We start from the raw sequence: 72,089 nt of genomic DNA, 5'->3' as shown, positions 1-72,089 counted from the left end.
ATGATATTGTCGACGACATATAAAATCAAAAGGCCAATATATCTTTTGGTTAGTTGGTGGCTTTGAACGCTAAATTGAGGAGGCAGTGGACCAAATGTGTGAGTACGTGGCTTCTTTCCAAAAATGAAAATCATCAAAGCATGGTGCCATCCTTAAGGGTTGGTCACCTGGTGGATATGGTGCCAATAGTTGAAGCTATGTTGGGAAAGAAAACGAAAGTGAAAGCATATGTGGATGGTGGTGCCTAGGTGTGTGTCATGACCAAGGCTATCATGAAGAAGCAGGAGTCAAGATGTCAATCAATGCTTCAATCCGTATGAGGATGGCCAACCACAAAAAGGCAAGGTGTCTTGGGATAGCTGAAGATGTGAAGATAAAAGACTTGGGGATTGAGTGCTTGGTTGATTTCTATGTGATGCAAGCATGTGAGAATGCTTATCCGATCATTTTAGGGAGGTCATGGCTTATAACCTTGGTGCTAAGCAGGATTGGGGCACGGACTTGATCACCATCCCCGACCAAGAGAAAGGAAGGACCATTGTCTACAACATGAAGACACATGAGAGCCATACACAACCCCTATTGGAGATGCAAGATACAAATTCAATAGAAATTATGTCATACAATAGTGATGCTTCGTCTACATCATCAGAAGAAAGTGTAGAGGAAGGCTTGATGCAATTATGTCCTGATCTTTTTGCGATAAGTGTCAAAAAGGAAGCATTGATGCATGAGGGGAAGGTGAAGGAGGAGAAGAATAATACAAAAGCACTTGTAGAGCCTGCCAAAGTGAATGCAAGGAGCATGCTAGGAGAGGATTTGACAAAGAAAGAAAAGAAGGAGTATGAAGACATGTTCACAAAGTTTCCAAAGCTATTCGCCATTGAATATACAAAGTTGCAAGGAGCTAAAGGGGTCAAGCATAGAATTGTAATGTCTATTGCCCGCAGAGGAGCAATAAGCATTACGGGAATGATTACCTGCACACTCTCTTACATTATTCAAATAGCAGAACACAAGAAGACAGAACTTAAGACAGATTAGAACAAATAGAACACCGCCTTCCTCATTGATGTATATCAAAACACAGAGTACAAGAGAGACGATGTATTTGATAACATGAACATTAGTGGTATATCCAAAGACAGGTATGCCCCCCCCGTATACAACCGCTGCTCCAGCGCAGATCGGGAACGGTGCAGACCCCCATCCTGTCTTATGATATCCTATGAATAACTGCCCCAAAGCCGCATGACTCCTAGTCCGCAATGTCCAGACCTCCGCAGGACCACATTGTGCGGCTTATGCCGTAACACCTGGCACGCACGGTGGATTGTGCGAACCCACACCTTAGCCCCTCCGGTTGGAAGGTTTCGGTTGTTGTTCTTCGACCTGCTCTGGTGAGGAAGAAATGTCGATGTAGCCAAATCCTCAAAAATCTTCACGATGAGCCGAATACACCTCGGCCAAGAGATGTGGATCTATCTCAATGTGCTCCGGGCAAGGATCCCTTGGAATAAATTGTGTTGGCAAAGAAACAGACCGAGGCGCCCGCGGCAAAGGAGCAAGAGGTGTATGGAGAGGATAATATCGAGACATGTATCTATTTAGTGCACGCCAAAAAGGAGGACATGGTGGAAGACTGAGAAAGAAGGAATGAGTCAAAGTCTCCACTCAAAAACATAACCTGCACCGCTCCTTACGAAGGCAATGTATCACTCGCTGCAAACGAGTGACATGAGGATGGGCCTCAGCACAATCTTCTGTAGCTTGCACCCAATCAACAATATCAAAACCTTCTGGAACAACATTCTATGACTCAGGTTGCCTCATCACAACCTGCTGAGTTGGTTGCTGCACTATCACCTCAACAGTCAGCCTTGTTCTCCAACTTTGTAGTTGATTCTCCAAAAAATTGTGGAGGTCCTGCTGCATCTCCACTGCTAAGGCATCCAGATCATTCATGCTGATCATCACATCACCAGGAGGAGATGCTAAATAAGTGGAAAGGCTATTCTGTGTTTGCAATTGTAGCAATTCATCTTGAATAGAATCCACAAACACAGAATTAGCCCCCTTGAGTGCCTATAGTTCTTCAGTTTTCCGCCGTGCTGCCGTAGTTAAGTATACATTTTGATTTGTTAAATCGGCGATGCTATCCTCAATATTCAAGACTACTAAAGAGACAGCAAAAGATAGGCCAGCTACATCTAGGACAATGCCCCGAAGTAATCCTACTGGCTGCACTCTTCTTTGATCTGCCATGTACGTTCCCAATCATTGAGTCTAAAACACTCACAAGCTGCTTGAGTACTAATGTCCGCTCGTCCATCTAATAGTACCTTGTCGATGTATGTACCATGATATCTGACTGGAAGCTCCGGAATGCAGGTATCCGTGATCCTATTTGTCGGTAGCGGGGCTGACTCGTCCCCATCGCCTACTGCTATCGCAATGTCCACTTCCCTCAGCTCTTTGAACTTCCGGCTTAGCAAGGCATTATGAAAATTTGGAACCAATTTCAGTAGTGAACCCAAAGGTACTTGTATTGGCGAATTGAGGATCTCTTTCCAAACTGAATTCCAATCATCCCCTTCTCTAGTAGGGAGGGAGTTTAGGTACATTCTCTCTCTCTACCCAAAAGAGTGGTGGTCCTTATGACAATAACTACCCTCCCCCCTTTTTTTTCCACATCATCAAGGGCGTCCATAGCCTTAGCTCAAAAAAGCACTTTTTTCAAAAAATTCAAGAGAACCTTACTTTTACTCAAAACTTCTCCCCAACCTATATATATACCCAAAAATCAATTTTCTCTCTCAAAATCTCACTGCTAGACTTGCTTAATATCAAACTTCCCACCTTTTTTTATTTCCCTCCAAAATCACTCCCTTCTCTCTAACTCCTCTCTCTCTCTTCTCTCTCCTACTTTTCAGCACACACTCTTTCTCCTTCCCTCTCTCTCACTCCTCTCCATGTCTCTTCTCTCTCCTACTTTTAGCACACTCTTCCTCCTTCCCTCTTCTTGTTGCAGGTCCGCTCCATACCTCTCCCTCCCATAGCTCTCCGCTCCATATTCCTCTTCTCCACTCCATAGCTCTCCTACAGCTCTCCATTCCATAGCTCTCCTACAACTCTCCATCCCAAAGATCTCCACTTCATAGCTCTCCTCTCCTCTCCACTCCATAGCTCTCTTGTGGCTTTCCACTCCATAACCCTCTTCTCCACTCCATAGATCCCCTGCAGCTCTCCATCCCATAGCTCTCCACTCCATAACTCTCCTACATCTCGCCATCCCAAAGCTCTCCACTCCATAGCTCTCCTCTCCACTCTCTAGCTCTCATGCAACTCTCCATCCCATAGCTCTTCACTCCATAGATCACCTCTCTCCTCTGTGGCTCTGTTGTAACTCTCCACTCTTGCTTAAGGCCAGCTTTATTCCCCTTGCCATGGAGCTAGGGGACATTACAAACCTCCCATCCACATCAAGATCGTCAAGTTTGAAAATGGTTTCTCTACATGTTTGACTGCCAAAGGACTTTGCAAGGTCGTAGCGTTATTACTTGCAAACTGGACAACAACGTCTTGTGCAAGACACACCAATGTGGACCTTTGGGTGCATGGCTGCCTTTACCCTAATGATCCAGTCATCAATGTGTATCCAACATTCAATAGCCTTGCTTGATTCTTACAATATATAGATAGAGGGGAGCACAATCTTCTTGGATATTGCAAGATATTGTCGTCTATTGGATCTCATAGCACACAATGGTCTTTGCATCCCTTAATATAGAGCCCATCATCTCTCCCTTGGCCCCTCTCTACCTCCTTCATTCTATTCTATACAACCCCATCTCTCCATGGTATGGATACAAATGACAATACAAATCTCCCATCCACAGCACGATCGTCACGGTAAAAAAAAAAAATGTATACATATCTGGTTGTCAAAAGAGCTTGCACCTTCCAAGCATTATGAATTACATACAACACAACAATGCCACATTGCAGGTGTAGTTATGACTGCCTTAGCGATTGAAATAGTTTGCTGCTCCATGGCCTCGTGTATAGCAACTATGCATAAGAAAATGGCACCAATTGACATCAATTCACAGCTACTTAGGAAGTCATTATGAAACTTGGTATTTGGCAGTACCTGTCTTCTGAATGCATCTTGTCAAACTCATAAAAAATACAACCCCTCCATCTGCTAGAACCATAGCACGTCCTTCAAGATAGAATTCTTGCTGAAAAATATTTTAATATTTAAAGCCAAAAACAACAAAAAATCATGTAATAGTTGCAATTCCTTAAAGCTGCCAGTACGGGAGTGAAGATGCAAAATATCTTACTGTGCTTGTATCTCGGTTGACAGAAACTGTCAAACCTATAGCTGAAGAACCCTTTCCAGAGGTATATACAGCAATGGGAGCAGTCTTCTCCACAAATTTGAGAAACTGGCCAACAGATTATTGGGCATTAGATCTACATTGCAAGACATACACATGACCTATAAGCAATGGCACTTGACAAACCTGCGATTTGGCAGTAGACGGATCACCAAGAAGTAAGACATTTATGTCACCTCGGAGGCGAACCCATCTGGCAGCTTCTGTGAGAGCTCAACACAATGCACATAAGGCAAAGCGAAGAAAGAGCCTCAAGAGTCAAAACAGCTAGAATAATAGCTCCACGTAATACGTTCCGAGACCCTCCAAGCAGCAGACAAGAAACTGCTTTTTTAACATCTTCATGACCGAAGATTGTGGGGGCAATCAAGGCACATAATGCTTGATAGGTGTCTGGCCTCCTTGCGAACTGCTTGAACTCGAGCTCCTGCCATAGATAAGATCATCATGCAAGCGACAAAAATATTTTTATTATGATGATCCTATACCACTATGCTGAAGAAGACTTACCTCATCCGCTGTGAATGAAGAGATCCCCCTTGATGAGCTCTCAGTTGCCTGCTCAATTCCCACAACTCTAATGTAGGGTTGCCTTATAGCACAACACCTTTTTATCTGCAAGGATCAAGTGATGGTACCACAATTGAGTTTGTAAACTGAGCGGCCAATTGCTACAAAAAAAAGGGACCTATCCAAGATGCAGGGTTGAGAGAGAGAGAGTGTGCACGCACCTGAGCAAAGGCTGGGGTCAGGAGTGGTCAGCTTGCACACAGGGGGAAAAATTCACAGCTTGGGTGATGTTGATGTTAAGCGGGCCTGTGAAGAAGGTGTTGTAGAGCTAGCAAAGACATTGCGGCGAGGTACTGATAACGGCCAAGAGGTTAGAGCACCACGTAACAGGAGGCGTCGCCACGCCTCCCATGACATACCCCAGGCAGTCCGGCAATTTCAACACCACTGAATTGCAGTCGGTGATGGAGGCCGGAGCTTGCACAAGCGTCTGCCCTGCTATGTCGCTTGCCAAGAGAATCATTGGCAGCATAACTACACACAAACCCATTACTCCATAGCCGAACTTGCTGCTTCTTCTTGGATTCCCGTCTACTACAAGCTCTCCTTGGCATAAACTCGAATACTAACAAACGCGCATTCTTCTCCATGCAGAATCCTTTCAGAGAAACCAGATTGACGTGCGACACGTTACCGATCGCCGCAACCTCTGCTTTGAATTCGTTATCCATGTTGTGTTGTGTTGAAACTCCAACTTGATCCAACCTCTTAACTGGCACCTTGACAAACCCATTGGCTTCTCTTTGAGTTGAGGTAGAAGCTGATAGGATCTGTAAGCACTCCATGAAGTCCAGTGCCCTTCCTCTTGCTTTGAAAGTGTCAGCTTGCACTCCCTGCCATAACTTGAGTCTGTGCCAAAGCATGCCACTGTTTGACATAGCTTCTTGCAAAATATATGTAGAGCTACTACAAGCATGGGCTAACACCTTGCTCAATTGGTTTCTTAGCAGCTTCTTAGAATCTCGATGGCGTGCAAGGTATGGGCAGGGTCAATCAGGACGCAAGTAGAGTTGAAGTTTGGCATCTGGTATTCCTGTGGACAACTGCATTTTCTGGTGGGATCATCTTGTGATGTGCAAGCGGGCTTAGTGAATGTGATTTGGAATCCAGGAGGACAACTACATTCTCTGGTTTCTGGGTTGCACTCATGCATGCCGGTGATCATCCGCTTTTTGCTGGTACAGGAAGTGGTGGCGCAATCAATGAGACTTGTTCCTTGAACGGGCTGTATTTGTAGCTGACTGCGTTATGACATGGTCTGCTATATTATACATTGTGCAGTTCTGAACGAGCGATTTTCTTGTTTGTGTTGTTGACTCCATGGTTCAGCTGAGCTACTCGCTTGGTTCAAGACACACAATGTGCGTAAGCTTTTGCAAGCGTACCTGCTTGCGTATGCTTAATGCATGATGTAGACGTCAAGCCACTTGTATCGCACGTACTTGGTGTCCGCACACCTTGAATCCTTCATTAAGGGGATTACTGCAAGAAGATGGGAAGATAGGTTGACAAAAAACCAACACAAACTGGATAGAGAGCAAGAGTAGAAGAAACGGAAAGGAGCAAACCAAAGATCTTAGATAGCTAGCTGAGGGGAAATTGTTAGATGATGAGTGCTGAGTTTCTTGTGTTCCGCTCAAAAGAGAATAGATGAGGGCATTATTTTGGGAGCAAAAGATGGGTGGAAGAGTGGTCTGACCAATAGCAAAATCTTGTGCCAGAAATTGGGGATGTGACAGTGGTTTTGAACCAAATGTGATCAAGCTTTGAGTTGTACACAGTGGTCACATCGTGAATTTGTTGCTTGTATCCACGCGATTGCAGTTCTTCTTCCAATTTTTGATACTGTGTGTTCATGAGATCATTGTGAATGTTGAAATCGCCAATGATGACGCTTGTTTGGATGTCAGTAGTCTTATCAGACACGCTATTTAGGAGCTACACTAAAGATTGCAGAGGAGCTTTTGGTGATTTGTAAACTGAAACTATATGAAACGAAGGCATATCATGCGCAGAAAAGAACGCCTCAATTATTTCGACTCCAGGAGCTGAGAATCTGTTGGTGGAATGAGTGGTCATATGCTTCCTGCAAAAGACCGACATACCAAATTTGTTGAAGTGGTGAATGTGGTTAAAATCCGGCGCAAGATAGTTAAACGCAACCTTTTCCCTTGTCTGTTGAAGGCACAAAATGTCTGATGCCATGAAGTTGGGATCGGATTTGATTTTGTGAAGATTTTTTTGATGGAGACAACGTTGAGGGACTGAATGATGTAATGCATGTCTTTGAAAAGGGAAGGGAAACAAACCTCATATTTCCATTTTGCATCTTTTTCTAGCCTCTCAAGCTCAAAAAGGACATTTGTATCAATTTTGATCTGGTTTGGATGTATCGGCTTCAGGATATGAAGATTAACAGGATCCTTAACTCGAGAAAGAGCTGTGTATACCAAGCCATGCGCATTGATTGCACTTGGATTGAATGCAACAGCTTGCATTGTCAAGCCTTGCGATCTATGGATTGTGCGTGCATTTGCTGCTTGAATAGGGAGTTGTGTTCTAGACACGCTATTCAGCAAATTATTTCCAATTTGGAATTCTTTTGTTGTTTCAAGTGTTGGTGTCAATTGTTGCTCAATGTGTTCATTGTAGAGCCGTGTACTTTCTGCACGCTGCTTTATCCCCGTCGAAGAGTCAAAGAGTTGTATCCATGCAATATGTGTATGATTTCTTCTCTCTATGTGTTTGAGGATTCCATCGGCACCGTTTACTTGGCCATCGCATATGTTGATGTTTCCACCAGAGACCAAAACTATCATCTCACTTTTGAGCTCTAGGACGAAAGCCAAACCTGCAATCATTTGGGGGTCGTTTTGAACGACAAGATTTTTTGAACATGTTTTGTGGAAGGTGTCTTTTGCATGTACTATGTATGGTTGGGTTGTCAAACCATCGAAGATAAGGCGATTATGTTGATTCTTCAAGTTATTCGTGAAGAATAGGTGAGGTATGATGAACTTGTCAAAAGGCTTGTTGGTGAGAGTGGAGTTGATGTAGAGTAAATCCTCGGTTGTGTGTTCAGCCTTTCGTATTCTGTTGAGAAGTGAAATGAACTTCTTATCTGATTGGCGCATTATTTTCTTTAGTTCGTGGCATTTAACATGTGTATGCCAGAAAGAGGGTGCGAGGAGCTCGATAGGATCTTGCGGCTCAGAAAAGACCCAGCGATCCCGGACTGGGCTTGCTTGGCAAAGATCTCCACAAAATATAACATCCAATGTACCAAATGGATCCGTGTGGTTATTCTTGATAGCACGAAGCCTTGTGTCTATGATTCTCACAAGTCTATTACCTATCAAAGAGGCTTCGTCAAATACAACTAGTCTAAGATTCTTGTATAGTTGTGAGAGCTCGGCAAGACTACTTGAAGAGAGGCCTACGTTCACTTGGAGAACAAGGGGCAAGCACAAAGCTGAGTGAATCGTGGTCCCTCCAAGATTGAAGGCGGATTTTCCTGTATATGCCATTAGCAAAGTTGTGGGGAGCTCAATGTCAAGTTGGATACCTAGATTATAATGGCGAATGAGTCCTTGGACTATAGTCTACAACAAAAAAGTCTTCCCTGTTCCTGCCCCACCCGTCAAAAACATATTGATAGGTTGTGCTGGGTTTAATCGTTTTCTGGTCAACACATCTTCGTAAAGTGATCGTTGTTCAATGTTCAGTGTTTCCATAAGTGCATGATATTGCTCATTTGGAAGCGCTAGCTTCTTAAAAGCAGGGAGGGGCCTTGTCACAAGTGGAGTGCGTCGAAGATCAAGATCTAGATCATACTTGTGAAGTTCTGCAGTTTGTGTTGTCGATGATGGGCACAATGAGGATTCTGAAATGTTGGAAGCTATGGGCTCCAATTTTGAGAAATTTTGACGATTCTCATTTATGATTGCAAGGTGATCGTTATATTTGTCCTTCCAAGAGTTTGGAGCTGGTTTGAAGCCTGATTCTTCACCAACAAAAGCAAGGAATAGCAAGCAAAGCTCATGATAATGTCTCTCAGGGTCTTTTGCCATGTTGAAGTTGGCATATCTAATGATGCGAGGCTTTTTTAGCTTGCGTGGGCAGCCTCGTACAAGTTTGTAGTTGCTCGCATACTCAGCCAAGCACAAGGATTGACAACTAGGTGGACGATGTGTGTACTTTGTCACAAGGTCGTCGAAGAAGATGTTTGTGTCTTTGGGTTGTAAAGAATCCAACGTGCTTCTCCTTTTAAGCAGCAATGTGCGTTCGTAGCTCCAGTCGGCATTCACAAATACAAATTGCCTGGTAGCACTATGCAAAGGTAGCGAAAGGGTGACATATGTTGCTTGTTGCGATTTCATTTCCTGTGCGTTGATAAAGGCCCCGCCACTTTTTTTCAATCGCTCCAATGTTGGCAAGTTGTCTTTCTTGCATCTTTCAAGTGTTTGTTTCATCGCCTTGCTTATGGATGTGTCGTTCTTTGTCATGTATGATGTACAGTACGCAGCATCACCGTGGGCATTGAAAATGAATTGAATGTCCATGTTTGCATCCCACAAAGCACATAGTTTCTTGTTGAAGTTATTTGTGAAGATGTCTTTTGGGTCTCTTTTTAGAAGCAGCGTTGGCTCTGAGAGATTTACGCAGAGCGCTTGGAGATAGTGCTCTTCATCGATGCATAGCATCTCCAACCACACATCAAATGACAATACAGGTTCACGACCCAAAGCAAGCAACTGCTCATCGATGCACACCTTTTTCTCAGCAAGAAGTTTTTTGGTTGAGTCACTCACTGCGATAGGATATAAAATGAGCGTCATTCTTGCGGGTGGACGCGGAAAGCCGAAGCGACATAAAGTTTTGAGTTTTTTGCATGTTTTGTGATGAGAATGAATTTGGACAGACCTTAAGGATTCATCAAGTTTGTCTTTGTTTGTGCTTATATGTGTGTCAATAAAGTCTACTAATTCAGTGTTTGATGAAACCCCAAATATAGGTGCATCTTTTATCCAAAGCAATCCATGGTCATGCTGGCTTCCTCTTTGTTGGAACTCGGTGACGAAGAAATAATTTATGAGCTCACCAAGTATACATCTGTTGCGTTTTATTTATTTCTTCATCTCCTTGAATCTATGACGTAATACCGAGCTGTCGTGATGGGATCTGATCGGACGAGAGCTCTAATGTAAGCACTCTTAGTGGGTTGTTGTTCTTGAATGATATTTGGATTCAATTTTGTCAAACAATCTATCAAAGGCTTCCACCTTTGCTCTGCGCACGAGAATGTGATGAAAAAAGTGGGTTGTTTCAATTGGCGAATCATGGCAAAAGCATTGCGCTTAAGCTTTGATTTGTAGTCAGTGGAAGTGTGCAAGCTCTCAAAGTCATTATAACCAATTTGTGATGAGAGCAATTTCTCAATGTTGGTTGTCGATTGGACATCGTTAGCTTCAAGGTGTCGACCTTGCAACTTCCCCTTACACAAGCGCACCCATATAGAGCCGAGGACTTTGCCAATGATAATCTTCATTGTCTTGAAAAAAATGTTCTCAATGTCTCTTGCAAACCGCCTGTCAACATTCTTAAGCTCCCATTGGGCCACTTTTTGATATTTTCGCTTTGCCAACAGATGATAACGTCTTCTTTCTCCAAAGAATAGCGTTGGAAAAAACAATTCTTCACAAGCTTCATCGTCAAATAGACTCAATGGAGTAAACCCCTCACAAGGTGCAACACTCTTAGCATGCGCATTGTGATCCACAACTTGTTGGGCTTAGTAGAGACCGTGGATGAGAGTGTCTGATGGTGCTTCAATTTCATCCGCGGATGCGTCAAATTCAGGAGACATAGCAATATCAGATTCTAGACAAAATGAAGACGGCCAACAAGGATCAATGGCAGCACCGTTTTCGATATACAATGGCTTTTGCATGAGTTGTTCTAATGCATGGAGCACAAATACGGGACGCACAACACCGCTTATATAGGCATGATCATACTCTAATTTTCGTTTGATCTCGACAATAATTACGGCTTGGTCATTAGCAAAACGAGGCAACAATGTTTGAATTCTTGACAAGTCTGCCATAACATTGACAATGCTTCCTCGCATTCCATATTGCCCCTCAAAGCTAAGCTCTCTTATTTGAGCAAATGGAATTCTAAGAGAAACAAGATGACGTTCCACACTATTTAGTTATGCAACACATTCAATGATATGGTTGAAAACAAGAGCACCTTGCATGCAAAACGGCGGAACTTGTTGAGACTTTAACGCATCCCTACATGCACCACATGCTAGTGAATTGGGCTTAGAAGTTGAAAGCACTTTCAATCCTTTAAAAAAAACCATCTCCTCATTTGAGAGCTGCGTCAGACTTTTGCGGAAAAAGAGAACATTGCAAGACGCACAAGGGTAGATGGGGACATCCAATATCTTTCTTGCAAATGTAGACAAGCGTTCTTTTGGAACTCTATCACCATTCTTTTGTGCCTTATTCCAAATTTTATAAATCTTTGTCATAACTTGTTTGGTTGAGAATGAAAAAGAACATGTGGTTTGAAACAAATTGGCTATCTCTTTAGCGTTAGCTATAGGTCTCTCTTTAATCAAGCAAGTAATCGCATCTTTGCTCCACACACAACGAGGTAGTTTCATATGGTTGGCAGATAGTGGAAGCCATAAAAACTCAGCGATGGCATTGTATGAAACAGGCAAAGGAGTTGTGGATGAAGATGCCAAATTAGAGTCACCACAAAAGACATAATTTTTGAGCTTGTTGTTTTGAAAGATATGCACATTACACATGACACCAAATTGACGACAAAATAAATCGACTAAGTGCATGCTTAAATACTGAGAGCATCGACGTGTAGCCATAAAGGTGTGGAGATGGTCATGCAAGGAAACCACATCAAGAGGAGAGAACTTTCTCCAAGGTACAACCCACACTTTTTTTTTTGAATCGTCATTGTTAGCTATATCTTCAACTATCACATTAAGAAGCACTTTTTCCAACTCCAAAAGAGACAAAGGACAAGTGAAGAGATAAATTAAAGCTTGCAAAACATCATGATTACTAGGAAAGGTGTACAAAAAGTTAGGCTCAGCATTCACCCTTTTACTGTTCACTACAAACGATAGAGGCGAGCTAGCCATAACACCTAGAAGTGCACTACAAGAACCAAAATATAAAAGAGGAGAGCTTAAGCCTCTTTGTATTCTGTTACATAGCCATTCTTGTCAACTAAAAATGTCCCATTTATTGTGAGAGCAATGAGAGACGACTTCAACTCCACCAAATTCTCATCGAAAAGAGTAAGAAAGGGTTGCGGAAGATTTAAAACGGTGTCGACCACATTCCCTTACAATATAACCATAACAGCTTCACCATTCTGCAAGTTGATTTTAGCTTGCAAAGAAGGCACTTTCAAAATCTGCACAGGCTACCCACAGGAGTAGCAAAACGGATTGCATATTTGACAGGGCTGACATTTCGGCCTTTGCATGTACCACACACACATACTCCACTTCCAAACTGTTGATATTTATAATCTCCAAACTTCCAAAAACCTGCACATAACAAAAAAAAAAAGTTTGGAAAGTGTCACACTCAAGGTTTGTTATCACAAGAATCTTTTACCTTCTTTCCAAAACCCATGCTTGAAACTTGCTTGGAAAGATGTTGCGAAAAAGCAGCCTTCAAGTTCTCAGGTAAAGGACAAATCAAAGTTGCATCAACAACAGATAAAGTAGTGGATGCTGATTTAAAAACGTTGATGTTGTGTGCGACACAGGAATATGATCCTTTTGTCTTCAAAGTGTCAACCATGCGATGGTAATCCACACGCCTAGAAGGAACAAATAGCAACTAGAGAAAGAAGAGAAGGGTATATCAAAACTCTACACTTTGGTCAAACTTGAACACTTAAAAAAAAGTACTTACACTTGCTCTGTCACTTAAAGCAGGCCCATCTGCAATGGTCAATCTGTAACTATCTCCACCATCAGCCCTAGTAGAAGTTTCAATATTCACAATAACAAAGGCAATAGTAGGTGCAAAATCAATAGCACCTTTAGCGGCAAGCAAGTCTATGATTTTGTGCTCAGGATATAGCTACAAAGCGCAATCGAAACTTTCACCCTTTACAACAAGAGTTGAGGCATTTGCATATAGCATCCACATGCTAGTTCCACCATCTTTCCAAACCTTTCTCTTTACGTATGAACCCTCTATGCGCACAAAATCCCCACAATCAAAGGACTTAACAAATTCGTTGATGAATACTTCGGTAACGACAAAAGTAATGGTGTTTTTTGATTCCCTATCTATCAAATTGGCTTTGAGATGACGAGCATAGTTGGCTTTGGCAATCTTATAGGTTCCGTACTTACACAGTACCTTGCCCTCGAAAGCAAACCGAAAGGTTATAGCATCAGAGAGTTCAGAGATACACAAAACTCTAAGGGCAGGCACAAGCGCTAATTGAGAAGTGAAATTATCACTTATAGGTTCCTCACTCTGCTTTGCAAAATTGATAGATGCAGCATGCAGGTCTTGATTTGGCTTCGAAGCAAGACCTAGTTAATAAATACCAAAACTTCAATCTCCGAAAAGCAATGGTTCATTTTACAAACTAAAGACAACAATAATCACAAATCAACATTACCACGAGAAAAAGTAAGGGCCTTTTTGAGAGCTTTCGATGAAGGAGATTTTAGGAGCTGTTGTTTAGGACTAAGATTTTCAAATATCTTCGAGGAGACCAAACCCTTTTGAGGAGAAGACAAGGCAGACGTTGAAGTCGGCTTGTCAACAAAAGGTGACTTAGAAGTGCTACGAGCTACTGAGATGCATTTTTTCTCAATACTAGAGCTTTCCGATTCCAACTGTGCATCATGAAGCTGAACATCATTGTTGTCCGTGTTTGGGTCTACAAAGAGGTATTTCAAATCACTACAAGCTTTTCGAAAAACGTTAAGTCAAGAATATTCGTTAGCTCAGTAGCTCTAACTATGAAGATTCCAGCTCAAAAACACTTACCAGCCATATCTTGATCCATAGCTGGTCGGATTAAAAAAAAGGCAGAAGATACACAGAGCACAGAGAGTCAAGGTAGAGAGCAGAGTGCCAAGGTGAATCAAGAGAGAAGAATGAGCGCGTAGAGATGTTAATAGAGCGCAGCCAGCAGAGAGATGCCAATATATGCTTTCAATTTCAGCACATAATCTACTTTGGAAAGAACGTAGTGTTCAGAAACACTTTTATAGAAGGAGCTAAAAGGGACCCTTTCATAAGGATGAGTCAAAAGATCTTAGTGTATCTTGACATTTAAAGCACCGAATTTAAGCAATCACTATTCCAGAAGCTAGCCATTATACCATCATGGCATGATGTTAAAAAAAATACCAACCCTTTAAAACTAAAAAAATAAATGAGATTAAACTTTTTAAAAATATCCACGTCATTCTCATCACTTAATAAACAAAATTTGAAATTTAAAAATATTAGTGTAAACTAGACACAAAACAACAAAAAGTCCCAAACGGAAAGAGTTTTAACATACTTTATAGTGAATAAAATCGACAAAAAAGGCATTTCAAGGTACATGGAAATTGTTCCTAAATGTTTTACAAACTGCATCAAGCAAACAAAATAACCTTACAGAAAACTCAGGCCAGCAAGCTTGGAGAAAGGTACCTGCCATTTACAACAAGATTCAGGCAGCAGGCAATCAGATCAATTATCACACATACCCTATCTTAGAAAACAAAACAAACTTCTATGCACTCTCGAATCCAGCAAGCTTGGTGATATGTACCTACCATTCCCAACTAGCTCTAATCCGCAGACAATCGGATCAGTTATCAGCTATAAAACAAATCAGAACCAGTTATATCAAGACAATTAGACTCCAGCTATACAGAACTTCTCGTGCATCTAAATCAGCACATTTAAAAACAAAAGTTGATCAGTTTTCAACTCTAAACAGACAATCATTTGAGTTCTAAACAAGAGTATATGCTCCAGCTGCATAAATGAAGGTGACACCAATTGACTCCGAGCGTGTGCTGTCACCAGATTTCTCTTTGATAGGCCGGACAATGAACATTACAAAGAGTGCCACCAGAGTTGGGCCCACGGCAACAATAAAAAGGTATGCCGCCTCTTCTAGGGCAATGAACATGGTGTAGATCTGAGTGAAGATTGCACTGCATAACCCATGCCCTTAAGCAAGCCTACAATATGTCCTCTGCTTTTTGGAAAGTTTCGCACATTGGTGACCAGCGATGCAGTGTTGAAGTACAAGTTCAAGGCATCAGTAAACTAAGCAGGTTCAGGTTCATAAAAGGCTAACCAAGAAGAAAAAAGTAACCAGCGCAGGTGGAAGCCCATAAAAACTAACCAAAAACACTAAATTTCAAAGCAACATGACAAAACATCAATGTAGCAAATGACCTTACACCATCCTTAATTCAGAAGCCAGAGGAGCAAGCTTCAAATCCTTAATCTGAAAGCCAAAGAAGCCTTCCTCCAGACCCTTTGATACGAGGCCACATAAGCAAAATTCTCGCAAAAGGGCAGCCACAGTGAAGAGGGCAACCACTGCCTACACCAGTGTTTCGAAGAGTCATCACTAAGCATCAAAAATTAGAACTCAAAAGAAATGCGGTGAGCTGCAGCAACTAGGGCGAACACCGCACAGTACCAGCCTGACAACGTCAACACGCAGCAATGGACTGAGAAGACAAACTTGACAAAGATCAATGCACACCACGAGTACCTAAAAAATGAGGTCAAAGCTGCAAACGCCGCTTCTTTCAACCACAATGGAACGTGAGCTTGTTGGCACGCCATATGAGACAAACACCGACGAAGACAAATCTACTAACCACACATTATCGAAGGCCGCACACTATAGCACTAGCAAAAAATTTCGCACAGAGCTTAAAAAAACTCCATCGCCTCGAGCAAGGTGAGAAAGGCACAGCAAAAATAGGCACGCTTTAGAAACATGTCTTCATCGCATAAGCTCAGACAACTGAAGGCCCCCTCTCTAACCATACAAGCCAAAGAAAAGCTTGGAAGAGGCAGAGCCTCGGAGCTCTCGCACACTCATGAGAGCATGAGAGCGAAGTGAAAGCAGGCAATCATAATGAAATTGAAGCGCTCAACCCTAACCTATTTATAGACAGTCTAAGCACTGAGCGAAACCACTAGCCAGTGGCAAGCACTTCTTAGCCTAGAACAAGCAAGACTTCCACCATATCTTCTTCTAGAGAATCCAAAACTACCCTCTCTCCTCACGACCCTACCCCATCTGTCTGGTGCACCCTCGATGCCTTTGCTTCTCACATGCAACTCCTCTGCTCTCGCTCTTTATAGGTCCTCTACTCTCTCGCCATCACTCCTCCTCAGAGCACCCACTAACAGATGCTTTTTAATTAGAGTAGAAGAGAAGAAGAACATAATAGATACTTTTTAATTAGATTAGAAGAGAAGAAGAACATAAGTTTCAAAATTTAGGGAACAATCCAAGAGAGCTCAAAGATCTTTGCTGTTTCTTTTCCAAATCTCACATTAGTGAGAGGTTACATTAAGTAAAACCACTACATCAGCACCTTGCTCAGCCTGAGCCATGGCCAAAAAATTTTACAAAGGTCCACTAGCTAAAAAGAGGGCCACCCGCACAAAAAAAAAACAGGAGGGCTTTACACGGAGCCCTCCAACCCAAAATATAGAGAACCAGACAATGACAGGCTTTAGAGGGAGCCACCTTTACATACAAAAACATCATAGACCTAGACTGAGTTTCCACTGGTGAAGGCATTGACTGCCACCACGGCACCCAAAAGCTTAGGACAAAACTTGCAAGGTTTCCACAAGAAGCCCGCCCACTGCCACCAAGCAAACATCCACAAGAGCAAGAGCAGCGGAAACGAGCATCGCAAATGTCACTGCATACTGAGGAGCCAATAGTAGAGTCATCAAGAACCGCATGCTATAGATTCGCTCGCACAAAAAGGGACTAGCACACCAAGTTGTTAGAGCCATCAACACCCCTCCAATGACTGAGGGTGCCTCCAAGGAACCAAGACCATACAACCAAACAGGGTAGGGCGACCAGGGTTTGCCCCTGAATGAGAGGAGGATTGTCGTCATACCCTCAAGCAAAAAATCGGATGTGTGTTGATAACACCTGCAAAGAGAAGCACGGGATGGTTAGGGTCCCTAACCCCGAGGAATTCCTCCACCCTTCTGCAACACAGCTTTTCATTTCATAGCAAACAATACCACCAAGCCCAGCATCCTCTTAGTTGCCCACCATCACCCACCCCCTACCTCAGCAGCCCGGAGCTCTCCCTAGCTCATGCAACCTGGGAAGAGCCGACAGAGAAGAAGGTTCTGATGGTTTCAATGCGGCTCAAAACCTTAAGCGTACAAGACTCAGTCTCAAATATCTTTCCTACTATGCTTGAACTCAAGAGGGAAAAGCAATAAACAATCTATCATAGAAATTGTTTCTTCAAACTTTGCGATTAAGACTTGTTAGGAAATATGATGGAGCTAAGTAGATAATAGTAGATTACTTAATGGATAGAGATAATTTTCACACACAAGAGATTATAGAGTAGAGAGATAGAGAGAGAGTACACATGATATACATGGTTCACCCAATGTGGGCTACGTCCACGGGAAAGCACCCACTCAATGGCTTTAGTACTTCAAAACACGAAGTAGATTACAAATGGATTATACATTTTTGGAGCTCCCGCCTTGCTTCACTTTCACCACCTCACATCAGCTTCACAATGCACCACAATGCTTCACAATCCGTTTTTGTGTGTAGAGGAGGCCTCTTTTTATAGGCCAAAATGGTTCCCCTCTCTCATGAGAGGCAGCCATGTGTAGCCGCCCCTATGTAGACAAGTCCAAATCGGATCCTCCAATCCGATTGATCTCCACACAAACCTATGACTACTTTTCATCCTGCCTTCTTATTCTTGAATGCCGATTGAAGATGAGTAAAAGCTCAACTTCTCCTTGTTGACCACCTTTGTAAACATGTCTGTAGGATGCTCACTTGTATGCACCTTTCTTAGCTTTAGTTGTCCTTCTTCCAAAAGAGTACGTATGAAGTGATATCTCACCTCAATGTGCTTTGTCCTTGAATGAAAGGTTGAGTTCTTCGCAAGGTGGATACGCTTTAGCTATCACTGTACAAGACACAATATAGGATTTATAAGCTCTACAAGAGGCAGTTCTTCAAGAGTATATAGGATTTCTTACTAGCACAGAGGGCACCCTATGGTCTAAGGCCATATGGTGACAACATATAGAATAAAGGGTTTTTAACTAGCATACGAGGCACACCTAGTGCGCCTGGGGACATAGAGTGACAACATAGAGCATAGAAGGGTTTCTTATTGGCATAAACAACATCTTGTGGCCCTAAGACAACCTACATCCTTAGGGACATAGGGTGGCACATAAATAAAGTCCCATATGTCTTTGAAGGACTAGATCTCTTTATACGTTGGGACAAGCTCTAACAATCCTAACCCTATGGCCTTGAGGTCATAAAGAGACATATTAAAGTCATAGACATGTCTACAAAGAGCACCATATGGCCTTAAGGCCATAGGTGCAATAGATGGAATCTCATGGTCTTATAGCCATAGGATACAATATAGTATTGTTTTGACTTTTTAAGTGTGAAATATTAGTTTGAATGTTGTTTAAATTATCGTGTGAAAATGGTGGTGTTGAGAAACACCTTTTAAAAATTTTATTTTTATGTGGGTGTTCAAAACACTTCATAAAAGAGATAGATTCTCAAGAAAATGGTGGTGTTGAGAAACATCTTTTAAAATTTTTACTTTTATGTGGGTGTTTCAAAACACTTCATAAAAGAGATAGATTCCCAAGAAAATGGTGGTGTTGAGAAACACCTTTTAGAATTTTTATTTTTCTGTGGGTGTTTAAAAATACTTCATAAAATCATACGTAAGCTGGGGAAATAAAACAATGAGCAAGATATGAAATGCTATTCAATTTCTCCTATTAAGCTAGCCTATGCCTTCTCCATGACATTTGATGGGATCTTAATTATTTCCACGATTCTTCCACCCCTTGGAGTCCATGACCATACAATTGTATCAACACACTCCTAGCGCTTTGGGTCAGCAAGATTGCAGCACCAACTCTTCTTCCAACAATCCTCATACTGTTCCTGGATTGTGGAATTTCGTTTTCGATGTTTTGCTGCCCAATACTGAATTGGAACTTTCTTGTAGTTAGGAGATGATTTGTCTACATCAACGTTTGACTCTGCCACTCCTAGACATATCGGATATTCAGGATCTGCGAGTCTCACAAGAACAAGATCCCCTTTTCTTACATCAATTTGAGGCCTAAAGGCCTCTTGTGGCCTTGCACTTTGAGGACCAGCATAGTGATCATTCAATTCTTCATATCCTTGAAACTCATCTCTGTCTTCCTCTATCTCTTGCATTCGATGAATCCCTATAGTCTTTGGCCAAAATGTTGTATATTCACCAATGTGTTTATTGGTTGGTTGTTCAAGCTCATTGATTATGTTTTGCCAATAGGTGATAACAGGCTCCATGTATTTTGTGGAGTCATGGTCCTTTTCCTTTAATAGAGAACATCTTTTCCAAAATTCAATGCATTGAATAACGTTACATTGCTGTGTGGCATACCGTCATGGCATAAATCTCCTAGTCCATGGTTTTCTGTTCTTTCCAGATTTTGTAAGCATAATGCAAGGGAAACAATTGTAGCATTGGGATCTGAAGGCCCTAGACCATTAAGTGAGAAGTGACCATACATTCCATGACCATGTCCATGTGTTATCATACCTGTTAATGATACTTGCAATTGATATGCATTCGCATAATCTTTTGAGTTCACACGCAACCTAGGTATTGCTGTCTTTTTTTGATCCATTTTATAATGTATAATGCATAAATACTTATCCTTTTGCAACTGGGAGAACTTACACCAGGTGTAGTACACATTTCTACAACTTTGTTGTTGCCACATTGACTTCTGACCACCGGCCACCGGCCATTGACTACCGATCTCATGGTCTTATAGCCATAGGATACTATATAGTATTGTTTTGACTTTTTAAGTGTGAAATATTAGTTTCAATGTTGTTTAAATTATCGTGTATTTAAAACTTGATAGCATGCTACAAAACCATGACCAAGTATTTTGTTATACATGGATTAAGGTCACCAAATTATGACAAGAGTGTTTAATAGTATTTGGCTTTACATATTATCTTTTTTAATTGTTGTAATCAATCTATATGCTACTTTAAAATCATATCAATTGGTTTTTTTGACACCTCATTTTTTGAGAAGCTACTTCCAGAAGCATTTTTTGAATTTTGAAAAGCACTGATGTCATACAAATCCTAACCCTATCGCCTTGAGGTCATAAAGAGACATGTCTACAAAGAGCCCCATATGGCCTTAAGGCCATAGGTGCAATAGATGGCATCTCATGGTCTTATAGCCATAGGATACTATATAGTATTGTTTTGACTTTTTAAGTGTGAAATATTAGTTTGAATGTTGTTTAAATTATCGTGTAGTTAAAACTTGATAGCATGCTACAAAACCATGACCAAGTATTTTGTTATACATGGATTAAGGTCACCAAATTATGACAAGAGTGTTTAATAGTATTTGGCTTTACATATAATCTTTTTTAATTGATGTAATCAATCTATATGCTGCTTTAAAATCATATCAATTGGTTTTTTTGACACCTCATTTTTTGAGAAGCTACTTCTAGAAGCATTTGTTGAATTTTGAAAAGCACTGATGTCATACAAATCCTCTTTCCAAAAACTATATTGGAGGTTTATTCTTAAATTTTATAGTAGAGAAATTAAAATAGACTCATACAATCATGATAATTTATCTAAATTAAAGGCAACTAGAGCTTAGAAATCATTAAATAACACAATCCTAGCATACACATTTAGAATTTGGGAAACGGGATTTTCCCAAATTATCTAAAATGGTGTTTTTAGTCATATATGCTATCTCCTCTTGTGTCTTTGGACACATATCCTTGGTTAGTTTAAAGTGACCAGCCAAAGGTATAGACACCGTTTTTGCATATTGCATTCCAAACCTTTCTAGTACCTTCTTAATGCAATCCTCTTGAGATAGTTTTATTGTCTTCTTTGTCCTTTCCCTTGATATCTTCATACCAAGGATCCTCTTTGTAGCACCTAAATCTTTCATTGAGAAAGATTTAGACAACTCTTCTTTTAGGTCTTTGATGCCCTGCATGTTAGCAGTCTTGATCAGCATGTCATCAATATACAACATTAGGATGATGCACTTCCCATCTCCCAAATTCTTTGTGTAGACGCAATGATCTGAGCTGCACACTCTGAATCCATGATCAAGCATCCATCGATCAAACTTCAAGTACCATTGTCTTGATGCTTGCTTTAAACCATACAAGCTCTTCTTTAATTTGCAAACCATTTTCTCCTTACCTTTTACTTCATACCCCTTTGGTTGAAGCATGTAAATTTCCTCCTCTAAGTCACCGTGAGGGAATGTTGTATTTACATCGATTTGCTCAAGATTTAGATCATCAGCAGCCACAAGGCTTAAGACATGGGAAATGAAAAAATCCCACAACTTTGGGACTAATTTCAACGCCTATGGATTCTTATTTCCCATTAAATTTGGAAAATTTTCATTTAATTTGGGAATGTGACAAAGAGATAGATTCTCAAGAAAATGGTGGTGTTGAGAAACACCTTTTAAAAATTTTATTTTTATGTGGGTGTTCAAAACACTTCATAAAAGACATAGATTCTCAAGAAAATGGTGGTGTTGAGAAACACCTTTTAAAATTTTTACTTTTATGTGGGTGTTTCAAAACACTTCATGAAAGAGATAGATTCCCAAGAAAATGGTGGTGTTGAGAAACACCTTTTAGAATTTTTATTTTTCTGTGGGTGTTTAAAAATACTTCATAAAATCATACATAAGCTTGGGAAATAAAACAATGAGCAAGATATGAAATGCTATTCAATTTCTCCTATTAAGCTAGCCTATGCCTTCTCCATGACATTGATGGGATCTTAATTGTTTCCGCAATTCTTCCACCCCTTGGAGTCCATGACCATACAATTGTATCAACACACTCCCAGCGCTTTGGGTCAGCAAGATTGCAGCACCAACTCTTCTTCCAACAATCCTCATACTGTTCTTGGATTGTGGGATTTCGTTTTCGATGTTTTGCCGCCCAATACTGAATCGGAACTTTCTTGTAGTTAGGAGATGATTTGTCTACATCAACGTTTGACTCTGCCACTCCTAGCCATATCGGATATTCAGGATCTGCGAGTCTCACAAGAACAAGATCCCCTTTTCTTACATCAATTTGAGGCCTAAAGGCCTCTTGTAGCCTTGCACTTTGAGGACCAGCATAGTGATCATTCAATTCTTCATATCCTTGAAACTCATCTCTGTCTTCCTCTATCTCTTGCATTTGATGAATCCCTATAGTCTTTGGCCAAAATGTTGTATATTCACCAATGTGTTTATTGGTTGGTTGTTCAAGCTCATTGATTATGTTTTGCCAATAGGTGATAACAGGCTCCATGTATTTTGTGGAGTCATGGTCCTTTCCCTTTAATAGAGAACATCTTTTCCAAAATTCAATGCATTGAATAACGTTACATTGCTGCGTGGCATACCGTCATGGCATAAATCTCCTAGTCCATAGTTTTCTGTTCTTTCCAGATTTTGTAAGCATAATGCAAGGGAACCAATTGTAGCATTGGGATCTGAAGGCCCTAGACCATTAAGTGAGAAGTGACCATACATTCCATGACCATGTCCATGTGTTATCATACCTGTTAATAATACTTGCAATTGATATGCATTCGCATAATCTTTTGAGTTCACACGCAACCTAGGTATTGCTGTCTTTTTTTGATCCATTTTATAATGTATAATGCATAAATACTTATCCTTTTGCAACTGGGAGAACTTACACCAGGTGTAGTACACATTCCTACAACTTTGTTGTTGCAACATGTGAATTTGACGTTCATCCTTCAAACGTGCAATCATCTCGTCATCCTTTGTTGACTCTAGTTGAGACTTTATCCGACTACACACAACACATTTGGAGAACTCACTTGTTTTTGACAATGTCACATTAGCAAACTCTGTATTCCAAATCCTATTGAATGTCGTGCTAGACATTGGCTTGAGACTCATACTGTCAAGTGTTTTATTGACATCATGTAAAATGTCTACTTGCTTGTATGTGTTTGGTATTGCAAGCAAAGTTTCCCTAGTACCATCTTCCATGGTTCTACTCTTATGTGGCATTCTCTCCGAGTTTTCATCAACAAAAGAGCGCATCAATGCCCTTCCCATTTCTGTATGGTCTCTTCCTTTTCTCATGACACCATCATTACCATGCACTGAGCATCTAACCCCATTCTCAAAATGTTCACGGTAACAATAAAATGAAGTTTTTGGAATGCCATGAATTTCGTACCAAGCTCTACTACAAACCTCAGTGCCATTAAAAGAAAACACATACCATGTCTTTGTAGTTGTTTTGTTCTCACGCCATGCAATCAACATTATATCATACACATAGTTTGTTCTATTTTGCAAACTCTGTCCCCAAGATTCATTGCGCATAGCCATGACCTTATCTCGATTGGCATATTGACAACACCTTTCGGAACAACAATCTATGGTTGAAACAAGCTGGATAGGTGCTAGAGATGCTTGATTGGATCTCTTAGAAGCTTTCACTAACATTTTTGGCTTCCTATTTACAAAGCAATATTTTTGCTTTTTTGAAATAGGCTCTACCAAATAAGCTGATTAAATGCATGTGTCTTGTAACGCATGCATAGCATGTAGATCCTCATAGCATAACAATTCTTTTCCATCCATAGTTGTCACTCTCTTGATAGGCCAACAAACTAGATTAATGTTGCATACACTAGCTTCAGCAGAAATAGTAGCCTCATCTGCATAGGATGTTTCGATACCAATACCAATGTTATCTTCACCTAGCTCACCAAAGTTTACATACAGAGTCAAACAGACACACATACATGACAACCCCTTCGGCTACTACATGCGTTAAATTGCTTTCATCCCAAAGTTGAACCCTCTTATCCTTCCAAACCTCTCTGTAGCTCATTCCATTACATTGTGCATCCAATGCTCCTTCTGCTTTGTCAGCCTCATGCATAGAAGCCCCTTTGTACTGCATCTCATTTATATGTTGCAACAACCCACTACTCCATTTCACAATACTATGAAAAGCATCTCCCACTGTCAATGCATCCATTGTTGGAAAAGAGATGAGTGCTTTCTTTTCAAAACACAAATCAACTGACATCGATACATTGCTTTCCCCAATAAGCATGCCCGAACAATATGCACTCGGATTTATTTCAAATACAGTCCCAATGGCAACGTTTTGTGTCGCTACAAACATGCACACTCTATCATAATGATTGAAATTAGCCATACCTGCAAGAAGATTTGCAAGAATAATTGTTAAACAAACCGCTTGCAGAGTATATTGATTTATGTAGCATAAAGCATAACAAGTATGTATGTAGGTGTTTCATGAGAAGCACCCTGTGGCCTGAAGGTCATAGGGTTCCCTCTATGCTACTAAGAATCTCTTTGTGCTCTATGCTCTATTGTCTATGCTCTATGATCTATATTGACTTCCTATCGCCCCTAGACCACAAGGCACCCTCATTGTTTCCAAAACAACCCTCATTGTTTTTCTATGGCCCCAGGGCCATAGCTCTCTATGCCAGTATAAAGCATATTTGCTCTATATTAGCTCCCTAAGGCCTGAAGGCCATAGGGTTGTCCTCAAGACTACCTCACGGAGTTTCATGTCAAGTATATATACATCGTATGGCCTTAGGTCCATAGGGAGTTTCATGTCAAGTATATATACATCCTATGGCACCCCATGACCCTAGGGCCATAAGATCTCCAAATGAAACATGCGGAAATGTATGGCCCTTGAGCTTATACATTGCAACCCCATGACCCTAGGGCCATAGGATCAGCATATGAAACATATGGCAATGTATGGCCCTTGAGCTTATACATTGCAACCCCATGACCCTAGGGCCATAGGATCGGCATATGAAACATACGACAATGTATGGCCCTTGAGCTTATACATTGCAACCCCGTGACCCTAGGGCTATAGGATTTCCAAACGGAACATAGGGCAACATATGGCCCTTGAGCTTATAGATTGACACCCCATGGCCCTAGGGCCACAAGACTTCAAAACATACAAAAAGACAACCTATGGCCCTAAGCCCAAGGGTGTGAGTTCAAGGGTGGCCAAGATGTCAATGCAGCCCCATGCCCTGTGGCCATAGGATTTCCAAATGGAACAGAGGACAACGTATGGCCCTTTTATACATTGACACCCTATGGCCCTAGGGCCACAAGACTTCAAAACATACAAAAAGACAACCTCTGGCCCTAAGCCCAAGGGTGTGAGTTCAAGGGTGGCCAAGATGTCAATGCAGCCCCATGGCCCTGCGGCCATAGGATTTCCAAATAGAACATAGGACAATGTATGGCCCTTGAGCTTATACATTGACACCCTATGGCCCTAGGACCACAAGACTTCAAAACATACAAAAAGACAACCTATGGCCAAGATGTCAAAGGTGGCCAAGATATCAATGCAGCCCCATGGCCCTAGGGCCATAGGATCTCTATATGGAACATGTGGCACCCTATGGCCCTTGAGCTTATACATTGCCACCCTATGACCCTAGGGCCATAGGATTTCCAAATGGAACATAGGCAATGTATGGCCCTTGAGCTTATACATTGCCACCCTATGGCCCTAGGGCCACAAGCTCTCACAACATACAATAAGAGAACCTAAGGCCCCTAAGCTCAAGGGTGCAGCGGGTTCAAGGGTGGCCAAGATATCAATGCAGCCCCATGGCCCTAGGCCCATAGAATCTCTATATGGGACATGTGGCACCCTATGGACCTTGAGCTTATACATTGCCACCCCATTACCCTAGGGCCATAGGATTTCCGAATGGAACATAGGCAATGTATGGCCATTGAGTTTATACATTGCCACCCCATGGCCCTAGGGCCGTAGGATCTCCATATGGTATATGTGGAACCCTATGGCCCTTGAGCTTACATATTTCCACCCCATGACCCTAGGGCCATAGGATCTCCAACTAGAAAGTAGGGCAACGTATGGCTCTTGAGATTATACATTGTCGTGGACCTAGGGCCATAGGATCTCCAATTGGAACATAGGGCTATGTATTGGAGCTTATCCATTGTCACCCCTAAACCCTAGGGCCATAGGATTTCCAAATGGAATATAGGGCAACTTATGGCTTTTGAGCTTATACATTTCCACCCTATTGCCCTAGGTCCACAAGGTTTCACATTGCCACCGTAGGGCCACAAGGATCTCACAAGATAGAAGAAGAAAACCCTAGGACATAGGATTTTCAAATGGAACTAAGTACACGCTTTGATCCTTGACCTCCAACATTGCCGTCCTATGGTGTGAGCCCAGGGGTGGCTGAGGTGTCTTCATAATAATTTTGGCCATTCAAGGGATATCCGCAAGTGGCATAAATTAAAAAAATGACGCTACGACAAACTTTGTCATAATGGGTTTTCAAATACACTTATTGATATCGGACAAAAAAATAGTACACAATTTTCGGGATAATTTTTTAAAAATTTATCTATTTTAAGTGTATTTTTTACTATGCAGATTCTGATTCTGATGTCAATATAGAGCATAGAGCATAGAGCATAGAGAGCTTCTTACTACCATAGTGGGAACCCTATGGCCTTCAAGCCACAGGGTGTCAATATAGAGAGAACAGAGGTTCTAGCATAGCGGGGACCTTATGGCCTTCAGCCCACAAGGTCTCCTCAATATAGAGCAATAGTGTTTTTTACAGGCATAGAGAGCACCCTATGGCCCTGGGTCCATAGGTTGCCAAAAAAACCCTCATGAAGGGTTTCTTTAAAACATACAAGGAACCTTGTGCCCTTAGGGTCATAAGATGTGTAGAGCATAGAGAGTTTCTTACTAGCATACATAGGACCCTATGGCCTGAACGCCATAGGGTCCCAATATAGAGCATAGATCGGTTCTTACTAGCATAGAGAGACCAAATAGTGCTTTATACTTGGGAGCATAATGTGCCAAAACAATGAGGGTTTTTACAAAACTATGAGGGCACCTTGTGGCCTTGGGGCCATAGGATGTCAATATAGAGCATATAGCATAGAGCATAGAGAGCTTCTTACTATCATAGAGGGAACCCGATGGCCTTCAAACCACAGGGTGTCAACGTAGAGAAAACAGAGGTTCTTACTAGCATAGAGGGGACCCTATGGCCTTCAGTCCACAAGGTCTCCTCAATGGCATAGAGAGAATCCTATGGCCCTAGGTCCATAGGTTTCCAAAAAACCCTCATGAAGGGTTTCTTCAAAACATATAGGATGTGTAGAACACAGAGATTTACTTACTAGCATAGGGGGGACCTTATGGCCTTCAGGCCATAGGGTGCCAATATAGAGCATAGATCGGTTCTTACTAACATAGAGAGACCAAATAGTGCTTTATACATGTGGCCATAGGGTGCCAAAACAACATTGAGGGTTTTTTCGAAACAATGAGGGCACCTTGTGGCCTTGGGGCCATAGGATGTCAATATAGATCATAGAGCATAGAGCATAGAGAGCTTCTTACTAGCATACAAGGAACCCTATGGCCTTCAGGCCACAGGGTGTCAACATAGAGAAAACAGAGGTTCTCACTAACATAGAGGGGAACCTATGGCCTTCAGCCCACAAAGTCTTCTCAATATATAGCAAATAGTGTTTTTACTAGCATAGAGAGCACCCTATGGCCCTGGGTCCATAGGTCGCCAAAAAACCATCATGAAGGGTTTATTCAAAACATAGAGGGCACCTTGTGCCCTCTATGACCCCAAGGGCACCTTGTGCCCTTGGGGTCATAGTATGTGTAGACCATAGAGAGGTTCTTACTAACATATAGGGGACCCTATGGCCTGAATTAGGGTGCCAATATAGAGAATAGATCGGTTCTTACTAGCACATAGCGGACCCTATGGCCTTTAGGCCAAAGGGTGCCAATTTAGAACAAAGATCAGTTCTTACTAGCATAGAAAGACCAAATAGTGCTTTATACGTGGGGCCATAGGGTACCAAAACAATGAGGGTTGTTCAATGGCATAGAGAGCACCCTATGTCCTTGGGTCCATAGGCTGCCAAAAAACCCTCCTGAAGGGTTTCTTCAAAACATAGAGGGAAACTTGTGGCCTTGGGGTCATCGGATGTGTAGAGCATAGAGAGGTTCTTACTAGCATACGGGGGACCCTATGGCCTGAAGGCCATAGGGTGCCAATATAGAGCATAGATCGGTTCTTACTAGCAAAGATCGGACCCTATGGCCTTCAGGGTAAAGGGTGCCAATATAGAGCATGGAGAGGCTCTTACTAGAATATAGGGGACCATATGGCTTTCAAGTCCCATGGTGCCAATATAGAGCAAAAAGTGTTTTTACTAGCATATAGAAAATCCTGACCTAGGGGGATTGGTTGTCAAAAATCCATCATAGAAGGGTTCCTATGGCCTTCAGCCCACAAGGTCTTCTCAATATAGAGTGAATAGTATTTTTCATTGGCATACAAAGCACCCTTGGGGTCCTTGAGGCCAACCCTATGGCCTTCAGGCCTTAGGGAGCTAATATAGAGCATGGTGCTTTATATCGGCATAGAGAGCTATGGCCCTAGGGCCATAACAAAACAATGATGGGTTTTTGGAAACGATGAGGGCACCTTGTGGTCTTGGGGCCATAGGAAGTCAATATAGATCATAGAGCATAGACGATAGAGCATAGAGCACAAAGATATTCTTAGTAGCATAGAGGGAACCCTATCACCTTGAGGCCACAGGGTGCCATTATAGAGTAAACAGAGGTTCTTACTAGCATAGAGGGGACCCTATGGACTTCATCCCACAAGGTCTCCTCAATATCGAACAAATAGTGGTTTTTACTTGCATGAAGAGCACCATATGGCCCTGGGCTCATAGGTTACCAGAAAACCCTCATGAAGCGTTTCTTTAAAACATTGTGGCCACCTTGTGGCCTTGGGGCCATAGGATGCCAATGTAGAGCATAGAGAGGTTCTTACTAGCATGCAGGGGACCCTATGGCCTTCGGGCCACATGATGCCATATGGTGTTGGTGTAGAGGCTCTAAAGGGGTATTTAGGCCATTCAAGGGATACTTCTTTGAGGGTCCTCTAATGTCATAAGGGAACATGTGATCACACTACCATAGAGTGGCCTAGGTACACTTGTAGAACCATTTTGTTGGCACCCTTTGGACCTAGGACCACATGGTTTAACATAGAGGTGACTCTATGGCCCTAGGTCCATATGGATGTAATAATATCCATCTTGTCTAAATATATGTCATTCTTTTTACAGAAAATGTCTCAGAAGATAAAGTCAAAGTCAGTTGATGCAATAGGCTCAACACCAAGTTCTTGGTATCTAGATTTTCACTTACCAATGGTGGAAGTGATGAGAAATTCTACTTGTTCTTTCAAGATAAAGAGCAATTGCCCTTCAAGGACTGTCGTATTGTCAAGGAGATAAAGAAAGATTGTTCAGATCTTGAAATTTCTCCATGCCTTGGAGTAAAACTACTCAATGGTGACTCCTACTTGTTGGAGCCTGTGGCCATTGCTCAAAAATTGGTGAAGGTTGATTATGAAGGAGTGACAATGACAAAAGTAGGGTGGGTGGAGCTTCAAGACGACACTCCAAGTGAGAACTTTATAGACTTATATATTGAGGGCTTTAAGAAAGTCAATCAATATTTAGGTAAATTGAGAAGCACAAAGAAGAATAAGAATCAAAAGAATGAAGACACAGGTACAGCAAATCAATCTAAGACGCTCAAGGAGAGTCAGACTCCCTCACTTGGAGAAAATAGTGGAAATGTGGCCGAAGAAAATCTTTCAGCTATATCCTTACAGACTCAAGAAGTAGGAGATTCTAGTGGACTTGCAACCCTAAAAGTTGGAACCCCCTCAGTGGCAGTGGTTGTGGACTCAGCATCCTTAGCTGTGTTGGAATCTATTATACAGCCCAAAGAAAAAGATCTTGATAAAGAAGTTGCCAAAACTTCTAAGAGTGGGCTAGATGGATACGTCGGAATTGAGCACTATTTTAAATTTGGTGTATAATTTACCCAATTGATCCCAGTTGAGCAATGCAACCTTGCACTAGATGGCTATAGATGTAGACCATTGTCAGATGTATATGTGAAATATCTCTTGAAGCAATTTGCAGGGCACTCTAGGCCAGTCTCCAGTGCAGCAGACTTGATACCGTATAACCCAATTGCAAAAATTCATTTACAAACAGCTGAAGTGCATGGAGAAAAGCTATCAAAATACCACTACTGGATTCTAGCTGGTCAGCATTCCATCATAGCGGCTAGAGATTGTTTGCGTAACAACAACACTAAGTGTGCTTTGAGAAAAGAGTTCTACAAGTTTAGAACTGCAAGGATAGTGGTAGACGCTCTGAAAGAGGTTGCTGTTCGAATTTCCAAAATGGAGAACATGGAGAGAATAACAGCAATGAAACACCAGCCTTATGTGGAGGTCTTGAATCATGGCCGTAGTCAATGGCTTGCATATTCTAAACCAACAAAACCCAAGGCAGGTGTTCCTGTCGGTCATCCAAGTCGAGCAGGTTGGGATGTAAGTTCCACTTCCCTATGCTTGTTTTTGTTACAAATATGTCTTGAAATAAAGTTAATTTTCTTTTCTTTATTTTGAAGGCCTTTGTAAATGTGGCAAACATCGTGTTCAACCATAAACATTTGCCAACAAAGAAGCACACATGGTCATGTACGATGATGAAATCTATGATCAGTGGATACACATCTTGGAGAAGCATCAGACATCAACTGCCCATGGGCCACAACCAAGCATAACACCTTTAGATGCCTAAATGGTTTAGAAGATAATGATGTCAAGCTACTACAACAAGAGCTGGCAGATGAGAAGATCTGCTTAGTGAAGCAACCACGTCAAGCGGGCATGCTTGAACTCACTGCACGTGCAACGGTCTTAAAGAAGACCACGGTTTTTGAGACTCAAATGTTGATGGCATTTAAAGAGATAGATCCATCAGCAATAGCAGTTACTTCATGGGATAAATTTAAGTCTCATTATAACATTACAGATGAGATTTACAAATCTCTCTTCACGAGTTGTACGCAATGGCTAAATCTCCTACTACAAAAAGGAAAGGAGAAAGAGCCAATTCCTGAGATCACTAGGGGGTATGTGCAGTGGATCATTGCACAAAAGAATGGCACTTCTAGTTTGCAATTCATTTTATCATGGACAATCAAGTGTGTTGGAAAGAATTTGGAAGGCATTGAGTTTCTCTACAATGAGAATAGCTCTAAAATTCGTGTTGGTATTTGCATCATAGACACAACACACAAAAGTCTTACATCTAGTGGTTGGAGTGCTACCCAATCTGGTAAAATATTTGATGGAGTATGTGGGTTGGCCCATCAACCATCAGAGTTTTTAATTTCCGGCTTAGTCAAGTATCAGCATGCTACTTCCCTAGAGAAGGAATTTTTTGAAAAAGCTAAATGGTATGAAATGCACGTTCTATCTTTGAGCTCCTTAACGGGATCAGAGACCATCCAAACACGTGCTCTTCGCGAAGTAATTTTTGGGGTTTGGGCATTTTTCAGTCAAGGAGAGCAGTACACCAACTACTCTAGTGTTCAAGAGTCATTGTTGGAGCCAATGCATACTCTCTGCATCAATGACGACGAGTATGATGCTGTGACCACGGCCAAATCCTTTTTTGTACGTCGTGCAATCAAATGCATCTGTCTCAAAGAAGATGATCAAGTGATAGACATCTTCTCATTAGGCTATGGGACTAAAGAGGCACTACAACAACAGAGAAAGGTGATATCAATTGCATGTAGTAGTGATCAAATGACGCAATTGGAATATCTTTGCCATTCCATAGTGGAAGAAGACATTGATCTTAGAAGGTGGGCAGGTGTGGATAACAGAGAAAGCCAATGCCAAGGATTCAGAGGAAGAAGAAATTGAAGAACCATTGGATGCAAGTGCTGAGGCCATTCTAGAAATTCTACAGGAAACAGGTTAAGATAGCCACCCATGATATTACATTACTGATATTTAGATTATTATTGTTGTCATTTTATTTTATTTGTCCCATCTCAAATCTGTCCATGATGTTAAAAACATTGATGTTTGGCTCGTTATTTTTCTCAATTTATTTTCTTTGAAAAAATGTGAACTTGTGAGTTTGAGTTTTTTTCACAGTAAATGAATTAGACTTAAGTGTATGATATTATATGGACATGTTTTGGTAAATAGAATTCTACATTTATATATGGTCATAAGATATATATTATGTAATACTTTAAAGTTAATTGATCATATGAGGTTTGGGAAGAATACACTATGACTTGAGGATCATAGAGTTCTTTGTAGACATGACACCCTATGGCCCTAGGGCCATAGAAACCCCCAAAAGAAAATGGGATACCCTAAAACCTTACAGATGTAGGGTGATTATACCGAGTCTCTAAAAGGGCACATAAGAATCTGGGTTACTCTATAGCCTTAGGCCCATAGGGTGTCAACATAGAATCCCCCAAAAGCATTTGGCTACCCTACAATCTTACGGATATAGGGTGATTACATAGAGTCTTTAAAAGGGCACATAAGCATTTGGGCTAGTCTACAGCCTTAAGGCCATAGGGTGTCAACACAGCTATCCTACAATCTTATGTATATAGAGAGATTACATAAAGTCTCTAAACAGGCACATGAGTATTTGGGCTATTCTAGAACGAAACATAAGTTATCCAAGAGCATTTGGGATACCCTAAGGCCTTAGGGCCATAGGGTGGTGACATAGAATCTCCACAGGGGCACTTAAATCACCCCATGGATGCAAATCACCTAGCTCTTATGGACACATCTTATAAAACATCACATGACACCCTATGGCCTTTAGACCATAGGTTGGTTGTTCTAGGTCACCTAAAGACTCTTTAAGTGTTTCAAGAACATTTTTCTTTGGCCTTATATCTTGTGTCCATATACATTAGGGACATATATTTCTTATCTTGTGATTAACACTAGGTTGGTAATGGGACACTTTTATGTCCTGTTAAGTGACCATTTTCCTTGAATTATGTCAAGAGTTTCAAAATGGATTTTGAGGTGCTATCTGTCTAGAAAGTTGTCCTATGAGCTGAAAAAAACTCGACATTTTTTTGGAATATCAATTCCATCTTTAACCTTGTCCTTGCCCAACATTTCACAACCTTAACTGTCTGAAAAAACGGGTCCTGTTTTTGGCTTTTTTCATCTTTTTGCAACTATACCACTCTAGAATTCATGTTTGTGAGGTCTATAATGCTAGAGAACTATCTTTAGTAGTCCTCAACATGTCCTGATGCTTCTAGGGAGAAGTAAATGTTAAAGTTGTAAGTTATAACCAAATTACAAAAATTGTCAAATCCTGTTTTTTAGCCAATTTTAGCTCTTCTAAGATTTTTTTGGTGGCTTTCATGATATCCAAATGCAGTTTTGATTTTCTATGTCCCATATTGTAACATAAAGCTAATATTCCTTGAGTTTTGGGGCACCTAATACCCTATTTTGCATAGTATACAGCGATGGTTGATTTTTTCAATTATAGAAGAAAACGAAGCATTCTAGTATATCAAGTATATCTTTTTCAATATTGTTAGTTTCTTGTGACAACTACATGCATTTTGTAGGTAGTAACCATATCTAGTCATAAGGATCATATTTGGCTAGATATTGAATAGTTTCTATGGGATTCTACAACTCATAATGTTGAACCCAGTTTTTTCATGTTTGTTGTATTTAGCACTTCATCTTTGTCCCCAAGATTCCCCTTGGTAAGAGATGTATTATTCTTTTGACATGCTCCATGGCTCCTTATAAACCTAAAGGACAATAGGGAACTAAGAAAACATGCATATATTATTTGTATTGAGTGTGGCTATAGAAACTTTGATGATAGGTTTGCAGAATGGTAAAAATTCAACTTTTTTGTACCTATTTCTTTTGGCAAAACAAAAAATAGTGAATGAGAAGCAATCATATGTTTTGATCACCAACCCATTGAAGTTAACTAGGGAATTTAACTCAAGTCCTACAAAAATCCCTAATCTTATTTTTATGCAACAAAACGTAAGAAATGCTGTTTTGATGAAAATGTACCGGTCCATCAACTTTGGAGGCTTGGTGTGACCAAAAGATGAGAAATTTTACAAGTTTCTTATTTTTTACATGTGTCGTAGGACTTGAACTATAACCTCATGAAAGGATTTTACAAAATGAGTGGATCTACTATGGTTTTGGAGGTTTTTTTCAAAACCCTGAAAGGACACTTTTATGTCCTGTTAGGTTACCAACCTAGTGTTAAGGTTCTATTGAGAATGAAATAAGATAGAAAAAACTAAAAAGTATTTAGTCCTCAAAATTCCAAAATGAGAGTTTGAACAATTGATGTATGATCATTTTTTGTTGGGTGTAAGTTCTTCTATTGTGAATTGATGGTGTAAGTGTTTGAAATAATTATCTTTCTATTGCAACTAACTAGATTAAACATGTATTCAACATTTGTTGTAAATGCCAATTATTTGCTTAGATAGTAAACATCGAGTATAAATGGTTATTGAAGCATTTGTCCTTTGGATTATGTGAAGATCTAGTTCTTTGATTGTAACAAGATTTTATTCAAAGATATAAAGTGCGAGTATTTTGTTCCAAACTATGATTTTGTTTCTCTTCTAGATAATGCAGAGAATTGGAATTTATATCTTGAATTTTTTTCAATAGAGGGAAGCTAGGACTAGTAGAATTTTTTAGCTTCTCATGTAGAAATCGAAACATTGTATCAAGGTTTATTGCAAAGAAATGATTGTATAATGTATAACCATTGTTGAAGTTTGTAAATTGGAACTAGAAGGCAATGCAAGTTCCAAAACATGTGCAATTCCATTAGGAGAATCTAGCACAAATACTTTTGCCCCTCTGGATTTGTAAATCAAAGTGCATGGGGAGCCGGACCTTCCATCCACCAGCAGATCAATGCATTTGTGAATTAAAGTACTTGCACCCTATGGCCTCGGGGCCATAGAGTGGCAATGTAGAGCGCAGAGGTTTCCTTTCTAGCATAGAGGGCACCATGTGGTCTAGGAGCCATTTGATGCACCCTATGGCCCGAGGGTTGTAGGTTGCCAATGTAGACAAGGTTTCTTAGTAGCATTATAAAGGGTACCTTGTGGCCCTCAAGTCTCCATAGGGTGCCAACATAGAGTGTAGAGGGCTTTTTTTACTAGCATAGAGGAAATCCTATGGCCTTGGGGCCATAGGGTTTCAATATTGAGCATAGAGGATTTCTTACTATCATACAGGGTAACTTGTGGCCCTAGGTCCATAGGGTGCAAACATAGAGCAAAGAGGATTTGTTACTAGCACAGAGGGCACCCTATGGCCCAAACGCCATAAAGTGATAGCATGTAGCATAAAGGGTTTCTTACTAGCGTAAAAGGCAGACCTTGTGGCCCTCGGGTCATAGGGTGCCAACATAAAGCATATATGGTTTCTTACTAGTGCTCATAGAGGGCATCTTGTGGCCCTATGACAACCCATGGCCTTAGGGCCATAGGGTGACACATAAATAAAGTACCATATGGCTTTGAAGCCATATCTATTTATATGTTGAGACCTCCCAACAATCCTAACCCTATGTCCTTGAATCCATAAAGAAACATATTTTGGATTATCTTAAAGTCATAGAGATATCTACAAAGAGAACCGTATGGCTTGAAGGCCATAAGAAACTTAGTCAAGGAAATCATCCAATGCAAGAAGATCATGGCAATAGAAAATGAGACTTCTGCTCTAGAGCTTAAAGGCATAAATGTTTCTCCAAGTATACTTCTAGGCGCCACCATCATGGACAAAGAGCTACTGTAGCTAGATAAAGATTAGGAATCTCTAGACAATAAGGATCATAAAAATAAATTCATTGTAGTTGTGTTGTCAGTTAGAAAATTTGCTATTTGCGATTAGTTTTTTCTAAGAGTGTGACAAAAAAGAGTTATAAAAATGTAGATACTTTGGAATCTAAAATTAGGTGTTCTTTAAACTTGCAGTCCTTCAACAAGATATTGCGGCTGGCAAAGTTTTACTCGATATTGTTGGTATAGAGGATGCTAATGCCATTGACCCTACTGAGAAAGATTCTATCAATCTCCATGTCAACCAAAGAGTTTCTGATGAAGATGACAAGAATCTACAAGTATTTGAAGGTCAACTGCTACAACGACCGGAGATAAATTTAAAGAGTAATCCAATGGAAGAAGACAGTGAAAGTTCTAGAACATGTGCAAGGGAGGAAGAAGAATCCAATGAAAATATTCTAGTAGCCCAAGAGTTGGGAATTAGATTGCATGACACCACAATGGAAGTAGAAGACAATGGAAGTTCCATAACATGTGCAACGCCAAAAGGAGAATCCAACAGAAATATTTTAGCACCCCAGGATTTGGAAATCGAAGTGCATGGTGAGTCAGACTTTCCATCCACCAACAAACCAATGCTGACTATAATAGTGAGCTTGTGTGGATTGTTCCTGAGGAGATGTTGGCAAAAGTCCAAGAAAATGAAGAGCTTAAAGTTTGGACATGAGCATATTGTTCTTCATCCAGGATGCATTGAGTTTTTAAAGGCTCTATTTAGCAATCTCAATGTAGGGATATAGTCAGCTTCTAATGACATGCATGTTGTGGACATCATCAAGATTTTAGAAAAGGAAGCTAAAGTAAAATTTCCATTCTTTATGATCTGGGGGCAAAGCCAATTTCAACCATACGTAGAATCAAGGATCACTCGCTTAGATAATCCAGGAGTAGAAGAACTTTTCAAACCGTTGGCTATTGCATCATCAAAATTTGGGCTTGATGCAAGAAGATTGCTTCTTGTAGATGATGAACCATTAAAGGGATGTGTGAATCCTACATTGAATTGTATTTTTCCACCATCATTTAATGTTGATGATGAGGAGGATAATATCCTCCTTGGGGAGCTGCTACCATATATCAAAGCTCTCAATCATGTTAATGACATTCGCACAGTTATAGGGTCTCATTTATATGGACAAGCACCCATTGCTCAAGGTCATGAGCTTTATAACCATATACACAAGGTTGTTGCAGAATGGGAGGAGAGAAATCTAATTTTTCTAGGAAAAAGCTACTCCACAAGAAGGCTACCAGAAGTTTCTCGTCCTCTTCACGATGAGAAAGTTACAACATCTAGCACTAGTGGAATGTCCACTCGAAGTCAAGACAAGAAACTTTCAGCACGTGATCGAGAAAAAGTAAGGGTCTTAAAGAATATCAAATCATTATCAGCCTTGAAAGGTACAGAAGCAATCATGCTTGCCTAAAAATTGGGATACAAGGAGCTTGTGATCAAAGTACATGAAGCCAGGAATTATATAAAGCATCTAAAAATTCAGTATGATCTCAAATAGCCCTATATCAAGAAATGATGGAGCAATTTTTTGTAACATTTTGTCATTTACAAAGATCTTTATGTACTCAGAGACTTTGTTAGAGTGCTTAGGGTTTCAAGATATATGAAGATGTAAATGATTAATAGTTTTTTAAATTGTCTTTCAATACTATAAGTAACTTCTGAGTTTCATGTGCCCAATGCTCTTTTTTTTAAAAGCGTCTATAGTTGTTTGCTTTGAAATTTGAGTTCACTGTGCCATCAAGGACAATCTACATGTTCATAAGGTCAAATCTTGCTCTATAACCTTGGGGGAATTTCACTTTATGGTCTCAACACCCTATGAATCTAAGGCCATAGGGTCATAGTTTGGCATGTGTTCTTGCATAGGACTTACTAAGTGTAACCACAAATTAGTACCCTATGTCCCTAAGGTCTTCAACACACTTAAGATCTCGATATTAACTTTTTTCTTAAATCATTTCAGGGCTTCTAAGAAAAAATGGTTTGCTATTAGATTATCACAAAATAGAGGAGCTCCCTTTCATATTACATCAAATATCACATTCAAACCAAGAGCAATGGTTTCATTATCTATCAATATCTTTCAAACAGGACAAAAGAACGCTTATCTTGGATTTAGAGGGTGTGCTTCTTGCAACATTTGAGCTTCAATCAAGGCCAACTTGGACCAAGTACATGTGCATTGTAGAAGATAATAATGAGGTGTATGCGGTGCGTCCAGATGCAGAGTATTTCTTAAGATTTCGCTTTGAGTTCTTTGAGGTTTGGATTTGGAGCTGCCATCGTTTACAAAAAGCTCAACACATAATCAAGACCTATTTTCCTACACAAAGTCACAAAGTCACAAATTCAAGATGATTCTGGATAACCGGTACTGCCAAAATTCAAATTTCATGATCGGTTACAAAAGAGCCTATCAAAAAAATCTTTCGACCATATGGAAGCTATTTGATTATTTAGATGGGGGCAACACTATAATATTTGATGATAGTCCATATCGAGTGATGTGGAATATGCAAGGAACTTATATGATTTTTCCAAAGTTTTGGAACCAACCTACTCAATTGCTTCAAAGTTTTTTAAAAGATGAAATTGTTCCATGGTTACGTGGATGGTTGTATGCTAAAGACAAGAGAGACTATACCTTAAGAAATTTTGTAATGTTCCATCCTGATCTTGAGACTCACTATGTAATGCAATGTTATATGTCTCAAAGGACTCAAAATCTCAAGAGGAGGCCATTTTAAGTGCACTAGTTAAGTATTCGGAATAGCATCTACCAAGTATTTGGCAATGTGTACTTTTCAAAATTTAAACTTGATGAAATGTTGTGGAATATCTTGAAACATCCTTGAAACATCTTTAAACTGTTTTTTTAATGAAGTGCATCCTATTGTGAGGAGACTTCTCTCATTCAAGTTCTTTGGTTTCATTGTTTGATGCTTCTATGGTATTGTTAACTTTTTCTTCTTATTAATTGTCTTTATTAAGTGATCCAAACAATCAAAATGTTCTTGACATTTGGTAGTGTTACAAAACAATGTTTTTTGAACACCCTCAATCTTGGAGATATCATACTCTTTCTAGTTAGTACTTTATTGTACATGCGATGAAGACCATCATTTTTATGAAACTGTCAAGTTGGTGGTAATCTTTATGTTTATACTTTATACTATTTTGACATAATCAATGTATACAATTCGTATTATTCACATCAAATGGTGTTTTTAAACACCTCCCTTTTTTGAGACACCATCTCTAAAACCTTTGAGTGAAGTTTTAAAGCATATACTTGATCTAAAAAATCTTCATCTTAACATTGATTCTTTGGCACAAACTTATATTAGGAGTTTTTATATTGTAGTTTTATGTTAAGAAATAATTTCAAAGTTAGAATTATGATAGTTTATCTAAGTAAGTGCCTCATCTAACTTTGTATAGTTAAATAAAATACCAAATGGAATTATAGGTGCAATAGATGACATCTTATGGTCTTAGGGACATAGGATACTCTATAGTATTGTTTAGATTTTTTAATTGTTTGTGAACATAGATCATAGAGGGTTTTTCTCACTACCATAGAGGATATCCTATGGCTTTGGGGCCATATGGTCTCCATATTGAGCGTAAAGGATTTCTTACTAGCATAGAGGGTACCTTGTTGCCCTAGGTCCATAGGGTGCAAATACAGAGTATATAGGATTTCTTACTAGCACAGAGGGCACCCTATGGTCTAAGGCCATATGGTGACAACATATAGAATAAAGGGTTTTTAACTAGCATATGAGGCACACCTTGTGCGCCTGGGGACATAGAGTGCCAACATAGAGCATAGAAGGGTTTCTTATTAGCATAAACAACATCTTGTGGCCTTAAGACAACCTATAGCCTTAGGTACATAGGGTGGCACATAAATAAAGTCCCATATGGCTTTGAAGGACTGGATCTCTTCATACGTTGGAACTAGCTCTAACAATCCTAACCCTATGGCCTTGAGGTCATAAAGAGACATATTAAAGTCATAGACATGTCTACAAAGAGCACCATATGGCCTTAAGGCCATAGGTGCAATAGATGGCATCTCATGGTCTTATAGCCATAGGATACTATATAGTATTGTTTTGACTTTTTAAGTGTGAAATATTAGTTTCAATGTTGTTTAAATTATCGTGTAGTTAAAACTTGATAGCATGCTACAAAACCATGACCAAGTATTTTGTTATACATGGATTAAGGTCACCAAATTATGACAAGAGTGTTTAATAGTATTTTCCTTTACATATTATCTTTTTTAATTGCTGTAATCAATCTATATGCTGCTTTAAAATCATATCAATTGGTTTTTTTGACACCTCATTTTTTGAGAAGCTACTTCTAGAAGCATTTGTTGAATTTTGAAAAGCACTGATGTCATACAAATCCTCTTTCCAAAAACTATATTGGAGATTTATTCTTAAATTTTATAGTAGAGAAATTAAAATAGACTCATACAATCATGATAATTTATCTAAATTAAAGGCAACTAGAGCTTAGAAATCATTAAATAACACAATCCTAGCATACACATTTAGAATTTGGGAAACGGGATTTTCCCAAATTATCTAAAATGGTGTTTTTATTCATATATGCTATCTCCTCTTGTGTCTTTGAACACATATCCTTGGTTAGTTTAAAGTGACCAGCCAAAGGTATAGACACCGTTTTTGCATTTTGCATTCCAAACCTTTCTAGTACCTTCTTAATGCAATCCTCTTGAGATAGTTTTATTGTCTTCTTTGTCCTTTCCCTTGATATCTTCATTCCAAGGATCCTCTTTGTAGCACCTAAATCTATCTTTCATTGAGAAATATTTAGACAACTCTTCTTTTAGGTCTTTGATGCCCTACATGTTAGCACTCGCAATTAGCATGTCATCAACATACAACATTAGGATGATGCACTTCCCATCTCCCAAATTCTTTGTGTAGACGCAATGATCTGAGCTGCACACTCTGAATCCATGATCAAGCATCCATCGATCAAACTTCAAGTACCATTGTCTTGATGCTTGCTTTAAACCATACAAGCTCTTCTTTAATTTGCAGACCATTTTCTCCTTACCTTTTACGTCATACCCCTTTGGTTGAAGCATGTAAATTTCCTCCTCTAAGTCACCGTGAGGGAATGTTGTATTTACATCGATTTGCTCAAGATTTAGATCATGAGCAGCCACAAGGCTTAAGACAAGACTAATTGAGTTCATTTTTACAACATGAGAAAATATTTCATTGAAGTCAATACCTTTCTTTTGAGAAAACCCTTTTACCACAAGCCTAGACTTGTACCTTTTCTTCCCACCTTCTTCTTCCTTCAGCTTATACACCCAGTTGTTCTAAAGTGCCCACTTACCTTTAGGCAACTCAACCAACTCCCATGTTTGGTTGCGATGTAATGAGTCCATCTCCACTTGCATGCTCTTTATCCCTTCTTCTTTAGATTTGTGTTGCATAGCTTCCTCGTATGATTCCGGCTCTCCAGAATCTGGGATCAAGAGATGGTTGAAGAAAGGAATAAACCTTTCTAGAGGTCTACTTGCTCTTGTAGATATTTGGGTAATAGGTTGAGGTTCTTCATTTGGTTGACGTTGTTGTACGTTGTCATTGTTTGTACTCCTTGAGTCTTCACCATCCTCAAGCTCTATGTACTCATACATGTTTCTTTTGTTTGTTTTCTTTTCAAGTAGTCTTTGTACATATTTTGTTCGTTAAAGATTACATCCCTACTCCTAAAGCTTTTATCATCTTCAGGATTCCATAGGCGATACCCAAAGTCACCTTCTCCATAGCCAATGAAGAAACACTTTTTGGACTTTGCATCTAGGTTTGATCTTAGGATTCTATCTATGTGCATGAAACCCTCACACCCAAACACTTTGATAAATGAATAATTCACCGGTTTACCTGTCCATGCCTCCGTTAGAACTCCCCCATCCAATGCCGTTGATGGTGACCGATTGATCAAATACACAGATGTACTTACTGCTTCCGCCCAAAGCTCAAGAGGTAAGCCTGCATATAGCCACATGCTTCGCGCTTGCTCCATGATTGTCCTGTTCATCCTTTCCGAAATCCCATTGTGTTGAGGTGTCCTTGGGGTTTTCTTTTGCCTTTAAATGCCATTGCTAGCACAAAAGCTTTCAAAAGCTTGGATGCAATATTTGCCTCCATTGTCGGATCTGAGGCATTTAACCTTAGTAGCTGTTTCATTCTCCACAAAGGCTTTCCACCTTTGAAATATGGAAAACACGTCGGATTTATTCTTCATTACATAAACCCATGTTTTTCTAGTCGCATCGTCTATGAATGTTACATAGTACAATGAGCCACCAAGTGATGGTGTACTTGCAGGACCCCAAACATCAGAATGAACCAACTCAAGTTTTTTATTTTTTCTTTGATTTCTTGATTACCCTCTTTTGTTTACCATAAACATAATCTTCACAGAAGTCTAAGTTCACTTCTTATAAACCTAGTAGATGCTTATGTTACCATATACATGTGGTAGTGATGTGTGTAAACACACTAGGACCATCGGGGCATTTTTTTCCCTCTTTAGGAGGTTTTTTCCCCCATGCATTGTATATACGCCCATCACTCTAGGGCTATTTATCTTTCCATTGCACACTAAGTAATACACTCTCAGTTGTGCGCCTTGAGCTTCCTTCGTCTTCTCCAAGTTGTGTGTGTTTTCCTGCAACCCTAATTCCAACAATTGGTATTAGAGTAGGTTGCATCCTCCTGGGCTTAGTCACCAGTACATGCCTGCTCACTTTCTTCGATTTCAGTGAGCTTTGTCAAGTGTTCACAAGTCAATAAAAATTTCGGTCGTAGAGCTTACTCTGCTTAGATTTCTTATTCAGGCTCATTTCGGCCTCCATTTCCACTACAAGCAAGTCTTCACAGGCAATTTCGTCATTAAGTGCATATTTTTGTCAGTGTTTTTTTCTGCATAACAGGTCCTATACAGTCTATTGCAGGTTGTGCTATATAGCACGTGCTAGTCTCACTCAATTTCTCCTCATTTTGGGCAATTTTCACATCAAGTGGTGCAGACATTTTCCATGGCTGACAACAACGCAGATGTGTTCAAGATGTTTGTTGCTAAGGACAGGTTGATGGGGACAATTACCCTATGTGGGCTTACATGATGCAACATATTCTTGTGTCAAAGGGCATCTAGAATATTGTGCAAGGAATTGATGTACGTCCTAGTTCTGAGGATGTAGGCGATATTGAGGATGTTGCAAGTCTTGCTGCAAGGATTGTTGTTGTTAGAGTTGTTTTGCCTATGACAGAACAAGCTCGTTGGGATGTAAAGGATACGCAAGCTCATGCATTGATTGTGTTGTCTATAAAGCGCACCATACTCCTCACATTCGTTCAGCAAAATCTGCAAAATAGGCTTGGGATATTCTGGCTGGTCTTTATGCAAGCCGCTGGAGAGGGGGAATGAGGGAACGCACCTGGCACAAACATAAGGGCCTCTCTATAGCTCAGGGTATCCACAGCACCCCTATCCTCTCAGAAATCACCTTCATAAACACTCTTCTCACTAGCATACCACCACCTGCTCAATTTCCACTGCTCACACACTCCACAAATCCACCACACCATGTACACATACTGCCATGATCTGTCTCTACCATTACACACACACACACAGCCGCTCAATCTCACTCTCTCACACAAAAAACCGTCAGTCTGGGGGGGCACACACATCCACACTTCCGACAGCGAGGGGAAACATGAAAGCAAGAGAAAGAGAAGGGGGGAAGGGGAAACAAAATCCAAATGGGGCAATAGTGATTGGATTGCACTTCAAAAGGCATGTACACAAGCTTTCACTGCCATCACCATGGCCATTTTCAAGAAAAAAGTACAAAGGAATAGGTCTGTCAGTGGAGTCTACTTTGCAAGCTTCAAACGGCCCAAAAAAAAGGCCCTAATTTGATTAAAAAATGACCTTTATAGTGGGGGGCCTTCAATTTTGGAAATTGCCGTCTTATTGGCCTATCTGGCATTCACATTTGGTAACCTTGGGAGGAGGTAGCCGCTTTGCTTTCCTCTGCTCTCTCTTTCTCTTTTTTGCACTTGGAGGGAGGGGGGGGGGGGGGGCATTAGCGATGTCGCTATTGCCCCTATGCACTTTTTATTTTTTTATTTTTTATTTTTTTCCATCAATTTTTACCCCTTTGGACTACCCAACCTTGCACGGCTCCTTTGATTTTTCCTTGATCACCTTTATTTGGCCCTTCCCTTGACCTATCTTCCACCAGCCTCCTCTCTCTCTATTTCTCTCTCCTCCTTCTCCCTTTTAGTCTCGGCCTCCCTCCTCTCTCTCTATTTCTCTCTCCTCCTTCTCCCTTTTAGTCTCCGCCTCCCTCCTTGCCTTTGCCTTTGCTTGGCCGACCTTGAAACGAGCTAGCCTGCTGGCCCTTGAACTCTCTCTCTTCCTCTCTCCTTCACATGGGGCTGCCCTCCATCTCATGCCGGGGAGGCATTAGCGATGTCGCTAATGCCCTCCCATTTTACCTTCAAGAAAATGGCCTTCAAGGCCGCGAGAACGGGCTCTGCCATGTCATCAGTTGGCACCGGCTTCCTCCCCCAGCGTGCACCACTGGCGCATGGCGCCACCACCTACTTCCAAATGCCATTGGCGTTTCCGCCCTACATCACCAGGACCGCACGCACACAGTGCCACAACCGGCGTCGCCACCAAACACCATATCCGCTGGAGCTCCTTGCTTCTTGCTCCTCCTTTGATGCTTATGAAAGGTGTTGTTCTAGGCCATATACCCTTCGCACTCACTACTTAGCCTCCCATATGGGATCTTCCACCCGCCACGTGGTAGTAGTTGGGGCGCCCCCTCTTAGGGTAGTCTCCAAGGCTTTTTTTTATAAAAACCCTTCACACTCATTTAGAGTCTCCTCACTTCACAAGCTTGTCACATTTCACTCCGAGGTCAGTTTCCTGAGCCGCAAAACCCGTCGGATTCCCAGCGTGCCCCGAGAAAATCTTACCGCCTTCTAGCCCTTTTGAGCTCGCTATCCGAGGCCGCCAAAAAATCAAGAAAATTACCTGCATTGTCCCCCCTAGCACCTGCCGCCAATTTCGACTCGTCATATCTTATTGACCAAGCATCCAATTGATGAGCTGTTGATTTGTGCTAACACCACATGATGCATACTATCACCAAGAACCTTGCCGAGGCCAAAAAGATGCCAGATGGCATGATTCCCCATGCGGTCGACTTGGCCCATAACTGGCCCCTGTAAAAACTTATGATGGCCATAACTTACTAGTATCCAGAGCTCCGATTGGCAATCCAAGAAGACAGGCATGCTCCACAATTCAAGCTCTATGCATCTATCTGCTCACATCTACTTGGGCCACCTGTCTGCAACTGCCCTGCCCGACGGGGATCTGCTACACCTTCTATCTTTGAACTGCAATATCTTGAGCACCAAGGCTCCGTTTGACGAGTTGATTGGACTGGCTTCTAGAGCACATCAAACATTACATTGTAGAGCACTTACTCGGCACTTCAAACACCTTCATCTTCTACCCCATCTGGACCTATCGTTTAGCTCTCTTGGCCTAAAAAACCGCTTTAGACATACATTTCCACTACCCTTTGGTTGCCCAGGACCTTAGTAACTGCCCTAGCCTTCTGCACTGCACCTGCCTGCAGCCTTTTCTTTGCATAGACCATTTTCTAGCTCCGACCAACTTTTGCTGCACCACCGCAATGAGGCAAAAATTGCTTTGCTGCGTAAAGAGCTGGAATCGAAGATCATGCATGAGGAAGATGATATGGACACTTTCCTTGCTAGTGTCAAGGATATCAATGAGCAACTTATTTATGCAGGTGAAGTCATTTCAGATAGTTCCCTTTGCACACTGTTCTTGATGCCTTGGCAGATTCTTACCAGACTTTTGCTAGTACTTGGAGACTCATGACCCAAGGAAATCCTGAAGTTGTCAATTTTGTTGCATTGTGCACATTGATGTTGCAAGAGTCACTTTCCGGAAAGAACAGAACTAGGCAACGTGCAATTGAACAGGATTTTATTGCTTCTCAAAGAAAGGGTGGTAACAACAATGCAGCCACTTCTTATGGTTCTACTACTAGTGGCAAAACTTATGTTCCCAATGCTTTTGTTGGCAGCACTTCGTCTGATAATTCTGGTGATAAGGGCAAAAGAAGATGCGTTGCCATTATTGTAAAGCTAATGATCACTTGATCAAGCAGTGTCCTAAGTTGAAGGCCAAAGAGGCTAAGAAGAAAGAGGGTGGTTCCACTACAAATGCTGGTTTCACTACAAATGCAGCCATTGTCGAGTCTTCTGTGAAAGGAGACTGTGATGCTGATGTTGATGCAGAATGGGCTTTTAGTGCAGAGTGCACTTACAATCATGTTTTCCATGATGCATCCATGTCAGTTTCTGCACATTCACATGTGTGGTATTTTGGCAGTAGTGCTACAAAGCACATTACCTCACATCGTGAATTGTTCCTCATGGGAACTCAATCACTTGTGAAACAATGCCTCTTATGTTGTTCAGGGAGTTGGAAAGATTGTGCTACAAATGTCAGTTCTTTCACACTTGTTGATGCGCTTTATGTACCTGGGATCAAGAAGACTATTTTGTATGTATCTGCACTTGCTAGACTTGGAGTTGTAGTCAAATTTGTGGATGATAGATATACAATTCATGATCTCAATTTTGGTGATGAAATTGTTGCATCTGGCCTTTTGTGTCGTGGGCTGTATAAGTTCACTTTGTATGACAAGTGTGAATAGAATTTTGCAAATGTAGGTGCAAATTCAAGGACTATTTCAGATGCAAAACTGTGGCATGCATGTTTTTGGCATCTGAATTTTGCCAGTTTGCTGCTTGAGAGAGAGAGAGAGAGAGAGAGAGAGAGAGAGAGAGAGAGAGAGAGAGAGAGAGAGAGAGAGAGAGAGAGAGAGAGAGAGAGAGAGAGAGAGAGAGAGAACTATGATGTCCCTTACGAAAGCTCCCTCGCTACACCCTACCATGTGTGTGATTATTCACTAGTCTTCACCTTGCTCATTATGTCTGGCACACAACTCCAATTGCAGCTTCAAAATCAGTGCCCTCTCTTGCGTCAACTCCTCCCGTCTTTCATCGCTAGCATTACCACAGAAAAACAAAGGAAAATATAAAGAGAAAGAATGTGTACGTGGCAATAACCACGGCTAAAATTGTGGTAGTGGTTTGAAAGCAATAATCGTGGGAATAGCTACGATAATATACCCACATCTATTAGCGCGATGTGGTAGTGATTTGAAAGCAATAATCACGATAATAGCTACGGTAATATACCAGCAACTATTATCGCATCAATTGCCGCTCATTAGTACTGTGATATTTACCGCTAAACACCTATTCAAAAATAAAGGTGCACATTTTCCCAAATGAACACCTTTATTTTTGACCTGCATAAAACAATGAAACGTCAATTGTTTTTCGAAAGAGTATACAAAAAAACAAAAAATTGAAATTGAATTTACTTTGCCTTGACAATTTAATGTGCAAAAGATCAAGTATTTAAAAAAGTTACAAATAAAATGAAAATAGTTGTATATACGTTGTGCCACATTGGGACTTTACGAAAGTTTGGACAAATATTTTGCTATCTGATCCTCCTTGTCCTCGTTGTCATCCAGAGGCACGTACATTTGATCACCTTGACTCTACATAAACCCAAACCAAATGAAACAAATATCAACAGTTCAAAACAATTGTTACAAAATTATTTGTTTAAATTTATTGCTTGTAGTGATCCAACCGCTGCGTCGAATTGCTGACGGGAGATGTGGTTTTTGTCGAGCAACTATCACTAAGTATCAAATTCTGTATGCCTCTCTCAATACTTGACCATCTCTCTGGTTGGTAGAGTAAGAGTGATATTTTTCTAAGTTAGCAATAACAATAACAAATCATCAACTATAATCTTTATAATCATCGATTTAGATTATAATTTAATCAATCTTACATATTTGTCCTTTCAAGCTGCTTTGCCTCCCGAGCCATAGTTTGTGGGAGTTTTCTGGCGCGGGTTTCGCGTTGTTGTCTGTAGGATGAGCTTGTTGTAGCCTAATTTCTCTTTTCTTGCATTTCTTCCTCCCACTCCACATCTGCCATGTTGCCACTGTGATAGCTTCTATCTAGATCTCTAACCTGGTTGTGGCTGTTGCACGCCATACACTAGACTGCTTGTTTTTCAAAAAAGTTTTTATGTAGCCCTCCAACCACTTTTGTGAAAAACGTTAATCGGGGCATTTGTAAATCTAGCATGCAACGTGTCCTCAATGTAGCGTGCATGATCGCGTAGTTGATCTTTAAACTTTACAAAACAATTGTTATACGTCGAATATATAAGAATCTGAAGATGGTGTCAAAATGCCTTGTTGTGTGCTGTACCGAAGTCCACCTCCCCGTCCATATTTTACCCTGTAGTAGCCCCCATGAATTTTTGGCATGGGTACGTCAGTATCCTTGTCCTCTGCATCAAGGGAAGCATGGCCTGAAATAGGGAACTCAGTTCCCTATCACTACCAAAACAAGTGAAGCCACAAGATCCCTCGCCACGTTGTCTCTCTCGGTGCTTGCTGCCTTGAGATGAGCATCGACGCGTTGTGCTGCTAGAAGAAGTGCGTTGACGATATTATGATGTACCAAAGTCCACCTCCCCGCCATATTTTACCTTGTAGTAGCCCCCATGAATTTCTGGCATGTGTACGTCAATATCCTTGTCCTCTGCATCAAGGGAAGCATGCTCTGAAATAGAGGACTCAGTTCCCCCGCCACTACCAAAACAAGTGAAGCCACAAGATCCCCCGCGGCTTCGTCTATCTCAGTGCTCGCTGCCTTGAGATGAGAGTCGATGCGTTGTGCTGCTAGAAGAAGTGCATTGATGATATTATGGCAAATCAGGAGTGGAATGGAGTGGCGTGGGACCCTGTGATGCCATGGGAGTGGGACCCTGCGATGGAAGGGGAGTAGGACGATAAGAAGGGGCCGTATACTGAGGTGTCGTCGGTACGAGGCTCATGATATAAGGAGTCCCTCCTTTACTCCCCCATGGTGTGGACTACGGAGAAAGATCGTAGGTCGCAAGCTGCTACAGAGTGTAGCGGCCAAACAATCCCTCCGTCGAACGGAGGTACTGGTCTCGTAAAGAGATAGCCTGTTGTAGGTCTATATCTACGACCGGTGGAGGAACCTGAGTAGAGTAGGTGTAGGATGGACATGCTTGCAATTAACAAAAATAAACCTATGACACTCATGGTTTAAGGCTAACTAGCCAGAAATAATTTTTATTTCTTTGCTTGTTCTCACCGCCCTCAAGACTCAAGTCCACTAGAGGAGATGCCCACCCCGGGTGGGAGCCCATCTGTGATGTAAACCAACCAAAAGAAGAGCCAGATGGCTTCTCCCCACCATGTGGTCTCTTGTCTTACATCTACATTAGAAAGTGCAATATGAGATTTAGCTTTCCCTCCTACTCACGCATCTATACATACGTACACAAGTATATATGCGCAAAAGCACGTAGATACATATACATACTAGTAGACCTAAGTAGAGGCCAGTAGTGCCAAAGGTCAAGTGGCACCTCTTTAGATATCATCACAGTCTCAACCGTTGTAAAACCAAAGGTACATTGCGGTAATCAATGCATGAGTGGATCAATGACCGCAACGTCATGATTAAAAAAAGTGTCTAACCTTCGGGTGTATACATGCATAAACAAATATATATGTACACAAAAATGTATATACAATTATGTAAATGTAGCCATCATTTTGAGTAGAGATAAAGAGCTATGGTTGTACATGTAGCCATCGTTTTGTGTTGTGCACAGTGCAAGAGTGCTCTTGCTTCTGTAGAGTGCTTTGAAGAAGAGCTTCTTTATTGTGCTTCTTGCGCAGTATCTCTTCACAGCAGCTTCTTGTTCGAGGGATTATTGTGCACATTGCATGCCTGCCTCAATTTTGAGGTATGGTACCATTGAACGTAGTCCAACCTAATGTCGCGTCCATGGGGGAGAAAGAGATAGGAGGAGAGAGAGAGAGAGAGAGAGAGAGAGAGAGAGAAAGATAGAGAAGTATTGACAGGCACATCAACATGTCAGTTTAGTAGTAAGTCGGATATGTTTTGAAAATTAGTCGGATATGCTCTGTCAAATTGTAATGAATCGGATTGTAGTCAGTTGGATTGTGGTGAATCGGATATTTAACAGTTAGTTTGTATCAAGACTGAGGTTGTTATACCAGTTTTTGGTGAAGTAGTTATAACTGTGCTTTGCGCTCTGTGAAGTATCCGACTGTAAGGGGATGACTCTGTATCTCTTTCCTTGATAAATAAAGCATTTTTGAATTCTGTTTTGAGTTACTTCTTGTCTCATCTCATGTCTTATGTGTTATATTTCACTGTTTCTGAATGTAATTTTGAGTTATGTGAGATTAAGGGTAGTATGATGATTCAATTTTCTCAGTGTTGATGAACCTACAACACATTTGGCGATCCTGCTGGTTATGTTCTCTTTTCGTGAGGACGTAAGCAATTGTTAGGTATTCTTATTCTATGTATGGATGTTTTTCTGGGATGTGATGAATGTCCAAGAGGGGTAAGAGACACTCTCTTGTATATTATACAAGGGATCAGGCCAGGGCAGTAAACATAGATCCATTTCATTATGATGGTGTTCATGAAGATGATGGAATTGATCCACCACCTGATAAACCACTGTTGAATCTTGGTGAGGAGAGTTCTGGTGCAGTAGAGGGAAGGGCAGTGAGGCAATTTGTGTGCCACATGCCTTTAAGGTGCGAGTGTACATGATTGCATTCGAAGAGATGCAATATGTGCATCTCTTAAAAATAGCCCAAAGCTTCCTGACCATGACCCTTGCCTTCAAGATGCAAGTGTATGTGATGGCATTTGGAGTGAAAACCCTCGCTTCGCATCCACTAGAAATAGCCCAGGGCTTGCCCAATTTGGACATAACCGGAAATCAATGCATAATTCCAAGAGACCATATCCCATACATGAAGCTCCTCAATCACTTTTTGTGCTTTATGAAGTGCACCACATTTGGACTACATGTCGACCAAAGAAGTGCCAAGTGTATGTAATTGCGTCTAGAGAGACACCATCGCCTCATATCAACCGAAAATAGACCAGAGCTTCTTGGCCTTGACACAAGTTAGGCATATCCCGCAATCAGTGCATCTCAAGAGACGACATCTCAAATAGGAAGCTCCTCAAGCACTTTTTGTGCTTTATGAACTACACCACATCTAGCATACATATCGACCAAGGCAATGCCAAGCACGACGTTTTTTTTCAACAACCCTTGACTTACAATATATCATTGTGAGTTCTTTTGGCCATATCAGTAGCTTGGGCAGCAACCACAATTAATCCATTCCAAAAGATGACATCCTGAATGTGAGTGCAAGTGTATGTGGATTCACTTTTGGAACAAGTTAAAGTTTTTACGATGACCTCAAGAATGCAATATTTTTAGTTGTAATAAATTGTGTGCGTGTGCGTGTGCATGTGCGTGTGTGACATCAAAGTTTGAGAAAAATCATTTTGAAAAACATACAAAATTTCCTTTGTGTGTGTGTGTGTGTGTGTGTGTGTGTGAGAGAGAGAGAGAGAGAGAGAGAGAGTGAGTGAGAGAGAGAGGGGGGGAGGTAGTATTGGAAAAAAATCGAGGTCCAATGTATTTTAATGGGCTAAAATTATAAAATCTCAATAATATTTTGAGCTTGCTTTTAAGAATATCGAGAAATTTACACAAAGTTTAATGTTATTATCGACAAAAGCTTCAAATTTTGACCTAAAAATCAAAAGAATTTCAAGTTTACCCTTACTTTCATGAGTTAGAGAGAGGAAGAGGATCTTCTTTATACATTTTTAATGCCTCACATCAATACCAATATAGAGAAACCTTTTAAAAACACTAAAATAAAGAAGAAATCATATTACATGTAATCAAATGGTGATCAAAAGACTAAAGTGCAAACAAAGGGTACATTACATTTAGTGTTATAGTTAAACTTTTCATGGTGAGAGATTTGCACGTTTTTCTCTACCAACTCCTCTATATGACCTTCTTAGGCCAAAAACCTTTTGAACCATCATAGACACCTTTTGCCATTGCCTCTTTTAACAGCACCTTTCACTCAGTAGAAAAGTGTAGAAAAGTGTGGACTTTTCATGGTGAGAGATTTGCACATTTTCTCTACCAACTCCTCTATATGACCTTCTTAGGCCAAAAACCTTTTGAACCATCATAGACACCTTTTGCCATTGCCACTTTTAATGGCACCTTTCACTCGGTAGAAAAGTGTGGACTTGGTGCAAAATTATCAATGGTCAACGATGTCTCTCTCTCTCTCTCTCTCTCTCTCTCTCTCTCATTTGAGAAAAAAAGGTGTTTAACTGTAGTTTTAGTCAGCTAACTCGCAAAATTGCAGCTAGATTCCGATCTTGCCTTGAAGGAAACTACCAATGCAAATACTTCAAAGTTCAACCTAATCTTGCCTTGAAGAAAACCACCAATGCATATGCTTCAAAATTCAAGCTGAAAATTGAAAATGTTTTGAAGGGTGCCCTTTTTTAATGGTATAAAACATGTTTTAGCAAGCCTTGTAGAGTGACTGTGTGTGTGTGTGTGTGTGTGTGGCTACGGTGCAAAGTTACATACAAATTGACACTTATGGCAATAACCTCTCTCTAAAGTCAATTTAATCTCTTAAGCATAGAGAGAGAGAGAGAGATATGCTTTCTTTTAGTTAGAGAGAGGTAGGTGATTCTTGTTGACATATGTGAGATGCCTTCCAAGCTTCATGCAACTACCATCATCACGGAATGCTCTCCTGGTAGTTACCATGTCGTAGCCCTAAAAATCAACAATCCATTGCACTTATTGATAGCAGTCGTGTACATGCTACCACCACTAACGCAGTCCTAGTTCCAAGTGCCAACCTCTCATTGCCCTCCTCCTATTGCAAAGTGCCCTCTTCCAAGCTACTGCCTTCCTGCTCGCGTGATTCCATCTGGTGCCCCTGTTGCTGCAAGTTAAACCGTGTCATTGCCTCTGCTCCTGCAAGTCAAAAAAGTGCAAGTAGCTTGCTGATCCATTTGGTCATCGCTAAATTGCTATTTTCTCCCTACTCTCTGGTGCCCTAAATTTCTCCCAATGTTACCGTGTGTAGAAACACCTACCCTCCCTTTCAAAATCCAAGCCAATAGTCGGCTGATGCAACTTGCCTTGAGGTGAAGGCTTTAACATGAAGTTGCATCTCACCTGCTAACAATGAGCACTGCAAATGGAAGAGGCTTGCAGGAGACTTTAGAGAGAGAAAAAAAGAGAGGTGAGTGCCGGGGGAGGGGTCTACACACATCTGATGGGGAACCCTACATCTCCTCCTAATACCTACATGTTTCCTTCTTAAGCGAGTACACACAAAGCGCTTGCCACTCTGCTCTGCAAGCCTCCCTATTTTTGCCCCTTCTTTCCATGCCTTTGAGCTGTTGTGGGTGTTGTGTGGGCAAGAGACAATGAGGAAGGTGTTTGGGGAGAGCGTTGATGGGAGATTTGAAGAGACTGTCTCCCTCCAATCGAGGGCTTGGACTACTGTTGCACCCTTTCCAGTGAAGGGTTGTGAAGAGGCCCACTGTTCATTAATCCTCGGGTGCTAGCTAACTCTCCTACACTCAGCTAGCCGCCCCACCAACTCTTTTCAATGAGCGATTATTTCCCTCGTCAATCTTGCATGTCTCTTCTGATTCTCCTCTACCAAACCTGGGACACCTCTCTCTCTTATTGTGTCACCTGTGTGCAAATTGTGCAAAGTTCACTAGCCGGAGAATCGTGCTTTCGACACGTGTCAAGGGGAGGGGGCCTAAATCCCTTCCCCCTTTATATATATTAGTACGGCCGGCCGCCTTCGGCGGCCCCTCTGTGTGTGTGTGTGTGTGTGTGTACCGACAATCTCTCTCTCTGTATCGCGCATCACTTGTGTCGGGCTCACTAGAAGGGACATTTTTTTCACCCAAGATCATCCCTGCTTTACTAAAAATGGACACTTTAATAAAGAGTCCATATTCACAGTGGTTTGCATACTTACTAAATTGAAAGGTTGCTAATGACTCATGAGGGCCAACTTCTTATGGCTATGCCAAGGATCACTCTCGTCCTGCAGAGCTACTTTGATCTAGCCTAGGCTTAGTGCTTAATAAGATTACTGAAAGGAAGAAGCTTCAGTTACACACGGGGGCTTCATGAAAGCAGTATCCCCATTGGCAAGTGTAACCGGTGGAGGGTGAGTAGTGTAGGTCCTTGCGACAAATGCAGAGGCCATGGTCATCATCAGCTTCGGAGAATGTGTCATGCAGGCCCAGGAGCTCGTCCGTCCAAACCCTTGAGAAGAGACTGTCGGGGAGAAACTTGTCCACGGACACCACCTTCTGTGCTACCCGATGGAAGGCCACATTTCTCTTCTTGCCCAAGTGAGTTTCCCTTGTATTTGAACACCAGCATCTGCTCTATCTCCTCCATCACATCTTGCAAAAGCTTGCCCTGTTTGCCACATAAATGCCGCCCTGCCTGCGTAGTGTACCCACACACTACGTCCATGCCCGTTCAAGCGAGCAACAACCATGTGTGTGTGTGTGTGTGTGTGTGTGTGTGTGTGTGTGTGTGTGTGTGTGTGTGTGTGTGTGTGAGAGAGAGAGAGAGAGAGAGAGACGGTAGAGGGTAGACCTGCCGACTAAGAGGGCTTGGGTGGTCAAAAGGACACACACATACGCACGCAACAGTGCTCGAAAAAAATGTTTTTCCAAAAACTTGTCAAACCTAAATATGAGAAACAATTGAGGTAAATTGACTAAATTTGAAGGTTATTACATCAAATTACACTACTCTTTAAAAAAAAATTGTAGGTTTTCTCACCTTCAACTATAAAATTTAGAGGTAAATCTCAAAATTTGTAGGTGGGATTACACTAAACCTATGTTTTTTTCAAGCACTATAATGCTTCGTGCACATACGTTTGCAAGCTGTATGAAATGCGGCGCTTGCACTGTAGCCTCGCACATTCAATCATTTTTAGGAATCGTGAAGGGCTATGTATTGATCCATGTCAAGGGGATGGCAGACGACAATGGATACTTCTGCATACAATAATTGAGAAATGTTGAATTGCCCACATGTTTTACTTTGTACCTAATAATGCATGAAACTCATCCTGTTTGGATTATGTCTATGTCGGAAATCCACAAGCTTCTCAAATAAGATGCTCTCAAAGAATCAAAGAAGATTCCCTCCATAATATTGAGAGAGATTCTCTCTCTCTCTCTCTCTCTCTCTCTCTCTCTCTCTCTCTCTCTCTCTCACGCGGAAGTATAGCCCCGCACAATCGATTAAAATACACTAGACCCGGTTACCACACCTAGCCACACATGCACAAGAAGTTTAACACGAATTCTCATAGTGATTTTCACATTTGTGACCTACCACCACACACATGCACAATGAGCTTACCACAAATTCTCATAATAATTCCCATCTTGTGAATTACCACCACATCATGAGCTGTATCAAAGAAGGCATGACATACCTTTCTAGGTGGGGTTGATGGGCAAGGAAACATTGGCCCCATGATTCCCTCCCTCACGATAGGTTATGCTATTGTCAGAACTTACTATGTGGGGGGATCATAGGGGGAATGTGTGATCACAGACTTCCTTGTGTTGTAAGTAATTGAGATGCACTACCTTGCATGTATTGGATGATTGCAGCTAACAACAGTGAATCGAGCAGCGAGGAGTGGAGCAGTAACGATTCCGACGACTCCAACATCGATGCCCATGGGAGGCGTAGTGAGAGGCAAATTCACAAGGAGGTTTTTGGTATTAAGGACTTTGTGGAAATGGCAGGGGCGGCATACTCTGATTTGAGCATGGCGGCATATTTTCCCTCCATTGTGAGGAAGAGTCAACTAATAAAAAATATGAAAGAGCGAAGCGCAATGTACAAAAAGTCAAATATTGGAACAGACACAGGGGTTCACGTGTGTTTGCTCAAGGATGGGTCCCTTGCCTTCACCTTTCGAGGGACCGAGCTCTCTTGGCCAGATTGGAGCTCCTTTATTGCGGATGCTGCTACCGACGTGATGGTGGAGCAAATCCCTATGGAGCTCTACAATGCATCTCATACCCCCATGTACCACTCTCCTCCGCACGTTAAGGCTCACAAAGGCTTCCAACTTGCATTCCGTGATGTCACAAAGACCTCTAGGTACACACATGCATATAACAGATCTTTTTGCTAGTAGTTCTTAATGATTTTTAATGAAATTAACGTTAAAAGATAGCTCATATAAATCTGCTTTCGCCCTTTATGGTTTTAAAAAAAAGCTCTCATTACATCAAGGGCAATACCCATTACGGATATCCAAGATTTAGCTGATAAATTATATTTAAGTTAATGTCATCTTTGTTTTAGACCCGTTCTGTTATTGGCTTCTTTACCCTATATACTGAAAGTTGTAAAAATGCCATATAAAAATAAAATGGGGTGCATTCCTCAGCTTCTGTGAGGAAGGCACCCCATCCATAACTAGGCATCGTTTAAGGGCAAGGTATCTCCAACATTGTCACGGTCCCTTACCCTCCCTCTTCCGCTAGGGGGCCAACAATCCCCTTTCCCCTCCAACCACTCTAGCTAGTGAGGCGGTCCGGGGCGGGCAACAAGAATAGCAACCTCTAGACACCCTTCAAGGCTCCCGTGCTGCTCAATGGGGCTGGGGCACAACACAACACAACCCAAAACAACAAACCCCCAGCCAAATCCCAACTACACAAGGGGCACCACCTAGTTTAAGAGCGAACTAGGACGCAAAAGAGGAGAATCGTTAGAGCAACCCACAAACAAGCAAGGAATTTACACTAACCCTAACACCAATGGAACACTCTCACACACTAAAACACGAGAGAGAGAGAGAGAGAGAGAGAGAGATGAGAGAGAGATGGTGCTCGGGCTGCTTTGAAGTGTATCGTTAATAATCAAGCAAACATAAATATATATATGTAAGAAAGGGAGAGAGGGGGGAAGGGGTGCTTGTTGCACTAATGCCTTCTTACAAATCTGTCATGACAAATCAAAGTGAGATTAGTATTTGTTCAACATAGCTTGCGTAAATTTCACCACAACACATCACAAGAAAAGCCACCCCAATCACTGTCTTAAGGCCAGGGGAGTCCTCTCCACCCTGTCGCCCTCTTACAGTATGTGGGATTTATGGCTAGATTGATGACAACACCAGAGACAAGCTATCAAGAACATAACAAAAAAAACACCAAGACACTTACGCATCATTGTTGTCCATTACTTCACGTTGGAAGGGAGACAAAGTATCCAAGCTTAGTCCAAATCCACCCTCCTTGATTCAGCAAATGTTGGGCTTACACTAGTAGGAGAAATGATAGATTTCCTACTCTCAATTGAATGATCACTCTCTCTCTTACAATGGCATAGAGTTCCCTTGCTAATCCCCTATTACAACACATGCACGTGCATAAGACAATGAGCTTCCACTCAAGAGCTCCTTCTAGAGAGGTTGAGCTTGGCTTCTCAAGCTATAGCATAGTGCTCTTGCTTATGGCTCCCCCCATTTTGTGCTAGCTACACCCTCCTTTTATAGCAATTTTGAAGGCTAGGGTTACTCCTCTAACCATGGTTGGGTTAGATTTTCAGCAATTTATCTAATTTCTTTTGCTTGGAATTATCAAGAAGTTGGTGGGGAAAGAGAGAGGAGAGAAATGGAGGTGATAGGACTTTTCATAGTGGGTTAGTGTTAGTAGAGTTAGTATTAATTTACAAATGGAATTGGATATTCACAATGGGAGTATCCATGTAGGATACAAATAAGGAAGAAAAACTCTTAAGAGGTAAGAAAAGGTGGATTTCTTACAAGGTTGATGCTCCAAGTGTCTTGAGTAGGGCCAATTTTGACGCTTGTTGACGGTCCACTAGCTTTGACGGTACATTTTTTCTCCACTCTTGACCTTCCTTGAGAGACAAGGTAATTGAAGCTGAGTGATCAACCACCATGATGCTGTCTTTTAAGAGAAGAGGCTGAATTTTGTGGTTTTTTTGATAGATATGGGTAAATTGGAGGAGGAAAAATGAGACTAGGTGGTCAATTTTGGAATGGAATTGTGTGTGGGAGGTATGAGTTCACCATGGTTTCTCTTATTCTTCAAGGTTGAGGAGAAGGTGAGTAGGGTGCAGAGAGGAGTGGTGAGAGAGGTGGGGATGATGAGTGGAGAAGTGTGTGTGAAAGAGGAAAATGATAAAGTGGAAGAGAGAGTGTGGCTGCATAGCATGGGAAAACTGGGGTCCACTAATAAAATCATAGCTCACAGCTCGTAGCTCAAAAAAATATGAAAAAATTTGAGGCAAAAGTTCAGCCCACGAGCTACAACTTTTGTTTGTATCACCTTTTCAAATTGGGAGAGCAAGTAACTTTAAAAATTTAGCAAAACCGACCGTTTTTTTCCACTCAACAAGGTCCTTGTGGGGTCCTTCTTTGGATGATTCTTTTGAATACCTCCAAGAGTGAGCCCTCCATAGTGCATGTATGCATGCCACCTACCCTTGACCTTATTTGGTAGGTCTATAATTTAAGATATTGTTGAGATTATGATATAAGTGAATAGTACAACTAAGAAAATCAAATATTGAGGGGTCTAAAAAATATGTACATGTCAAATATAAATAATATAAGTGGAAAAAATATAAAGGGGTCAAAAGAAATCTCTCTCATTATGAGGCTACCATAAAAAGATAAATATTTTGGGTGTTCTAATCTTTTAGAAAAAAAACAAAATAGATGTAGGAAGGGAAAAATCACAATAGTGAAAAAATATACACATAAATAAAACTAGTTTTTTTGGGTTTTTGTTGGGCTGGAGTTACACCAAAAATAAGAGAAGCTTGCATGAGATTATTTTTATATGGAATAAAGAGTATGCAAAATGGTAAGAAAAAATATGGTAATGGTGAGTCAATGTACATAGCATAAATAACACACCCTACGTAGAAATATTTAAATAAATACCAAAATAATTACGAAAAATCTTTTTATTTAGGCCCTATATACAATGCAATATTTACACACAAATGGGCCATAATATACTTATTTTATTTTTATTTTTGGCTCAACTAGCCCAATGACTAGCTAATTGAGGTATTTTTAAGAAGATATGGGAAAAGTCTCGTGACTCACGCACGCCTATGTACAGTGAAATGGTAGGGATAGCCACAGTGTTTGGGTGATTTTGGTAGGGTGAGGTAACTCACTGTGGCAATTACAAAGAGCCGAAAAATGGCTATCATTAGCCCTCCCCCTGGATGATGGTATATTCATGTACCATCATAGAGCATCTTTTCCAAAGAGAGTGCTTCAGAGTCCTTGACGAGATCTTTATTGTTTGGCCCCTCAGAATTTTGGCTAGAGTTACACTCATGCTTCATGTAACAATACTTACATGAGACAGCGGCCTTTGGACAGATCTTTGGTAGATCCTTTGGTAGAAGGCGACTCAAATAGGGCTTCAAGCGATACCCGTTTACCTTCGTGGAGTGCTCTTTACCATTCAAGTCCATAAGCTGATAGTAACTAGAATTGAAAGCCTTCTTGACTATGTATGGCCCTTGCCATCTAGTTTCAAACTTGGCATCAGAACGATTGTCAAGTCGATTGTCATACCTTAGCACAAGGTCTCCTTCCTTGATGCCTTTGTCCTTCAGTTTCTTGTCGTGCGTTTCTTTCGCTTGTGTGGCTTTCCTTTTGTAGCACTCATATGCTGCTTCTCTTTTCCACTCAAGCTCAGTTAAGGTAAGAAGTCGATCCATCCATGCTTCTTGATCATCTTGTGCTGATTTGCCATGAAGTCGCATTGTTGGAATGTTTAGCTCAATTGGCTGTAAAGCCTCTTGACCATAGACCAAGTGAAATGGTGTGAACTCCGTGGCTTCCCTATATGTGGTTCTATACGCCCACAAGGCACCATCCAAGAAGTCATCCCATAATTTTGTCTTGTTTTGCACCATCTTTCTAATGATTCCTGCAATGACACCATTAGCCTTCTCCACCAAACCATTTGACTGTGGGTAGTATGGTGTGCTATGACGATGTAGAATGTGAAGCTCTTCACAAACTTCTGTGAGCAAGCCCTTCCTAAACCCTGGACCATTATCAGAAACAATCTCCAAAGGTGTGCCAAATCTGCAACAAATGTGATTGTACACAAACTTGCTAACTGTCCTCTCATTCACTCTTGCCACACTTTGAGCTTCCACCCACCTAGTCATATAGTCTACAGCCACTAGAATGTAGAGTTTACCATTTTTTGTCCTAGGCAGAGGACCCATAGCATCAATGCCCCATTTTTCAAAGGGTCCATTTGCAAGCACTATTTGCCTCGGGCCATGCACCAACCTTCTATTTCCATTTATTTGACAACTGTGATAGCTTTTACACCAATGTTGAACATCCACATGCAAGCTTGGCCAAACATACCCCGCAAGCAAAATCTTCTTCACAGTTGATTCTTGGGCAAAATGACCACCACATGCCTCTTCATGCAAACCTTTTAGAATGGCTGGAATTTCCTCAATAGTTGGTACTCTTCTGCACACTTGATCCTTCCCTCTTTGATAGAGGGAGCCTTCTAGGAAGAGATAGAAACTTGCCTTCTTCATGAGTCTCCTCTTCTGAGCCTTCGTGAAGTCTTGTGGAAACTCACCCTCCAAAATGTAGCCGATCATGGGAGCCAATGACTCCAATCCCTGGTATCTCGGTTGCTTGACAGTTGCTGCCACCATGATGACCTGCACTTCTTTCTCAACACATGTAACTACTTGCTGTGCAAGTAAATTGGCATCTTCATTCTGTTTCCTAGGAATATGATATAGTTGTACTTCTTTAAATTGATTAAACAATCTACGAATGGCATGAAATTTTGTCCGTAAGCTTTCATTCTTGCATGCCCAAATGCCTAAAATCTGTTTAACAATGAGAAGTGCATCTCCCTTTACCATGAGGCGTTGTATCCCTTGGCCAATGCACATCTTCAAACCATGAATTAGTGTGTCGTATTCTGCTTCATTGTTGCTAGCTGAACTTGGTAGATTGAACTTCTCTTTCATGACCACCTCTCCACTTGGGTTGAGCAACACTAGCCCTCCCCCTGCTTTCCCTGTGGCTCGTCGAAAAGCTCCATCAAAGAACAAGGTAAAAGCATTGGGAATACTTTTTGGTGGTGGCAATGGTAGGGTCTTTACTTGAGGCACCTTAATTTCCTTCTCATGTACCCTATAAGTGAGAATCCCTGCCAATTGTGCACGCACACTATCTTCTACCTTGAAAGAGTATTGAAACTCTTGCAACTCCATAATCCACTTTGAGATCCTAGTACTAAGATTCATTTGAGATGACACCCAAGGGAACAAATTCTCTATGGTGAGGATTACAAAAGGTTTTGGGAGCAAGTAGGATCTAAACTTTCTCACCGCAAACATGAGAGAAAGCATCATGAGTTCTGCTTCTGTGTAGTCTCTCTCCAAAGCATTCATGACCCTACTAGCAAAGTAGATGGGTCGCATCCTTGTACTGTGGGGATCTTGTTGTAGCAACACGACACCAATTGTTTCCCTTCCAACACTGGAGCTAACAAAGAATGTGTACTCCCAACAAGGAGGCATGAGTGTTGGTAGCTCTGACAAAATGACTTTAATGTTACAAAAATACTCTTCAAGCTCATCAGACCATGCAAATTCTACTTGTTGTGTCAACTTTTGCAAAGGATGAAGCAACTCCGAGGCTAAGTGAATGAAGCGTGACATATACTTCACCTTCTGAATGAAAGAGATGACCTCCTTAAGACTCTTCGGTGATGGGTGCTCAATAAGAGCCTTTGCCTTTGAAGGATCCACCTCAATGCCTTTATAGGAAACCTTGTGACCCAGTAAGATCACTTCATCCTCACCTATGTGGCACTTGTCGGGGTTGAGTTGACCTCCCATGTCGTAGAGCTTCTTTAAACCTTCTTCTACCCTTTGTAGATGCAATGATTTTGAGCTATAAATGCAGAAATCATCAATGAACACCCTAATTGACTTTCCAAAGAATGCTTGAAACACCATGTTCATGAAACGTTGGAATGTTGCAGGAGCATTTGTCAATCCAAATGGCATGACTCTAAAAGCATAACAACCCCAAGGAGTGATAAAGGTTGTTTTCAATTGATCTTCCAATGCGATACCTATTTGAAAGTAGCCTGAGTAGCCATCACACACAGTGTACTTCTCATGACCAGCTACCTCATTTAGTATCTCATCCTGAAATGGGAGGGGAAAGTGATCTCTTTTTGTTGCCTCATTGAGTCGACGGTAATCCACACACACCCTCCACTTTCCGTTTTTCTTAGGAGTGACAACAACAGGAGAGACCCACTCTGAATTCTCCACTGGATAAATGAAACCTGCTGCTAGAAGCTTTCTTACCTCCTTGAGTAAAGCCTGCTCCTTGATGACTCCTAGCCTTCGTAGCTTCTGAGCCTTAGGTGTGGCCTCTGGCTTCAACTCAATTTTGTGTTGAACAGCATCTACTCCACGCACATTGGTGTAGTCTTTAGCAAAAATCCTAGGAAATTTCCTTAGCACACATTTGAACTCCTCTCTTTCATCCTTTGTAAGTGTTGTTGATAGAATACCTTCCAGCATCCCTTCATCTTGAACACCTTCGTTCTCTTGAGGACCTACCTCCTCCAAGCCTTGACAAGAGGTCTCTTGGTTGCTTGGCTTAAACCTTACCCCCATGACTTCGATGGAAGACTCCTCTTCAGTAATGCTGCCGCTACTTTCTTCTTCTGAAGTGCTATCGGTCCAACCTTCTTTCGTCTCACTTTGAGATGATTCTTCATGGAGCTCCTCTTGGCGTTGCTCCTTCATGTCAAAGACAACCTTGTTATGATTGTCATTCCTGCAAATTAATTTCCCACTCTCCCAATCCTGCAAAGCTCGCATTTTCATTAGCCATGGTCTTCCTAGGATAAATGGATAACCACTTCCCTTGGTCGACATAACATAAAAATCCACCGCTTTCTTAATGCCAAAGGCCTCTACAAAGACATTTTTACAAATGCCTACACACCTAGCCTTGCTATTGTTTGCCATCTTGACTTTGATTTCAGGTGTCTCATGGATGTGCATGCCTAGTCTTTGCATGAGTCCCTCTGTCATGATGCAAATTTGTGCACCCCCATCCACTAGACCTTTCCTAACCAATCTTCCTTTGATGTAACAGTCTAGCACCGGTGTAATGTCCTCATTCATTTCAGCTTGTGCAATTTTTACAACAGGCACACTCTCTTTTACCTTTCTCCTAGTGCTAACTGCCCTTGTTAAATCCCTCCTAACTTGTGGACATAATGCAAGAAATTGAGGCCATGAAATATCAGGACCCTTACCTCTCATGTTCTCCAACAAGTTGTACGGAGCCATACCATGTCCAAGAGGGAAGTCTTGGAGGTTGATACGACGTCGAGTCCTCTTGGTTTCCTTGGTCTCCTTTGCCTTTTTGCCTTGTCCATGGTCACTCTGTGATGTGACTCCTTCTTTCTCTTTACCTTTCCCTCGGCCACGCTTAATGCCATTGGCTTCCATGTCAACCTCATTTGAATTTGTCACCTCTACCACATGCACATTTGGATCTGGCAAAGGTGGAACTCCTTCTACCCCTTGTGGAGGTGGTCTTGGTCCATTTGGCCTTTGTAGAAGCCTTGGTTGTTGACCAGCTCCTTCTCCTGCATTCATCACTAGGTAATTCAAGTTAGGTCTCCCTGGCTCTCCACGGGGCCAAGGACAATTATACATCCCATGTCCAGACTCTCCGCAATTCCAACATTGCAAGACTCTCCTAGTTCGTGGCTCTCTCTCTTCTGACTTCTTTGCTTGTCCCTTTGGACCTACAGCTTGTGCAAGGTGAATTGACAGGCTGCTTAAAGATTCATTTAACTTCTCAATCACTTCAGCCGTTACCTCAGGAAGCTCCCTAGATGTTGATGCTTGTGACTTACCTTTGGGTCTAAGAACTTCTATTGGAACCTCTCCCCTTAAGCACTTGAGTTTCCTATACTTCTCAGCAGCCCTAGTTTCCGCTGCATCAAAAGTAGCAAGTGCACCCGCCTCAACTTTTACCTTAAGATTAGGAAAGAGTCCGGCTATGAACCTCTCCTTCTTTAAAAATTCTGCACCATCACCAGGGTTAGCAACATTTCATATCCATAGAGCCCAAAGACGTAGAAACTCTTGCTTGTACAAGTAGTAGTCATCTAAGTCTTTTTGCTTATGAGAAACAATGTCTTGCCATAATTTTTGAGTGTTTTGGGGATCAAAGAAGTATTTCTTGAAACGATTCAAAACTTCTGTGTAATTCCCCTTAACTTCCTCAGGCAAAGAGTCAAACCAAGTGCTAGCATCTTTCCTAAGGACCACCTCAAACATTTCTACACGTTCTTGATCAGTTATTATCCTCTTGATACGGCAAGACATCTTGAAATTCGCTAAAAATAATTCTGCATCCTCTCCAGGCTCTCCAAAGAAAAGAGGATAATCAGACATTTGGCATTGGCTTTCCATTGAATTGATTTCAAAGTGACACCCGTTTTTGTTTTTCTTTCTTAAAAAGATTTACACAATAATGTTTTCTAGTTTGCAATCTATTCTACAACAAAATAAAGATATTCACATCAAACGACCTATGATAATCAATAAGAGGTAGGATGACACGGTTTGGTGATGCGAGAATTTCTCCTACTCTTTGGGCACCAAACATGAACACCATACGTTGTTGAAAATGGATTTTCCTACTAATTGCAATGTTTATTCTAATGTGTGGAGTGAAATGGAAGGGGAAAACCTCTATTCCTGGGCCATTATCCATGGTCTATGCATGACCTAATGCTTAAAACAAAACAAAAATATAGACGTCCAAACTAAGGTCGTACCTAATGAGAGGCAAAGTAAAAGGATTTACTGAAGCGTTTATCTCGGCTAACCTAAGAGGACCTAAAATTCTACGAATGACACGTTGAAATTGCAACTTAGTACTAACAATTATGTGTACCTTTGGCCTTGCAATGGGAATGAAGGGATCATACAAATTTTCGTGATTCATGCAAACTACTTGACTATGCTAAAGGTTGATTCTACACAAAAATACACAGGCCGTCCTCAAAGGGGGCACCAATTTGAGGCGGTCTGGGGCGGGCAACAAGAAGAGCAACCTCTAGACACCCTTCAAGGCTCCCGTGCTACTCAATGGGGCTGGGGCACAACACAACACAACCCAAAACAACAAACCCCCAGCCAAATCCCAACTACACAAGGGGCACCACCTAGTTTAAGAGCGAACTAGGACGCAAAAGAGGAGAATCGTTAGAGCAACCCACAAACAAGCAAGGAATTTACACTAACCCTAACACCAATGGAACACTCTCACACACTAAAACACGAGAGAGAGAGAGAGCTGAGAGAGAGATGGTGCTCGGGCTGCTTTGAAGTGTATCGTTAATAATCAAGCAAACATAAATATATATATGTAAGAAAGGGAGAGAGGGGGGAAGGGGTGCTTGTTGCACTAATGCCTTCTTACAAATCTGTCATGACAAATCAAAGTGAGATTAGTATTTGTTCAACATAGCTTGCGTAAATTTCACCACAACACATCACAAGAAAAGCCACCCCAATCACTGTCTTAAGGCCAGGGGAGTCCTCTCCACCCTGTCCCCCTCTTACAGTATGTGGGATTTATGGCTAGATTGATGACAACACCAGAGACAAGCTATCAAGAACATAACAAAAAAAACACCAAGACACTTACGCATCATTGTTGTCCATTACTTCACGTTGGAAGGGAGACAAAGTATCCAAGCTTAGTCCAAATCCACCCTCCTTGATTCAGCAAATGTTGGGCTTACACTAGTAGGAGAAATGATAGATTTCCTACTCTCAATTGAATGATCACTCTCTCTCTTACAATGGCATAGAGTTCCCTTGCTAATCCCCTATTACAACACATGCACGTGCATAAGACAATGAGCTTCCACTCAAGAGCTCCTTCTAGAGAGGTTGAGCTTGGCTTCTCAAGCTATAGCATAGTGCTCTTGCTTATGGCTCCCCCCATTTTGTGCTAGCTACACCCTCCTTTTATAGCAATTTTGAAGGCTAGGGTTACTCCTCTAACCATGGTTGGGTTAGATTTTCAGCAATTTATCTAATTTCTTTTGCTTGGAATTATCAAGAAGTTGGTGGGGAAAGAGAGAGGAGAGAAATGGAGGTGATAGGACTTTTCATAGTGGGTTAGTGTTAGTAGAGTTAGTATTAATTTACAAATGGAATTGGATATTTACAATGGGAGTATCCATGTAGGATACAAATAAGGAAGAAAAACTCTTAAGAGGTAAGAAAAGGTGGATTTCTTACAAGGTTGATGCTCCAAGTGTCTTGAGTAGGGCCAATTTTGACGCTTGTTGATGGTCCACTAGCTTTGACGGTACATTTTTTCTCCACTCTTGACCTTCCTTGAGAGACAAGGTAATTGAAGCTGAGTAATCAACCACCATGATGCTGTCTTTTAAGAGAAGAGGCTGAATTTTGTGGTTTTTCTGATAGATATGGGTAAATTGGAGGAGGAAAAATGAGACTAGGTGGTCAATTTTGGAATGGAATTGTGTGTGGGAGGTATGAGTTCACCATGGTTTCTCTTATTCTTCAAGGTTGAGGAGAAGGTGAGTAGGGTGCAGAGAGGAGTGGTGAGAGAGGTGGGGATGATGAGTAGAGAAGTGTGTGTGAAAGAGGAAAATGATAAAGTGGAAGAGAGAGTGTGGCTGCATAGCATGGGAAAACTGGGGTCCACTAATAAAATCATAGCTCACAGCTCGTAGCTCAAAAAAATATGAAAAAGTTTGAGGCAAAAGTTCAGCCCACGAGCTACAACTTTTGTTTGTATCACCGTTTCAAATTCGGAGAGCAAGTGAACTTTAAAAATTCAGCAAAACCGACCGTTTTGTTCCACTCAACAAGGTCCTTGTGGGGTCCTTCTTTGGATGATTCTTTTGAATACCTCCAAGAGTGAGCCCTCCATAGTGCATGTATGCATGCCACCTACCCTTGACCTTATTTGGTAGGTCTATAATTGAAGATATTGTTGAGATTATGATATAAGTGAATAGTACAACTAAGAAAATCAAATATTGAGGGGTCTAAAAAATATGTACATGTCAAATATAAATAATATAAGTGGAAAAAATATAAAGGGGTCAAAAGAAATCTCTCTCATTATGAGGCTACCATAAAAAGATAAATATTTTGGGTGTTCTAATCTTTTAGAAAAAAAACAAAATAGATGTAGGAAGGGAAAAATCACAATAGTGAAAAAATATACACATAAATAAAACTAGTTTTTTTGGGTTTTTGTTGGGCTGGAGTTACACCAAAAATAAGAGAAGCTTGCATGAGATTATTTTTATATGGAATAAAGAGTATGCAAAATGGTAAGAAAAAATATGGTAATGGTGAGTCAATGTACATAGCATAAATAACACACCCTACGTAGAAATATTTAAATAAATACCAAAATAATTACGAAAAATCTTTTTATTTAGGCCCTATATACAATGCAATATTTACACACAAATGGGCCATAATATACTTATTTTATTTTATTTTTTGGCTCAACTAGCCCAATGACTAGCTAATTGAGGGTTTTTTAAGAAGATATGGGAAAAGTCCCATGACTCACGCACGCCTATGTACAGTGAAATGGTAGGGATAGCCACAGTGTTTGGGTGATTTTGGTAGGGTGAGGTAACTCACTGTGGCAATTACAAAGAGCCGAAAAACGGCTATCACTAGCTATACAGTGCCCACTTGTCGGGTGTGTGTGTGTGTTGTTTTTTTTTTTTTTGGGGGGGGGGGACGGGGGGGGGCAGGGGAGGGAGGGCATTGCTCCCCTACCCTCCAACCATATTAAGCTAGGTATGCAGTGCCTCCCACTTAGAAGCTCGTGATGGCACTATATATAAACAAAGAGAAAGAGTTAAGCATGAGGTAAGAACTATATGAAAAATCATGAGAAAAAGTTCATTTTCTTACATTAGAAAATGTATAAAGATTCTTGAGGCATGTGCGTTCACATGAGCTCTTCTCACTCGAGTACTAAAGTGTGTGTTGTATTTAATGAAGCCAAGGAGGTAATATCAACACAACACACAACCGCACCTGGAAAAGTGAGAATTAGAAATTGTTCTGATAGGGATTATATGTTCTCAAGCCCATTGCTTGCCCTTCATTATGTACCCCATCTGTTATACTATCGACGTCTCTTACATATCACTTGGTATTCCTTATTATCGTAAACAACACAAGCTACTCAAAATGGAATGCATGTCTAGCTAGGACCCCCATTGGGGCTCTCCAACTACCCACCAGTAGCCCACCTACATAGACCTTTGGTTCCTCACCTGCTAGTAGTAGTTCAAGATGAGGGTAGCCCACCTAGCTAGGTTGTGATTCCTCCCTCATAGTAGTTCATGTTGTTGTCTTCATCAATTTTAGTTATATGACTTCATTTTTTTAAACTACAAGAACGTTCACCATGTTTCGTTGTAGGCCCAATGAGAACTTACAACGAGTGGCAGAAGGGATAGGAGCACACACACCAAGTGTGAGACGAGTGATCTGCATTGGGCACGGTCTCGGAGGTGCATTGGCAACACTTTGTGCGCATTGGTGTCGATATGTGGCATATCCCAAAGCAGAGATATGGTGTGTGACAATTGGCTCACCATGTGTTGGAAACAGAGCATTTGCAAAGGATTTCCACAAAAATGTAGTAAATAAAGGAAGAAGTTATCGTGTGGTAAACAAAGACGATGTCATCCCAAATATGCCACGTTTTGACCTAATCTCCCATGGTCGTAATGTGTACAAACATGTGCGTGGGTTGATACATTTCAATGAGAAGAATCCCCATACCATAACTTTGAAGCATGGAGGTCGGCGTCACCCAATCTTGAGTTATGCACGTAGCTTGAAAGATCATTCAGCCCACTCTTATAAAGATTCACTACATAGGATGCTAAATAGGTTTCCTCATCTTCACCAACGCATTGCACACCTTCCACATCCTCGCCATGGAATTTTAAGCATCTAGTAAATCCAAAAGTGCATCCACAGCTATATGAGGATCTAGCCTTTTACAAGACAATATTGAATTCCTAGACAATATTGCATTAGGCAAGAGCTCAAAGCATGTTTCTATGGCAACGTATAATGGTAGACATTTTCACTACAAACATACCACCAACTAAATCGTACCTAAACGTGTGTACCATGTTCAGAAAAAAAAAAAGGCACAAATGTAGCTACCAAAATGTAATTATGATTTTGCTTTGCTCGTGAACATACAGAAAATTATGATGAGAAATATGTTATCAATACTGATGAGATGGATCTGTATGTCATTGTGTGCACTCAAATATTAGCCTAATTTATGGTATTGGTGAGGTGATTTTGTACTTAACTACAACTAAATGTGTATTCCAAATTATGACAACACTGCCACAAATGTACTAATTGAAATCTAGCTATGGTTGTCAAGTCAAAAAGTCCAGTTTGACTACCAAATCTACCCTTGATACATCATACACGTATGATGTCTATTGGTGAATTTTTGTCTAGAATTGATGCACAACTATCCACAAGTCTTCAGCAATGCTTCCCAAGCACTTTTACCAATTTTCCATGTAGAAACATGCACAAAATCACAAGGTTCCTATTTTTCGCCGTTTTCACACACGACTTTTGTCTTTTGGGGGCCAAATGTTGGTCAAAACTTTAGTCTTAAGGTGTAATTAGGATAAAATACCCCTTTAGAACACTCTATTGCAGTCTGTTTTGGAAAATTCGGTCTCCTACTACGCCCTAAGACATCATACGCATATAATGTCCGCTAATAAAAAAATTACAGTTTTCTCATCCAGATCTCTTGCATATGTGTTCTTTTATGCCCAGCATCACTCATCCATGCACAATAGTCTTCTCAAACTTGTTTATTGCATGTTATCCTTAAAATTCTACTTTTCAGAGATTACAAATGCAAACAAGCATACAAGCAAATAACTCGATGATGGATAGCTTTAGATCACAATCACGTGTCCTGTCTACAACTACTCCTGCTCATCATGTGGGGTTTTTCAATTGTGGGTAGAATAAGTGATAAAATCACAAGGCCTACCAGGCATGATAAAAATTTCTTTTTGACATCCAATTTTTCAAGCCCCCTTTCATAAGCTTTGTGTAATGCAATCAACTTATATAATTGCCCATATATAACGTTAACTTAAAGATATAAATACAAAAAATGACAGGCAATTTTGAGATTGTTTTGATAGGCAAAATAGCCCTTGACAAAAAAAGTAGGCGTCAATTTTAGGCCTTGATCTGAGGGTAGATCCCACTTTAAAATCACTACATCTCTAAGCTTTTTAAAAAAAAAACATAAGCGTGCACATAGAATTGAATTAAAAAAGCACCCTTAAGCTCTACACCTTAAGCTTTAGATCCCTATGCTCTACACCCCACTTTAAAAACTCTACATTTTTAAGCTCTAGAACCCTTTTTACAAATTTAAAACTGTTGATCCCTAAGTTGTAAATCCCACTTTAAAAGGTTTAAAGTTCTAAGTCCTAAAACTCTAGTGTCTCGGGGTGACCCTCCCCCTACTTGTGGATCCATGTAACATTTTCACTTTGTTTAATTCAAAGTTTTACCTTCTAATATAAAAAAAAAAACTCTAGGTACTCATTGATCATCGGAGACCTCACTTTAAAAGTTCTACATCTTTAAGTTCTAACTTAGCTTTAAAATCTTTAAAAATAAAAATAAAAAATCTTTAAAGGTTAAAGCTCTAAATAATAAATTCCTTCCATAAAGTTTTAACTAACAAAAATGACAACTTTAGTCTATTACCTCAAGTTTCAAGGGGTGAATCAAATTCTCAAAATGAAAAGGTGGGTAACACAAATTTCAAAATGAAAAGGTGACTCTTGGGATTTGTGGAGCCTCTAAGGCTTTATCATTTAACATGTAAGGCTGTCAACGTTTCATGCTTCCAAAGGCATTGGGTAACCCAAAATCTTTTCCTTGATATATGAGAGTTCATTTCATATTTCAAAACTTAAGACATGCCCATCATTAGCTTTACACAATTCATTTCAATCAGTACCCACTATCTTATTTCAACCAATCAACATTTTTGACATGTCAAAAAATGCTTAAAAATACAACTCAACCTTTTTCCTATTTTAGTCAGCAAAAAGAGAAGTGATCTCTATAGCCTTTGCCCTTTGGGCAAGCCAAAAACACTTTACTGCCATACACGGACTAGTAAACACTTTTACAACACCACAACCAATCAAAAACCAACAACTATACTAAACTAACTAAAACTTATTACTGTGAAAGACCCAGGCGAGACACACACTCCCTAGAACCTCTTGGATCCTACCTAAAGTAAAATAGCAAGACTCTAGCGAAAAAGAGGAACTTTCACCTTGTAGGACTAGTTTAAGGTCACCTACCTAAGGC

General features: G+C 40.8%; 1 protein-coding gene and 1 pseudogene across 1 annotated transcript; one reads left to right on the top strand and one right to left on the bottom strand.

The window, feature by feature from the left end:
* Positions 1-10,110: 10,110 nt before the first annotated feature.
* LOC147446325 (uncharacterized) lies at positions 10,111-14,057 on the bottom strand (annotated as a pseudogene).
* A 42,118-nt stretch (positions 14,058-56,175) lies between these two features.
* LOC147446324 (uncharacterized) lies at positions 56,176-69,654 on the top strand. The gene is made up of 2 exons (XM_086526210.1): positions 56,176-56,669; positions 69,111-69,654. Exons 1-2 carry the CDS (start codon positions 56,302-56,304, stop codon positions 69,652-69,654), a joined length of 912 nt encoding a protein of 303 aa, XP_086382336.1. The 5' UTR covers positions 56,176-56,301.
* Positions 69,655-72,089: the final 2,435 nt, after the last annotated feature.

This window comes from Adiantum capillus-veneris, chromosome 12, assembly GCF_014529385.1.
Source record: "Adiantum capillus-veneris isolate H3 chromosome 12, ASM1452938v2, whole genome shotgun sequence".
Lineage (NCBI taxonomy): Eukaryota > Viridiplantae > Streptophyta > Polypodiopsida > Polypodiales > Pteridaceae > Adiantum > Adiantum capillus-veneris.
Note: the sequence above shows the minus strand (reverse complement) of the source record. Positions and strands in the feature narration are given on the sequence as shown.

Bases quoted from the DNA above. Each gene is read 5' to 3' on its own strand.
- LOC147446324 (XM_086526210.1), top strand. From the start codon at position 56,302: ATGGCAGGGGCGGCATACTCTGATTTGAGCATGGCGGCATATTTTCCC. The intron at 56,670-69,110 runs GTACACACATGC...GTTTCGTTGTAG, and splicing joins GATGTCACAAAGACCTCTAG to GCCCAATGAGAACTTACAAC.